Source organism: Peromyscus maniculatus, chromosome 6, assembly GCF_049852395.1.
Source record: "Peromyscus maniculatus bairdii isolate BWxNUB_F1_BW_parent chromosome 6, HU_Pman_BW_mat_3.1, whole genome shotgun sequence".
In the NCBI taxonomy this organism is placed as follows: Eukaryota; Metazoa; Chordata; class Mammalia; order Rodentia; family Cricetidae; genus Peromyscus; species Peromyscus maniculatus.
In genome coordinates this window covers 73,682,471-73,754,559 of record NC_134857.1, presented here as the reverse complement: position 1 = coordinate 73,754,559, position 72,089 = coordinate 73,682,471, and the positions used below count along the sequence as shown (strand labels likewise).

Below are 72,089 nucleotides of genomic sequence, written 5' to 3'. Positions count from 1 at the left end.
GGAGGCAGGGACAAGTTCCTAAAAATCTCTTCTAAACTCTGTCTCTTCAAGCTACTAAAAGGCAGTGGGTCAGAGTACCCTGAGGGAAATGCGTGGGAGAGTGGATGAAGAGCTACAGAGAGCCCAAAAGGGCAGGAACCTTTACCTGAGAAAAGCAAAAAAGCCAAGTTTTTCAGTTACAGCCAAACTGAGGCATCAAGGGTTTTGTTTCTGAGTGATTCTTTCAGAATGAAAAGGTGCTCCTAATCCTCCTAATGCAAAGACCCCCTGAAGAAATGCAAACTCTGTTAGCATTATATCCTAGCTTCTGACCAAAAACCCAGGGGCGACTGGCCAGAGTCTGAGTTGGGGTGCATTTCTGGGATACTAGGGTTTCTGCAGTTGCAAACCTCCTGGAGCACAGAGCTGAGGCAGGAAGGTGCAGGACCCAGGGGAAGATTGCTAATGAACAAACAAAGCTAAAGCTTGTGGGAACAGCACAGTTGCCCACTAAAAGTTCTGGGTTGATAGGTCCACAACTGCAAAAAGAAATCTGAGAAAAGCTTTCCTATCAGAATAAGGGAAAACAGTAAAGCTGAACTGTGTCTGAAGCACTTGTGCCTGCTGAGTCAGAACACTGTCTGGGGAAAGAGCCCAGCCAGGGGAGAACAGAACTATCTAGAACTATCTAGCTTTCTTTTCTGTCAGAGAAAGCACCTCTTTGAGAAAAGCTTTGTTTCAACTGACTCCCCATGAGATGAGGAGGTGTAGCCCTAAGGGGTGACTGCCTCTGGCATAAGCTCAGTCCTTGAGCACCCAGATAAGCAAATGCAACCCACTGGAGGACTGGGCCAGGTGAAAGCCTAATGAGGCAAAACACCTGTCCTAATGGGAGTTTAGAGATGGCAAAAACCTCCCTTGTTAGATTTTCAGTCTGTATGCAAACCACACAGACCCTGAAAACAGAAACGGACAAAAAGCCCCTACCTTCAGTAGTAGGGAAAGCTGCCACTGTAGTGTGGGAAACTGTTTCTGGGCTAGAAGGGATAAACTGAGACCAAAATGGGAACTGTCTGGGAGAAAGACTCTGAAGAAACTGAGGGGACAGATTCCTCCCCAGAAAATGCATGACCTGAAAACGCTGCTAGAATTTGAGGTAGATTTGGGGGGGGAAAAAAAGCCCCTACCTCCTAAAGTAGCTAGCAGAGGTACAGAGCTGCAGACAGATACTTGAAGCTCTGCATCTGGGGAAGGAAGGAACAAGCAAAATGAGATAGAACAGTGGGAGAAATCTCTGAAGGAGCTATGGAAAAGCTGTTGTAAATGATCTTATTTTTCACTGACTGTCTAAGACAAACACAAGCCCCAAGGAAAGTTGTTATCTGAAATTGCCCCCCTCAATGCCAGGTAACAAGGCAGGTGCAGTTCTGATCCGGGGCCAGTGTCAAATGAAGGAGAGACTCCTGTTGAAGCCAGCTGAGGAGAGAATAGGAATCTCCCAATGTGCCATACTGAAAATGTAAAATGCTTGTTCAAATCTGCCATTGTAAAAACAAAAAACTTGGTTCAAACCTTCCGGGCAAGAATTTGTAAGCAAGTCCGTTGACTCTCAAACCCAAAAAGAACTATGGGAAATGACTCATATAAGGGAAATGATATAAGGGACTGATATTATTATGGACTGATATTATTATGGACTGACATAAGGGAAATGCATTCTGGGAAAGGTAGTTTTTCTGCTAAAGATGGCGACATTGCCCTGAAACACTTTTGTCAGCTTGAAAATACGTTCATAGTAAACTTAAAATGCAGCTTTGAAAAGAATAAGGAGGAAAATCATCTAAGAGTTTAAGGATAAGGAACTAGGTGCTTCGCGGTTTGGGGCTCCTTTGGTAAAATGCCTTATTTACCCTAATAGCTGCGTAAAGTTTTTATGGTAGCTGGATGACAGAAAGCTACCTATAAGAGCAAACAAGCCACTTTAAAATCCTTAAAACAAGGGGAAGCAGTTTATACACTGAACGTTGTCTTAAATAGGAAGAAACTTATGTTGAAATTAAAAAAGTTCTTTGCCTTTTGAACAAACTGCCTGCAATGAGTGATTCCCTTGCAAATTTAATAAGGATATAAGGAAACAGGGATTCAAAAAGAAACGACTGCTTTATAGATGGGAAACAAACTTCAGAAAATCTAGTTGTCTTACAAAATAGTTGCTTCACCTGAAAGTTCCTTATAAAAAAAATCAATGCTAAATATCACAGCTGCTAATATCAGGAGTTAAAGCTAATGAAGTGAAAATACTAAATCCTGAAAATGCTTTTTCTCAACGTAAGCTAATGAAGAATGTGTTTCATGAAAGAACATCTATGTTCTTGACTCCTTTGATTAGTAACAGTTTTGGTGAAAATATCAGAACTAACAACAATCAAGTCAAATTGTTTCAACAAATTCAAGATACTATTCACAAAAGAAAGCTGCCATGCTTTGTGGGCGATATTAGAGCTGAATCCAATCTTCCTGGTCCTTTAACAGAGGGGAATGCGATAGCTGTTAACAAAGACAGTAGCATTATTCCATGTGGAAATGGCTCAACGGTCACATAGCAAAAGCTTAAGAATGCAATTCAATCTTACCAATGCAGTTTATCAAATAGTTAAATGATGTGGCGTATGTCAAATATTTTCCTGTTCCTCACTTAGTGGTAAACCCTCGAGGTCTTCTTCCTAATCATCTATGGCATATGGATGTTACAAATATTGTAGAATTTGGCAAATTAAGATATGTACATGTGACCATGGACACTTATTCAGGATTTTTAATGGCTAGTGCACAACCTGGGGAAGATACAAAATATGTGATTATGCACTGCTTGAAGTGTTTTTCGTATATGGGTATACCCATAGTAGTAAGGCATTTCAACAATTTTGCACCCAATGGAAAATCATACATAAAACAGGTATTCCTTATAATCCTCAGGGACAAGGTATTGTGGAAAGGGCTCATAGCAGTCTTAAAATACAACTTCACAAAATAAATATAAAAAATGAAGAAATTTACCCTCAATCGCCACATAATGCATTAAATCATGCTCTTGTTGTGAACTTTTTTTTTTTTTTTTTTTTTTTTTTGTGGTTTTTTTTTTCGAGACAGGGTTTCTCTGTGTAGCTTTGCGCCTTTCCTGGGACTCACTTGGTAGCCCAGGCTGGCCTCGAACTCACGGAGATCCGCCTGGCTCTGCCTCCCGAGTGCTGGGATTAAAGGCGTGCGCCACCACCGCCCGGCGCCTTTTTGAATATGGATGTCTATGAACAGTCTGCTGCAGATAGATTTTGGCACAGTGGTACCCAAGCGACATTTGCTCAAGTGAAATGGAAAGATCCATGCTCGGGATTATGGAAGGGTCCTGATCCTGTGTTAATATGGGGTCGAGGACATGTTTGTGTTTTTTCACAAGAGGATAATGAAGCTCAGTGGTTACTGGAGCTTCTGGTTTAAGGAGCGTGGAACTAAGGAAGGTCAGCTCCAATGAAGTTCCTATAAAGGAACCAGAATGAAAGTGGCTCGATTAGTGCTTCTGAGGTTTTGTCACTGGTTATTGCAAACAGTGAGAAAATAGAGTTCGGAGCTGTGCCGCTTTTGGCTTTACTAGCTTTAGAAAAATACTTTATATCGCCTAATAGCTGCACAATATTTGGCAAAGAGCTTTACTGCAGCTAAATATAGTAATTTCACCCTCAGTGTGAAGTGAAGCTTTTCGGTACAATAAACCAAAGTGCTGCTGTAATAGCAACGTTTGTCTGAATTGAAGCACTTAGGGCAGCTATTATGAATTTGGGTGAAGGGACAGCCTCTAGTTAAAAAACCGTTTACCGCTGACAGTGCATCTCTGCCAGTCGAGAATGGCTGAGAAAACTGGCAACTTTAGTGTGTGGCGTCATCCTGGGAAAGTTATAGTCCTCTAGCAACAACTATCACAATTCTATAACAACACTCACTAAATTCCCAGTGCTTTATAGCAAAGCTGACTATAAACTCTAAACTTTAGAAATGATGTATCTACTTCCTGTCTAGTTAAGAGAATCTTTCTAATAGAAATAGTGATGCTAATTAAGAGTAAGAAATAGAAAGACAAAACTAAGATGTGAGTTTGTAGAAATTATTCTCTTGTTAGATCTGTGTTAAGAAATCTTTAGGTGTTTGCTAAGTTAAATATATGCTAAAAATACATCTATAGAGTTCCTTTAGGAATATAAGCTTGCAAGAAGTATCTAATGTAGTCTTAAGACATGTAGTAATAAGCTTGTAAGAAGTAAAGATTGTTAGTTGTAAATGTAAGTTTAAATAAGAAATAAGGTGGAATGAATATAAGTATATGAGAAGCAGTAAGAAATAGATTTGCTAAAGTAGTTCTATAGTTCCCTTAAAGAGTGTAAATAAGTAGATGTTAATGTTATATGTGAATTTGAAGAAAAAGTGTAAATGTTAAATGTGGATCTATTCTTAATGTATATGGTGAAAGAACCTGAGACACAGAAGGTTAGTGTCCCATTAGACTGCAAAGTAGGCAGTCTGAATGGTTTCAAAAGCTCCAGAAGCCAGACGCCAGAACCAGCACAAGGCATCCGCAGCTGAGATCCGTGGAAAATCAACGCAACACAGAAAAACCTGAGCTAACATCAAAAACGGTGTGGTTTAGAATACTACTGTACCTAAAAAGGTCTCTGGCTTGAGAATAAAAGTTCAGAGATGCTTGTTTGAACAAAAATTGTTAACTGCAAATAGTTTTGGTTGAAAAACGTCTCTTCATATTTGGAAGTGAAAGCCTGATACAAGAATTTATTTCTTGTTTGAACTTTTTGAACTTAAAATGAGATAAAATTACAAAAAGATTTTGGTTATGGATTTCTCATATTTGGAAGGCTAGTACCAGAATTTATCATTTGAATTTTAAGACTTAAGAAATGAAATAAACAATAGAGATTTCATTGCAATGGGACAATTTTGAGTTTATTCATAGTAATGACCTAGGAACTGTTTGCTGGAATTGGGTTAAAAATGGAACTGTTTAAATGAAGAAATTTATTTCTACCTAGAATCAAGATGCAGTTTTGTGTATGCATATATGCTATATTAACTGGTGATTCATGAATTGTTTTGTGGAACTGTTTATGTAAAAATGGAATTACTTATGGAACTGGTTTTGTGTTACAAATGGAACTGTTTAAACAGAAGTTTGGGTTTTCTAACTAGGCTTGAGATTATGTTTAAAATTATAAAGAAAAGGGAGAGTTAATATTCCTTTAGTCTATTTAATTTAAAAAATATTTTCTTTGTGTGGATTAATATGTTAGTAAGAAATGCAAATAGGGTATACTAAGACTTTTAAAGTGTAAAGAGTTTTATTAAGAAGCGGCTTTTGAATGTTTTGCTAAATTTTCAAAGGGTTAATGGTTGAGAATACTGCATTTTCAATATGGGTTTATAGGAATTGTGTAAGTTTGGGTTCCTCTAACTAGGTTTGAGATTTTGTTTAAAAACTTATAAAGAAAAGGAGGAGTTATGAGGTTGAATTATGATTACAGAAATCATTTAACCTATTGATATTAATGCACCCTGGTTTTGTGGAGTTAAGAAATATTTAAGTTTGATGTGAATACATCCAAGTTTTTCCTATGTTCTGTTAGCAAGAAAATTGAAATGATTAAGAGTTAAAGGTGTAAGATGGAGAAAATTGTTAACTATATATAGCACCATATATGCTAATTCAAATGGTTCTGTTAAGAGTTTGCATTGTGTTGTAAGATTGGGAGAATTGTGACTATGTATAGCATTATTTATGTTAACCTGTTAATGGTAATGATGAAGCTAAGGGATTCTTTAAGTTTGTAGTTGCCTCAAGAGTTTTTGGTTTAGAAAGGTCTTGAGGCAGCTAAGAATGCTGTAGTCAAGTTGGCATTTCTCTTTTGAATTAGGTCCATCTTTATCATCCTCTACTCCCATACTGGGAGGTGTAACAGCTATGGAGATTGCTGTAAGCCATTAATAGTTATTTTTTATATATTAAGAAAGGAGTACCTGTGGGAGCCTGATTTCGGGTTCCTCATGGCTTTACCCAGCAGGTCAGCATAGAGGATGATCAGAACCACAAGCCTGAGTGCAGGTGTCTGAGATGGTCTGCACTTGGCTGTGGTGGGGGAGGAGGTCTTTTGCTCCACCCCTTGGCATCTCTATAAAAACCCTGGGGCAGAGACAGTTGGGGCCCGATGCAAAAGGTTCCAGGCCCTCTCCAGGTTATCCTTTTTTTTTATCTGTTTATCTCCGCAAGATTCTCTGGAATAAGGTCTTTCTAATGTTTCCTGCTGCTCATACTCAAGAAAACCCTGGGGAGCTGTGGGGTTGGTGTGTAAACACCCCACAGAATGGCACCATGAACAGGGACTAAAGAAAAAAGAAAGGGACTAAATAAAAAAAAGGGCAGACTAAAAAAAGGGGGAACTAAAGACAAATGAATAGGGACTAAAGACAAATGAATAGGGACTAAAGACAAATGAATAGGGACTAAAGACAAATGAATAGGGACTAAAGACAAATGAATAGGGACTAAAGACAAATGAATAGGGACTAAAGACAAATGAATAGGGACTAAAGACAAATGAATAGGGACTAAAGACAAATGAATAGGGACTAAAGATTAAGAAAAATAATAGTTTTATTAGAGTTTTTGGCAAAAGTGCTGAGTCGGCACTGCCAGTGGAAAGGCATGCCAGTGTTATGGAAAATGTATATTTTTTATATATATTATTGAGAGGCAGGGGTTTTATCCTGGAGAGAAAAGGAAAGCATACTGGAAGGATGTCCTATGCTGCAGCGCAAAATTCTCTTCTGTCAAAATTTTCCTTCTATCCCTTTCTCAATTTCTACCTGTGAAAAATAAGCATAAGGTATAAGGTAATAATATGGTGTAGGAAAAACTTAGAAGTGTAAGTTCGTGTAAGAAAAAATAAGGCAAGTAGACAGAAAAACTCTTCAATTTTCTAACTTTGGGGGCTATGAAAGCAAACTGGGGGAAAAATCTTTCTTTGGGCTTTATGGTTAGTAAAAAGCGCTTCTTTGAGCTTATGGGGAAGAAAAAGTTTCCTATGGAAGCTTTTGACCTGGGGACAGATGAAATGCTAAATTCAAGTGGCAGGAGAAAGTAATTTCTCCTTGAGGCAAAAATGGGGGTGTAAGAAGTCAAAGTTTAAAGTTGGGAAGTTTTGGGAAAAGTTGGTCTCTCTCCTGGGGGGAAAAAATCTTTCTCCTAAACTATAAAGCTTTTCTTGCAAAATTTGGGGGAAAAATCTCTCTAAAAAGCCTGAATCTTTCTCAAAAGCTCTCTTAAACTTAGAAACTAAAGCCTTTAACTTTCTCTCTCAGAAGGACAAAAAATTAGAATCACCTGAAGATATCAGTATGGGGACCACCTGTGATTAGCTCTAAGGGAAAATAACAAACCTCAAGACAGCAAAACCTCTCCAAGTTCTTTCAATCTTTAAAAATCTGCCCTGCTATGCAGAAGGAAGGGATGGAGTTCCTAAAACCTCTCTTCTAAGCTCTGTCTCAAGCTAGTAAAAGGCAGTGGGTCAGAGTCCCCTGAGGGAAACGCTTGGGAGAGCGGGTGAAGAGCTACAGAGAGCCCAAAAGGGCAGGAAACTTTACCTGAGAAAACCAAAAAAGCCAAGCCTTTCAGTTAAAGCCAAGCTGAGGCATCCAGGATTTTTTTTTTTTTGAGTGAGCTTTTCAGAATGAAAAGGTGCTCCTAATTGTCCTAAGCAAAGATCCCCTGAAGCAATGCAAACTCTGTTAGCATTGTACCCTAGCTTCTGACCAAAAACCCAGAGGTGACTGGCCAGAGTCTCTGAGTTGGGGTGCATTTCGGGGATGCTGGGGTTTCTGCAGTTGTAAACTTCCTGGAGCACAGAGCTGAGGCAGGAAGGTGCAGGACCCAGGGGAAGATTGCTAATGAACAAACAAAGCTAAAGCTGGTGGGAACAGCACAGTTGCCCACTTTCCTACAAGTTCCAGGTTGATAGGTCCACAACTGCAAAAAGAAATCTGAGAAAAGCTTTCCTATCAGAGTAAGGGAAAACAGTAAAGCTGAACTGTGTCTGAAGCACTTGTGCTGCTGAGTCAGAACACTGTCTGGGGAAAGAGCCCAGCCAGGGGAGAACAGAACTATCTAGGAGTAAAGCTTTCTTTTCTGTCAGAGAAAGCACCTCTTTGAGAAAGCTTTGTTTCAACTGACTCCCCATGAGATGAGGGGGTGTAGCCCTAAGGGGTGATTGCCTCTGGCATAAGCTCTGTCCTTGAGCACCCAGACAAGCAAATGCAACCCACTGGGGGACAGGGCCAGGTGAAAGCCTGATGAGGCAAAACACCTGTCCTAATGGGAGTTTAGAGATGGCAAAAACCTCCCTTGTTAGATTTTCAGTCTTTATGCAAACCACACAGACCCTGAAAACAGAAACGGACAAAAACCCCTTACCTTCAGTAGCAGGGAAAGCCGCCACTGTAGTGTCAGAAACTGTTTCTGGGCTATAGGGGATAAACTGAGACCAAACTGGGAACTGTCTGGGAGAAAGACTCTGAAGAAACAGAAGGGACAGATTCCTCCCCAGAAAATGCATGACCTGCAAAAGCTGCTAGAATTTGAGGCAGACTCAGGGGGAGAAAAAAGCCCCTACCTCCTAAAGTAGCTAGCAGAGGAACAGAGCTGCAGACAGATACCTGAAGCTCTGCATCTGGGGAAGGAAGAAACAAGCAAAATGAGATAGAACAGAGGGAGAAAATCTCTGAAGGAGCTATGGAAAAGCTGTTGTAAATGATCTTATTTTTCACTGACTGGCTAAGACAAACACAAGCCACGAGGAAAGTTGTTATCAGAAATGCCAGCCTCAATGCCAGCTAAAAAGGCAGGTGCAGTTCTGATCCGGGGCCAGTGTCAAATGAAGGAGAGAGACCTGTTAAAGTCAGCTGAGGAGAGAATAGGAATCTCCCAATGTGCCATACTGAAAATGTAAAATGCTTGTTCAAATCTCCCGTTGCAAAACAAAAAAAACTTTGTTCAAACCTTCTGGGCAGAATTTATAAGCAAGTCTGGTTTAAAAAAAAAAAAAAAAACTTAGAAGAGGACTCTCAGACCCAAAAACAAAAAGAACTATGGGAAATGACTGATATAAGGGAAATGATATAAGTGACTGATATAAAGGACTGATATTATTATGGACTGATATAAGGGAAATGCATTCTGGGAAAGGTAGTTTTTCTGCTAAAGATAGCGACATTGCCCTGAAACACTTTTGTTAGCTCAAAAATATGTTCATGGTAAACTTAAAATACAGCTTTTAAAAGAATAAGGAGGAAAATCATCTAAGAGTTTAAGTGTCAGTTCCAATGAAAAATTGAAAGGATACAGAACGAGGTGCTTTATGGTTTGGGTTCCTTTGGTAAAATGCCTTATTTACCCTAATAGCTGTGCAAAGTTTTTTACGGTAGTTGGATGACAAAAAGCTACCTGTAAGAGCAAACAACCCACTTTAAAATCCTTTAAACAAGGGAAAGCAGTTTATACACTGAATGTTGTCTTAGATATGAAGAAACTTATGTTGAAATTAAAATTCTTTACCTCTTGAACAAACAGCCTGCAATGACTGATTCCTTTGCAAATCTAATAAGGAGACAAGGAAACAGGCATTTCAAAAAGAAATGACTGCTTTATAGATGGGAAACAAACTTCAGAAAATCTAGCTGTCTTGCAAAAGAGTTGCTTCACCTGAAAGTTCCTTATAAGAAATCAATGCTAAATATCACAGCTGCTAATACCATCAGAAGTTAAAGCTAATGAAGTGAAAATACTAAAACCTGAAATGCTTTTTCTCAGAGAAAGCTAATGAAGGATATGTTTCATGAAAGAACATCTGTGTTCTTGACTCCTTTGAATAGTAACAGTTTTGGTGAAAATATTGGAACTAACAAAAATCAAGTCAAAATGTCTCAACAAATTCAACACGCTACTCACAAAAGATAGCTCCCATGCTTTGTAGGCCATATTAGAGCTCACTCCAATCTTCCTGGTCCTTTAGCTGAGGGTAATGCATTGGCTGAGCATTATCCCAAGAGGAAATGGCTCAACAGTCACATGCTCTTCATCAAAATAGCAAAAGTTTAAGATGGAAAGATCCCTGCTTGAGATTATGGAAGGGTCCTGATCCTGTTTTATTATGGGGTCAAGGACGTTTGTTTTTTCACAAGAGAAGGATGAAGCTCAGTGGTTACTGGAGCTTCTGGTGTTAGAAGCCTAGAACTAAGGAAGGTCAGCTCCAATGCCGTTCCTATAAAGGAACCAGAATGAAAGTGGCTCAATTAGTATTTCTGAGGTTTTGTCACTGGTTAATGCAAACAGTGAGGAAATAGAGTTCAGAGCTGTGCAGCTTTGGTTTTAATAGCTCCTTTAAAAAATACTTTATATCACCTAATAGCTGTGCAGTTTTGGCTAAGAGCTTTACTGCAGCTAAATATGGTAATTTCACTCTCAGCATGAAGTGAAGTTTTTCCAGTAGAGCAAACCAAGAAATGTTTGTCTGAATTGAAGCACTTAGGAGAGCTATTATGAATTTTGGTGAAGGGACAGCCTCTAGTTAAAAACCATTTACCACTAACAGTGCATCTCTGCCAGTTACGGAATGGCATATCACAAATCTATAATGACAACACTCATTATATCCCCGTGTTTTATAGCAAAGCTGACTATAAACTCTAAACTTTAGAAATGATGTACATACATCCTGTCTAGTTAAGAGAATCTTTCTAATAGAGATAGTAATAATAATTAAGAGTAAGAAATAGAAGATGAATATGTGATACCTCAGTAAAACCCCCCACTCTATCCCCTACAGACAAAGAGAAGCTTAAACCAGGATTCCTAAGTGTAGATAAGAATTTAGACCCCTTTTCCCCAGGTGGCTGTATCTGCTACAGGGACTTTGGAAAACACAGTCAGGATATTTGACCAATAGACTAAAAAGGGAGGCGGGTTAAAATTATATGGTCTGTGCCTTTAAGAACTAGCCTCACAAAGAAAGGGGAGTGCTCCTTCCAATCTCCCTGCTGTGAGTGAGAGGTTTAGAAGAGCCTCCCTGGAGGCTTGTATACTTAGACAACACCTTACTTTTGCATTCTGTACCTAATGTCTCCAGTGGCGGCTTTGGGGACACAATCTAGGCACAACAAGACCCTCACTCCATTGTCTCAAAAAGGGGGCCTTAGACAAAAAGATCTCAATATAGATAGACCCAGGCCAGTTTCAAGTCCCTAGAAATGATGGTGCCAGCCCCGGGAACAAAAGAACAGATTCAGGATGTCTGATGGTAACCAATTAACCATGAGATGCCCCTCTCTGGAGATAACATGACCAGACCCCGGAGAGGAGTTGTAAAACTCCTGACAGGGCAAACAGATAAGCTAAAATAAGATAAAGTCCATGCCCGGGAAAAACTGGACCAATCAATGATGGACCCGTACTAACCCCCTCCCCTCTAAGAAATTTTATGGGTTTTGCCTATAAAAACTAACTTCCCCAAGAAAGAGTAACTCCTCCCTGCCTCACTGTGTTGGGTGTAGGAATGAGTCCCCTGTCTAGCTAGACTTGTATCTGCAGAATAAACCTTGCTGTTGCATTCTAAACATCCAGTGTCTTTGGTGGTCTCTTTGGGGGGTCACAATCTGGGCATAACAAATATAAGATATGTGAGTTTATAAAAATTCTCTTGTTAGATCTATGTGTTAATCTTTAGGTGTTTGCTAAGTTAAATATATGCTAATGGTAGCCCAATATAAGTCTGTGAAATAGATCTATAGAGTTCCTTTAAGAATATAAGCTTGTGCCGGGCGGTGGTGGCGCATGCCTTTAATCCCAGCACTCGGGAGGCAGAGGCAGGCGGACCTCTGTGAGTTCGAGGCCAGCCTGGTCTCCAAAGCGAGTTCCAGAAAAGGTGCAAAGCTACACAGAGAAACCTTGTCTCAAAAAACCAAAAAAAAAAAAAAAAAAAAAAAAAGAATATAAGCTTGCAAGAGGTATCTAAGGTAGTCTTAAGACATGTAGTAATAAGCTTGTAAGAAGTAAAGATGCTAGTTGTAAATGTAACTTTAAATAAGAATAAGATGGAATGAATATAAGTATAAGAAGAAATAAGAAATATATTTGCTAAAGTAGTTCTTCAGTTTCCTTAAGGAGTATAAATGAGTAGATGTTAATATGTTATATGTGAGTTTGTAAAAACAATGTAAATGTTGAATGTGAGTTTAAATGCTTTGCAAGGCAAAAAAATGTTATATGTGAGTTTGTAAAGTATAAATGTTAAGTGTGAGTCTATTCTTAATGTAAATGGTGAAAGAACCTGAGACACAGAAGGAAGTGTCCTAGTAGACTGCAAAGTAGTCAGTCTGAGCAGTTTTCAAAAGTTCCAGTGCTGCTAAGAAGCTAGGAATGGCTGACGCCAGAACCAGCCCAACTAGGCATCTGCAGCTGAGATCTGTGGAAAACTAACGCAACACAGAAAAACCTGAGCTAACATCAAAAACGGTGTGGTTTAGAATACTACTGTACCTAAAAAGGTCTCTGGCTTGAGAATAAAAGTTCAGAGACGCTTGTTTGAACAAAAATTGTTAACTGCAAATAGTTTTGGTTGAAAAACGTCTCTTCATATTTGGAAGTGAAAGCCTGATAGCAGAATTTATTTCTTGTTTGAACTTTTTGAACTTAAAATGATATAAAATTACAAAAAGATTTTGGTTATGGATTTCTCATATTTGGAAGGCTAGTACCAGAATTTATCATTTGAATTTTGAGACTTAAGAAATGAAATAAACAATAGAGATTTCATTGCAATGGGACAATTTTGAGTTTATTCATAGTAATGACCTAGGAACTGTTTGCTGGAATTGGGTTAAAAATGGAACTGTTTAAATGAAGAAATTTATTTCTACCTAGAATCAAGATGCAGTTTTGTGTATGCACATATGCTTTATTAACTGGTGATTCATGAATTGTTTTGTGGAACTGTTTATGTAAAAATGGAATTACTTATGGAACTGATTTTGTGTTACAAATGGAACTCTTTAAACAAAAGTTGGGGTTTTCTAACTAGGCTTGAGATTTTGTTTAAAATTATAAAGAAAAGGGAGAGTTAATATCCCTTTGTCTATTTAATTTAAATTGTTTGAGTGTATTAATGTTATGTTTCATTAGTAAGAAATGCAAATGGGCTCTACTAAGAGACTACTTTTAAAGTGTGTAAAGAGTTTTATTAAGAAACTGCTTTTGGATGTTTTGCTGAAAGTTTTCAAAGTATTAATGGTTAGATTGAAAATATTGCTTTTCAATATGGGTTTGTAGGAATTGTATAAGTTTGAGATCCTCTAACTAGGTTTGAGATTTTGTTTAAAAAATTATAAAGAAAAGGAGGAGTTATGGCTTTGAAATACGTTCGCAGAAACTTATTGATTTTAATGCACCCTGGTTTTGTGGAGTTAAGAAATGTTTAAGTTTGATGTGAATACATCGAAGTTTTTCCTATGTTCTGTTAACAAGATAATTGAAATGATTGAGTTAAAGTTGTAGGATGGAGAACATTGTTAAGTATATATAGCACCATATATGCTAATTCAAATGGTTCTGTTAAGAGTTTGCTTTGAGTTGTAAGATTGAGAGAATTGTGACTATGTATAGCAATATTTATGTTAACATGTTAATGGCAATGATGAAGCTAAGGGATTCTTTAAGTTTGTAGTTGCCTCAAGAGTGTTTGGTTCAGAAAGGGCTTGAGGCAGCTAAGAATGCTGTAGTCAATTCGACCTAATTCAAAAGAGAAATGCCATCTTTATCATCCTCTACTGCCATACTGGGAGGTGTAACAGCTATGGAGATTGCTGTAAGCCATTAAGTAATTTTATATATATTAAGAAAGGGGGACCTGCAGGAGCTCATTTTCGGGTTCCTCCTGGCTTTACCCAGCAGGTCCTCAAAGAGGATGATTGGGACTATGGGCCTGAGTGAAGGTGTCTGTGATGGTCTGCACTTGGCTATGCTGGGGGAGGTCTTTTTATCCACCCCTTGGTGTCTCTATAAAAACCCTGGGGTAGAGACAGTCAGGGCCCATTGGAAAAGGTTCCAGGCTCTCTCGAGGCTATCCTTTATTTTTTGTTTATCTCTGCAAGATTCTCCGCAATAAATCCTAGCTAATATTTCCTGCTGCTCACACTCAAGAAAACTCTGGGGATGTGTGAGGTAGGTGGGTAAACACCCCACACAGGAGGAAGTTTTTTTTTCCCCAAGAGATCACTAGGGGTCATAGTGAGTGGTATTATTCCCTTTTCTACTACCTGGTGCCTGGACCTACAGATCTGGGCTGTGGAGAAACCTGCCTCCTGACTAATCCTACACCAGCCCTCGGGGTTGTTGTCACTTCATTGGCTCTATAACTGTGTCTTCAAAAGTTCTTAACAGCTGTTTCAAGAAGTTAGTGAACCAGGTACATCCAGTGGAATCCATGATTGTGGGGCATAGTTACACCTCTCTGTCTGAGAATTTAGCATCTTGGTCAGAAACTACACTGTGTGGAATATGTGAGAGTTGACAAAGTTAGTCTCTGTGTGGTAGGTAGTTTTGGTAAAATCATTACAGGCAGGAAATGCAAATATATAACTAGAGTAAAGTATCTACTCCAGGAAAGACAGAGTATTGTCCATTCCACAGAGGAAGTAGCCCAATGTAGTCATTGTTTCATGACTTTGTTGGCTGGTCAGCCTGGAGAATGGTGACATATCTGGGGCTCTGTGTTGGTCTCTGTTGTTGGCAGATCTGGCATTCTGCAGCAGGTGTAGCAGCAGCTATAACCAGGTCACTCTTGATGAGTGGGTAGCTATGTTGTCAATCCATGCATAACCCCTATCTCAGCTACCACAGGTACTTTGATCATGGGCCCATTGTGTAATAATGAGGATAGCTTGTTACAGAATCTGAATGTACACTAAGTGGGTCATCCTATCTACTTGATTATTGACCTTCTCCTCTGATGAAGGCATCTTTCATGGGCATTAAGAGGGGACAAAAGATCTTCACATTCTCTGCTCCTTTGCAGATCTGTCCAAATACTACTACCCCCGCATGTCTTTATAATTTTTACTTTTTTTTGTTTTTATTTTCTCTTCACTCAGACAGTCCCATCTGACCACAGTCTCCCCTCCCTCCACTCCACATATATGTACTGCTCCTGTTTCCCTTCAGAAAAGCAAAGGTCTCCTGGGGATATCAAATGAACACAAGATAACAAATGTAATAATAGTAGGCACAAACCCTCATATCAAGGCTGGAGGAGCCAACTCAGAAGGAAGAAAAGTTTCCAATATCCTACAAACAGTTCTGAGATTCCACACACTCCTGCTGTTAGGACTCTCACAAACCCCCTGAGCTGAATTAGCACAGTAAGTAGAGAGGATTTAGTACAGACCAATGCAGGCTTTGTGATGGACTCTTCTGTTTCTGTGAAACCCTATGAAGCCTGTATAGTTGAATCTGTGAATTCTGTACCCCTTGTGTCTTTGATACCTTTTACAACTCTGCCTTCTCCTCTTCCTTGAGGTTTCCTGAGTTCTGCTCAATGTTTGGCTGTGTATCTCAGTATATGCTCCCAACATATAGATGTTGGAGAAATCCCAACTGATGTTCATTGAACTAGGCAACAATCTGAGTATAACAGAATTCATTAGGTATTGTCTCATTGATTGTGTTTATGTGTGTGTCAGTGAAGACACTGCACCAACTTCTACAGCTGAGCACAGCTGGAGGGAAAAAATAGCCGTTTTCAAACAAACACCACTGGAATCCAAAAGCTGATTTTACAATTTTTATTCATTTGATATTTTATTTGGGTATTTTATTTAATCAAGATGGATGTGCCCATGGAGAAAAGAAGAGTACTGAACAAAAGGTCCTCTGCAAGAGCAACCGTTGCTTTTGCGAACTGAGTCATCTCTCCTGTCCCAAACACTGAGTTAGGAGAAAAACTTTCTTCATTATCTTTGCTTCTCTTGTAATCAAATGTTCATGTTTGTTTTCTCCTTTCTGATTCCTTGATCATATCTCCTGCTCAGTTCAATCCATTTAGGTTTTTCCAAAGAAACCCTGTTGTAATGTGCTTGGTGCCAGCAGTTAAAATGAATTTCAGATTCTAACTCCTTAGACAAAAATCAACCCAGTATAACAACAGGGTAGAGGCTATGTAGATTGTACCAGAATCCAAGGCTCCCTGTACCTCAACCTGACATTGACTCCTTTACATCTGTTTAAAGCCTCAGCCACAATGCTGTTATTCCATAGATCCACTGGAAATTTTCCACACATCCCATAGTCTAGCCAGGTATTGGTAACACCATGAGTACTGCCTCTGGGAGACAAGTGTAGGACAAGGTTTGCCAGGTCCTAGGATCACTTCAAGCATTTAATAGGGTGCTCCAGGAAAGGGTGGTGACCAGGTAAGGAACCATAAACTTCAAACACTAAGTGGGGACATGAGCCCACCATTGTCTTCCAGTCTGAGGTCTCAGAGACCTCAGAAGCATGAGCTGTAATGAAATCCAGTGTCTGGGTTTTCAGCTGCCCTGAGCTGTGGTGGTCAGCCAGGAAGAGAGTGTGGGCAGCATTCTCCACAGAGAGGTCCCTGAAGAGGGCATCCTTACACATGACCTTCAAACACTCCAGGCCATACTTGTCAGCAGCTGCCAGCAAGGCAGCTGCCATGCTATTGAGGTCTGGTGCTGTTCCTGTGTAAATGAAGTCCATCATTACCTTGAAGACTTGGAAGACTTGTGGCTCCAGGTCAGGGATCTCAACACGATTCTTTCTGCTCTCCTCCATTTCATGTTGAAACCTGGCTCTGAAAACTGGAGAGCAAGCTGCTAAAATGGCCTTGTGAGCCCAGAATTCCTGGCCGGCTACCACTAGGCAGCAGTCTGTCAACTGGGAATTCTCCCACAGCTCTCCTAGCTCCTCTGCCAATGTGCATCTGGGAACCAGAATTCCTGGCTTCTTGTTCTGGTCAGAGAGGCTCAAAGAGACCGGAGCCACGCTCACCTTGCAGACAAGGGTGATCTGGTCATCTGGGAGAATCCAAAATGCATGGGACAGGAGAAAATCTTGAAGAATGAACTTTTTGTAACCCCAGTCTTGTCCTGGCACTAACCTAAATGCTCTTGGGCTCTTCTTGACTTGTGTATTTCTCCTTCTGCACTTATGATTCAGAACTGGAACTTTGCCCAAACAGGACTCTTTAGACAGCTGAGCAACACTAGGTATACTGACAGGTAATCTGCACTTTCTTCATCGACTGTGTTCGGGTGTACTCGCAAATACCATTTGTCATTGGCTCCTATTGAGAAAGTTGGGCTTTTAATGCTTTGCCGCATTTCCTCAGCAAAAAAGGGAAGTTGCTGATGGTCCACCTGTAGGAGAAATCCTGATCGCTGATTTTCTGTGCTCCCATCTCTGGGCGATCTCATCTCCTGCCATTTCTCCTGCAGGTAGTTTGAAGGTTCAACTGGATTGAAAATGAAGAACTAGCAATTGTTTTCTCTTCACCCTGTGAGACACAATAACAGACAGGATTTTGATTTTAGTTTTTCTTTCTCATCTGTTTCCTCTTCTACCAGTTTGGAAACTTGGGTCTCTGATATTTTCTATGCAGATTTCAATGCTAATTTCAGAGAACACAGTCTAGGCTACTTGATACCCTTACATTACTCCATTATTTTCTAGATTGAATCTTAGGTCAATAGGTAACTTGTTTTGACAATTATACACAGCTTTTGGATAGTTTCGATCACTCATTCTATTAATTCATATCAAAAATGTTGCACTAGGTTTCTCTAGAGGAACAGAATATATACAAGGAATATGAATATATATATATACATATATATACATATATATATGTATATATATATGTATATATATATACTCATCAAAGGGGATTTATTAGAATAACTTTGGCCTGCAGTCCTGCTAATCCCACATTACTTGTGAAGGGAAAGACCAAGAATCCAGTACTTAACTCAGTCCAAGAACTTTGGATGTATCTGCTGGTCTTCAGTGTATGCTGGTGTTCCAAAAATTTTGTATGGCCCGGGAGGGATGTACTTGTAAAATGTAAAATGTATGGAAATAGAAAATATAATTGTGAGTGAGGTAATCAAGACTCAGAAAGACAAACATGGTATGTACTCACTCATAAGTGGAGACTGGAGGTAAAACAAAAGATAATCAGATTAATCCCACACATTCAGATAAGCTAGGAAACAAGGAGGAACCTAAGAGGGATTCAGATCATCTTGGGAAGGGGAAACAGAGGAGATCCCCATGATTGTACTGGGGATGAGGTGTGGGCAATAGAGGGTAGGGAACGGGGGATGTGATGTGAGGAAACGTGAAGATTGAAGTGGGGAAAAGATGGAGTGGGAGAGCAATGAATGAGATGTCTTGATAGAGGGAGATGTTATGGGATAAGGGAGAAACCTGGTGCTAGGGAAATTATCATTAAGCCACAACCCCAGATTAGACTAATAGCAATAGTAGTGATGGTGCCTGAACTGGCCTACCCTGGTAATAAGGCTGATGAATACTTTGTGTTATCATAGAGCCTTTGTCCATTAACTGATGGAAGCAGATACAGAGATTCACACCCAAGCACCTGGCTGAGCTCCAGGTGTCCAGTTGAAGAAGGGAAAGAGGGATTATATGAGAAAGGGGGTCAAGGTTATGATGGAAAAATCTAGAGAGACAACTGAACCAAGCTCAAAGAAACTCATGAACATTAGACCTACAGGTGAGGAACCTCCATGGAACCAGACTAGAACCTCTGCATACGTGAGCAGGTGTGTAGCTGGGTGGGTTTGAGGTGCCCATGGCAGTGGATCAGGATCTATCCCTGGTGCATGAGCTGGCTTTCTGGATCACATTACCTAGGGCTAGACACCTTGCTCACCCTTGATGCATTGGGGAGGGGCTTGGTCCTAATTCAACTGAATGTACCAAGCTTAGCTTGTCCCCTAATGAGAGAACTTACCCTGTTGGAAGAGGGGATGATTGCTCGGGGAAAGGAGGGAAGTCGGGGTGGGGGAGTGACAGCATGAAGAAGGATGAGAGGGTAATCTGTTGTTATATACATTGAAAAAAACTAAAAAAAAAATAATAGGTCCCATATAGCACAAATGAAATCAAGATCACATATGTATTATAAACAGACAGAAGAACACTAGTAAAATAGAATGATCACTAGAAGCCTCCCCACCAAATGAAACCCAGAAAAAGATAGCTTTGGTACAGCAATTTACCTGCCATTTGAAGACAAGTTATTTCCCATCCTCCTCAAATTATTCCAGAAAATAAAAACATTGGATACTTGCCCAATTTATTGTACGAGTCTAAAATTACACTGATACCTAAATCACAGACCAATTAACTTATAAACACTGAAAATATACTCATTAAATAATTGGGAATTGAGTCCCAAATTATTCAAAAATTACCATGATGAATTAGGCTTTGTCCCAGATGTATAGGGATTGTTCTATATACAAAAATCAAAAAATATAATTGACCATATAAACCCACAAATGATTAAATCTCAGGAAGACATAAACCACATTATCATATCATAAAATTCAGGAACAGCATTTTTCAAAACTCAATATTTCTTCATGATAAAAGACAAGGAGAGACTGGCACATAGGTGACATACCTAAATATAACGATGACAGTTTAAAACATTTCCATAGTCAACATCAACTTAATGAAGAGAAACTCAAACAATTCCACTAAGGCCTGAAAAATGACAAGGTGTTTCATTTCTTTCTATCTGTTCAATATGACAATTGAAGTCTTAATTAAATCAGTAAGGCAAGTGACAATAAAAAGGATACAATTTGAAAAGGAAGAAGAAAGAATCTTTATTTGTAGAAAACACTATAATACACATAAGTTATGTCAATGATTCAACAGGGAATTTCCTACAGCTAATAAACACTATCAACAAATCAGCTTGATAAAAAACTAAGGAAGTGAAAAGTCTGATTAGGATGCATTGTCTAAGTAAAGAATCTACTTTCAGTAATAAAATATTTTGAAAACATCAGTAGTCCTCCTAAATACTAATGAGAGACAAACTGGGAAAGAAATCAGAGAAAAACACCTTTCACAATAGCCCAAATACTAGCAAAAATACCTTGGGGATAACTCTACCAAAGTAAGTGAAAGACTTGTATGATAAAACTTCAAGTCTTTTAGGAAGAAATTGGAGAAGATATGAGAAAATAAAAAGATCTCCCATGCCCATTGTCAGTAGATTAACATCGAAAATTGGCCATACTACAAAAGCAATCTACAGATACAAAGCAATCTGTTTCAAAATGACAATACAATTCTTTCCATATCTTTTAACAACCATTCTCAGCTTCACATGGAAATACAGAAAGCATTGGATCACTAAAATATTACAGAATGATAATAGAATTGTTGCAGGTCTCATCAATCTTGATTTCAAATTTTACTTTAAAGAGCAGATGATTGGAAGGAGTCCATGGAAGACTAAGTCAAGTCTACAATACAGAGGCCATGCCATTCCAAGGGGTGTGTGACTCAGGTTCATGGTGACTTCCAGGACCTAACTGCTTTGGGAGGTTATGTCTGGGTCCATGGCCCTAATGCAGCAAGGTTCTTTGCCCCAACATGGTTCTTTGACTCTTTGGACAGTTGAGCAACACCAAATAAACAGACAGGAAATCTTGGCTTTGTTCATAGATCATTTCAGGCATTCTCTCAAACACTTATTTCTCTTTGTCACTGGCTCCTGGTGAATAAAATTAGCCAAGTCCCTACATCACCAAAATTCATCTGCAACACTCTCACCAACTCTCAGAAAACCCTTAGCCTTGCATTTTTAGAATTTCAAAAACCCTACTTCTCCTATGTTCCTGGCTATTTTCTCAGTCCAACCATTAGGGAAAAACCTACTATGGCAGAAAATAGCTTATTTAATTTGACTCAAATATTTTGACTCAATTAATATTGAAATGAATAAAAGTTCTTGCTATTCATTAAATTAATATTAAAGGTAAACTTTCAATATCATTTTTTTTTAAAGTTAACAGTATTGGTTACTGTGATTAAAGAGAAATTCATGAACTAGGCATGATCTGAAAGTCTATGGCATTGATCAGAGCAGTCTGAAGGGAGAGACTGACTGAACTCGCTAGTCTGAGGTCTAACTTGGTCCATAGAGCAACATCTAGGAGAGCCAGACATGGAGAGTAGAAAACAATTAAAAATGAAAGAAAGAAATAGGAATGAAATCATTATTACCTCTGAATTCCTGCTAAAATATTTCAGATGCCAATGATTTAGAAAGGATTTAGTCTTTCAGAGCTGTTCCATCCTCCTTAAGAAAGTAACTGTGATGGTATGGAGAAATGGTTCAGCAGTCAAAGGTGCTGAATACCTTTCCAGAAGACTGCCATCCAACTCACTTCATTAACAAGTCAGCTGACAACAGTCAGTAATGCAGTTATCCAGTTATCCAGTTATCCAGGGGATCCAATAGCTTCTTTCAGCCTGTGAGGTACCATATGCTCATGGTGCACTGACCCATGTATATAAGAGGGACCAGACATTAGCAGGCCAACATGGGTAAGCACAACTGTCTCCATGAAGGAAGTACCATTCAAGGTGTAAAACCCAGCACTTGCTGAAAAAAAACAGTAACCCCTGCCACAACTAAAACAAAGGCTTAATCAACCAAACTCCATAGTTCTAGGAATATCTCTAAATGTTCAAACCTTGCTTCAAATATAGTAACAATTTTGGCTTCTGTAGTGCCAGTTTGGGCTATCTTCTTATTAACTGAAGTTTGTCAACCCAGAATATGGAATTTTGCTTAAAAGCCCACACTAAGAAAGGCCTAGTTGCTTCACTAGAATCCCAAATATCTCATGTGTTTGCCAGCTGGCTAAGAAAGATTTTCTATTTTCCTAAATCCATTTTCAGTCTCTTCTCTCTGTCTCTGTCTCATATATATATATATATGTGTGTGTGTGTGTGTGTGTGTGTGTTGTTGTTGTTGTTGTGTTGTGTTTTTTGCAAGTCATTCTACATGTTACTTTTATTGTTTTTCTGTATTGACTGTTGGATTTCTCTGGTGGGGACACCTCTGCTGCTTAAGACTTTGTCTCTTCCTGTTGGGAATCTGAATCACTTTGGCTGTAGCATGTCCCCCAGAGAACTGTCTACCTGAAATAAAACCATTCCTGGAATGAGAAACTATATGAAAAGATCTTGTACTTGAGACCCAGGCAGGAGTCAGTTCCCCATTGAGAGAATTGCTCCCACTCTGGAGGAGCATGCTCATGGAAGGTCAGGACTTACAGGTGGAGCACTTGACTTAAAAATGAGGGGTCTTGTAGGAATTGTCAAACTTCATTACAAATGAGATATTTGAGGGAAGGGGTTTCTGCCACTGGCCCTTAACACATACAGAAAAGTCTCAGAGTCTACTAGCTAGCCTCCTGCCAAAGGTTCCAAAATGAGGAACCAAAAATTCAGAGATCAAAACCAATTGATTTATTCTGAACTGAGGGATGAGCAGCATTAGAACCAGATTTCAGGAGAGCTAGGAAGGGAATTGCTGAGTTTATTGAATCACTGAAGGTATTTCCCAGTCCTCTAGGCTTAGTGAGTCCCTCTAGACATGATGAAATTGAGAGAGGTGATAGATGTGGGGAGCATTTTACAGATCACATTCTAAGAAGAACTGTTTCAAAACCCCTTCTTCAGTAATTGTTGAATATATCTGCACCCTTTGAAAAGCAGAATACTGTCTCACTTTTAAGGTCCATCAGAGTAAGCATGGAAGTTCAAAGTTTAAAGAGGACAGGACTCAGCATTGGAGGATGAAAATTATGAGGTATTGAGAATCTGAATCAGGACAGTCAGGTTCATGGAACTGAGAACTTAGGATCTTCCCATAGCACACCCTTAGTAGATCCAGAACTGTTTTTGCAAGGAGGATTATCTGACAGGGAGGGGCAAGATCACCACTGAAAGTATATGGAGACATCCCAGGGAATGTAAGTCTGGATGAAAGAAAACTGCCACTTTCAGAGTTGTTGCCTGGCTCTGCTACTTGATCACCACATATGAATTCTTCCACACTGAACTCCATGTTGTGAACAGTGAGACCCCTGAGAGAGTAAGAAAGCACCTCTCTCCCGATCATGATAGTGGGAGGACTTATTGCAAAACCCTGAGAAGAGGAAATAACTGCTGTGTAGCAATAGACACCATCCCTGTTTTATTTAACATGAATCCACAATAAGCAAAATACTCTTGTGCTGGTTTTTGCTGGTTCCCAACTTAACAAGACATGGAATTAAGTAAAACCCTACAATGGAGGCCACAACAGAGAGAAGTGTTTTGCTTCATTTGATGTAGGTAGATCCATTTAAAGGACAGACTTTGGAGGTAAAATGACACAAACATTTAATCGGAATCTCAAGACCTGAAGACAAACACATCTTTAATCCAGATCTTAAGGCTGGAAGACACACCCTAAATTGGGCCACACCTTCTGTTAGAAGCACATAAAATGACATGGAAGAAGGAAGCTCTTGCTATTTGCCTGCTTGCCCTCACCTTGCAGCAAGTCCATCCCTACCCTGGCAATAGAGAATTTTTGGAACACCAGCATATACTGAAGACCAGCAGACATATCCAAAGTCCTTGGACAGAGTAAGTACTGGAATCTTGGCCTTTCCCTTCAAAGGTAATGTGGGCATAGCAGGACTGCAGCCCATAGTCATTCTAATAAATCCCCTTTGATTTTATATATATATATATATATATATATATATATATATATATATGAGACAGGGGGGAATTCTTTGTATATATTTTGTTCCTCTAGAGAACCCTAGTGCAACATTTTTGATATGAATTAATAGAATGAGTGATCAAAACTATCCAAAAGCTGTGTATAATTGTCAAAACAAGTTACCTATTGACCTAAGATTCAATCTAGAAAATAATGGAGTAATGTAAGGGTATCAAGTAGCCTAGACTGTGTTCTCTGAAATTAGCATTGAAATCTGCATAGAAAATATCAGAGACCCAAGTTTCCAAACTGGTAGAAAAGGAAACAGATGAGAAAGAAAAACTAAAATCAAAATCCTCTCTGTTATTGTCTCACAGGGTGAAGAGAAAACAATTGCGAGTTCTTCATTTTCAATCCAGTTGAACCTTCAAACTATCTGCAGGAGAAATGGCAGGAGATGAGATCGCCCAGAGATGGGAGCGCACAAAAATCAGCGATCAGAATTTCTCCTACAGGTGGACCATCAGCAACTTCCCTTTTTTGCTGAGGAAATGCGGCAAAGCATTAGAAGCCCAACTTTCTCAATAGGAGCCAATGACAAATGGTGTTTGAGAGTACACCCGAACAGAGTCGATGAAGAAAGTGCAGATTACCTGTCAGTTTACCTAGTGTTGCTCAGCTGTCTAAAGAGTCCTGTTTGGGCAAAGTTCCAGTTCTGAATCATAAGTGCAGAAGGAGAGAATACACAAGTCAAGAAGAGACAAGAGCATTTAGGTTAGTGCCAGGACAAGACTGGGGTTACAAAAAGTTCATTCTTCAAGATTTTCTCTTGTCCCATGCATTTTGGCTTCTCCCAGATGACCAGATCACCCTTGTCTGCAAGGTGAGCATGGCCCCGGTCTCTTTGAGCCTCTCTGACCAGAACAAGAAGCCAGGAATTCTGGTTCCCAGATGCACATTGGCAGAGGAGCTAGGAGAGCTGTGGGAGAATTCCCAGTTGACAGACTGCTGCCTAGTGGTAGCTGGCCAGGAATTCTGGGCTCATAAGTCCATCTTAGCAGCTTGATCTCCAGTTTTCAGAGCCATGTTTCAACAAGACATGGAGGAGAGCAGGAAGAATCGTGTTGAGATCCCTGACCTGGAGCCACAAGTCTTCAAGGTAATGATGGACTTCATTTACACAGGAACAGCACCAGACCTCAATAGCATGGCAGCTGCCTTGCTGGCAGCTGCTGACAAGTATGGCCTGGAGCGTTTGAAGGTCATGTGTGAGGATGCCCTCTACAGGGACCTCTCTGTGGAGAATGCTGCCCACACTCTCTTCCTGGCTGACCACCACAGCTCAGGGCAGCTAAAAACCCAGACACTGGATTTCATTACAGCTCATGCTTCTGAGGTCTCTGAGACCTCAGACTGGAAGACAATGGTGGGCTCATGTCCCCACTTAGTGTTTGAAGTTTATGGTTCCTTACCTGCTCACCACTCTTTCCTGGAGCACCCTATTAAATGCTTGAAGTGATCCTAGGACCTGGCAAACCTTGTCCTACACTTGTCTCCCAGATGCAGTACTCATGGTGTTACCAATACCTGGCTAGACTATGGGATGTGTGGAAAATTTCCAGTGGATCTATGGAATAACTGCATTGTGGCTGAGGCTTTAAACAGATGTAAAGGAGTCAATGTCAGGTTGAGGTACAGGGAGCCTTGGACTCTGGTACCATCTACATAGCCTCTACCCTGTTGTTATACTGGGTTGATTTTTGTCTAAGGAGTTAGAATCTGAAATTCATTTTAACTGCTGGCACCAAGCACATTACAACAGGATGTCTTTGGAGAAACTCTCTGGATTGGATAGAGCAGAAGATATGATCAAGGACTCATAAAGGAGAAAACAAATATGAATGTTTGATTACAAGAGAAGCAAAGATAATGAAGAAAGTTTTTCTCCAAACTCAGTGTTTGGGACAGGGGAGATGACTCACTTGGCAAAAGCAATTGTTGATCTTGCACAGGTCCTTTTATTCAGTCCTCCTCTTGTCTCCATGGGCACATCTATCTCTAATAAATAAATTTCCAAAATAAAATATCCAATGAATAAAAATTGTAAAATCAGCTTATAGATTCCCATGGTGTTTTTGTTTGAAAACGGCCATTTTAGTCCATCCAGCTGTGTTCAGCTGTAAAAGTTGGTGCAGTGTCTTCACTTACACACACACACACACACACACACACACACACACACACACACACACACACACATTCTCACACACAATCCATGAGACAATACCTAATGAATTCTGTTACACTGGGATATTGGTGCTTAGTAAAATGGACATCAGGTGGGATTTCTCCAACAGCTGTTGGGAGCAGATACTGAGATTCATAGCCAAACAATGAGCAGAACTCAGTGAACCTCAAGGAAGAAGGAAAGGCCAGGTTGTAGGAGGCATCAAAGACACAAGGGGTACAGAGCTCACATAGTCAACTAAACAGGGCTTATAGGGGCTCATAGACACTGAAGAGGCCATCACAAGGCCTGCATGGGTCTGTACTAAGTCCTCTGTGTATTTAATGTGCCTGTTCAGCTCAGGGGGTTTGTGGAAGTCTTAATGGCAGGAGTGTGTGGAGTCTCTGAACTGTTTGTCAGATATTGGCTCCTTCTGAGTTGGCTTCTCCAGCCTTGATATGAGGGTTTGTGCCTACTATAATTACATTTTGTTATCTTGTGTTCATTTGATATCCCCAGGAGACCTTTGCTTTTCTGAAGGGAAACAGAGTAATATATGGATTTGGAGTGGAGGGAGGGGAGACTGTGGTCAGATGGGACGGTATGAGAAGAAAAAATAAAATCGAAAAAGAAAACTAGAAATATGGAAATACATTTCAGGAAGTAGTATTTACACAGATCTGCAAAGGAACAGCTAATGTGAAGTTTTTTTGTCCCCTGTGAACGCTCATAAAAATTGCCTTCATCTGAGGAGTTTAATAATCAAGTAGATAGGATGACCCACTTAATGTACAGTCAGACTCTGTAATAAGCTATCTGCTGTGGATATCACTCTATATAAATAAAACACTGATGGCCAGTGACCAGGCAGAATGTATAGGCGGGACAAAGAGAGAGGAGAATTGGGGAAACAGGAAGAAGGGAGAGAGACACTGCAGCCACAGCCAGGAGAAGCAGCATGTAAAGATGCCGGTAAGCCACCAGCCACGTGGCAAGGTATAGATTTATAAAAATGGGTTAATTTAAGATATAAGAACAGTTAGCAAGAAGCCTGCCACGGCCATACAGTTTATAAGTAATATAAGCGTCAGAGTGATTATTTTATATGAGGATTGTGGGACTGCGGGGCTTTTGGTGGAACCTGGAGAGAAGCCCTCCAGCAACAAGGAATCCTCATTATTACCCAATGGGCCCATGATCAAAGTACCTGTGGTAGCTGAGATAGGGGTTATGCATGGAATCACAACATGGATATCCACTCATCAAGAGTGACCTAGTTATAGCTGCTGGACACCAGCTGCTGAATGCCACATCTGCCAAAAACAGCAACCAACACAGAGCCCAAGATATGTCACCATTCTCCAGGCTGACCAGCCAACAAAGTCATAAAACGATGACTACATTGGGCTACTTCCTCTGTGGAATGGATACCACTTTGTCCTTCCTGGAGTAGATACTTATTCTAGTTACATATTTGCATTTCCTGCCTGTAATGATTTTACCAAAACTACCACACAAGGACAAACAGAATGCCTTGTCAACTCTCATGGTATTCCTTACAGTATAGCTTCTGACCAAGATACTAAATTCTCAGAGAGGTGTAACTCTGGCCCAAGATCATGGATTGCACTGGGACACACAGGTTACAAACCACAACTCTAGGCCATGTGTGCCAGAAAACGAGGTAGGCTGCCTTCAGCTCTTTTCTGCTCTATCTGTTCTTTCACATCCAATCCCCCAGTCTCATCCCAAGCTCTGCAGCAGAGCACTCTGAAACCTTCTCTGCACCCATGTGTGCAGATCCCATACATCTTCCCCTTCTAACCTCCCCACCCCCGACTCATTGCTTTGTCCCAGCTCCCAACTCAGCAAGGCACCCTTGCTAACCCACTCTTTCCAGGGAAACAAGTAGACTGAATGCAGATCCACACCTCTACTTTTGCTCCTCTACTTTCAATTTTCCTGGTGTCATCCTCTCCTCTGTAGTAGAAAATCTGCTGTGGTCTCTTTCCTGTCAGACCCTATCCCCACTGGTTCACAAAGATCTTCTTCCCCAATCTTGCTTCCCCCAACTCAACCCATCATCCCAGCCTCCAACACCAGCAGGCATTCACTAAGAATACACCAGCAGAACAAGACAAAGAAATAGGTAAGCCAACTGAAGAACTTCCTCCTTCCCTCCAAATCCAATCGCCCAGTCTCATCCCTAGAATTGCAACAGAACACCAGCTGCAGCTTTCTTCCCCACCCACCCAACCACCCAGCTAAAATCTCCTATGGATTCCACACAAATTCTCCCCCGATTTTTTCAAAATATTTTTACTGATTATTTGGAAATTTCACATCATGGATCCTGGGCATTCTTGCTTCCCAGTCCCACTAGTTCTGACACCCCACCAGGACACCAGTTCTGATACCTCATAAGGACGACAAAGTAGATCTGATCTTGTTGGTGGGGTGGTGGTGCAGGTGAGACAGCCTGAGGGTGAGAGGACAGGAGAGGTGACTGTACTCCTTGCTGCCTGCTGCAGTGGGTGAGCTAGCAACGGCAATGATAGAGAACTCACCTTATTGGTGTCCATGAGGGAAAGCTGGGAGGCTGACCAACCCAGCTACCACCCAAGCCCAGAACCAGGACTATGAGGTGGCCCATCCAACATTCACCTCATGTATGAACTGCTGGAGCATGTGAAGTGGCTAGACCTACAGACCCAAAGCTACAGGATCTCTGTGACACAAAGGATCTCTATGACACAAGGCAACAATGAAGGTTATCCAAGAGGAGACCCAGTGAGGACCCATGTAGCAGTATAGGAGAAGCCAGAGACCTCAGACCAGAACACTGACTCATTGCAATGAACACTTACAAGTAAAGATGTAAAGTAAAGTAAAGATGGACTAAAGGGTACACTGGGGGACTCACTATGTCACACTACAGATTCCACCCTGGGACATTATTTTTGTGTGGTAGTTAGTTTGGTTGCTTTTGTTTTGATTTTTTTGTTTCTCTTTTGAAATTTGTTTTGTTTTGTGGGAGAAGTTGTAAGGGTGGAGGGTGGATATGAAGGGACAGGGAGATGGATGACTCTGGATGTATGACGTGAAACCCACAAAGAATCAATAAAAATTGAATTAAAAAAGCCAAGCATTTAATCTCAGCCCTCAGGAGGCTGAGGGAGATAGATCTCTGCATGTTTGAGTCCAGCTTTCTCTTTAGATTGGGTTCCAAGATGATGGAACAGCTCTGAAAAACTAGTTTGTTCTCTAAAGCTTTGGCAGTCTGAAATATTTTAGGAGGAATTCAAGTGGTGTGGGGGACCAGCCCCCACCTTTTACAGGGTTCCTATGAGGAGGAGAGAGGAATGCAGAACTTAGAATGATAGGCCTAGCCGAGAAGAAGGAAGACAGAATTACAAGATAGCTTCAGGAGGACCTGCGTCAGTGCCCAATGGCCCAGAACTTTATTCAAAAGGGCTTTTTATAACAATGCCAAGGAGAGGAGAAAAAGACCTCCCCCTTGCTAGATACAACCAAGTATAGACCCTCCCAAACACCTGGCATCTAGGCCCATGGTCCAGTCATCCTCTTAGGCAGTCCTGCTAGGTAAAGCAAGCACGGATCTCACTAGGAAACCTCTGTAGGCTCCCACAAACAGGTAGATAGTCATGATTTCCTTCCTATGTTCCTTGTTCTTTCTTTTTTAATGGCTTTTCACTCTGCATGTCTGGCTCTCCTAGAAGATGCTCTATGGACCAAATTAGCTTCAGACACATAGAGTTGAGTCAGCCTTTGCCTTCAGACTACTGTGGTCAAAGCCCTAGAATACCACATCATGCCTAGTTCATGAATTTCTATTTAATTACCTTAACCACACTGTTAGTTTTTAGCAAATGGTATAGAAAGCTTGTCTTTAACATTAATAAAGAACATCAAGACTTTATTATTATTATTATTATTATGATTGTTATTATTATTTTATTTTTTAATTATACTCATGATATTCATTAATTATGCTCATGATATTAATCACATTTGTGGTATTCATAGATTACATTCACAGTATTCACAATTATAAATATATATATATATATATATATATATATATATATATATATATATATATATAAATTTTAAATGCTGAATGTCATTTATTGAAGGAGGGAGGAGGTCTTAAATACAGGCTTACAGCACAAGGGAGAACCCCGGAGGGTATAAGTTTGCTACTGATGTTTTATAATCTTGCATCTAAGCTGTTAATGCCCATTATTCAGGATACACAGACAAAGAACTTTCCTTAAGCATTCAGGAGGGTGGAAACTGGCAGGGAATTAGCACAGGGAGGATATCAAGGTTAAGGTCCACAAGCAAGGCAACAGTTACATAAATGGGGGCCAGGGACCTACAGGTCCCTCTTTTATTAAAAAATGAGCTTCTGATTTGGGTTGTGTGAGATGTCAACAGGTCACCTTACCCGTCATGGAGACGCCTGCCCAGTCCACACAGGTGCTCTGTCTCAGGTTGGTGAGCGCCCCCCAGACATTACCCATCTCTGAATACTCATTATCATACAGGCTCAATCGTGTATGAGCTGCAGAATTAACTGCTACCAAAGATCTCAATGTGGCACTGGGCTTGCAATCTGTGTATTTGACACAGAAATGACCAACAGAGGTCCTATCTCACCCATAGCCAGTAGGCTAAATGCAGCTGAGCCATTCCCTTTCTTAACTAGCCATACTGTATGTTTGAGTCCTTGTAAGATAGTATCACAAAAGCAACTGGAACTTGAGTCTGTAAATTTATAATTTTCAATGCCAAACGAGATGTATATAACTACAGATCATCATTATTATTTTTATTAGTATACTTAAAGCATCATCATCATCATCATTACTATTAATTTTATTAATTTGTGATATGATCTCACTAGGTAGTTGTGCCTATCTAGAATTCCTGATGTAGAGCAGATTGGTCCCCAAATCTTACACTCTGTGAGTGCTGAGATTAGAGATGTGAATCCCCATGTCCCCATACAACAAAGAATGAGTAACATCCATCTCAAAATTACAGTGCCAAGTGTTCTGTGTCCTTGTTAGAACAAGTTCTCTTTGGAACAGTGATGAGCCTTAAGAAAGGAAGAAATGAAGGGAAGGCCCAAGGAGGGTAAAGTGTGAAAATATAGTTCAGAAGTAGGGAACTTGCCTAACATGTTGGACATTCCTGACTTTATCTCCTGCAAAACATACAGATGCAGCTGCCCACAGATGAGAGCATGCATATGTGCAATACCACAGAGAGAAGAATGCTGCCTAGAGATCAAGTGGAGGATGTCAGAGACTCATAGAATATTTCGATTTATTTATTTTCCAGAGCATTCCTTAAAGGGGTCAAGAGTCAGGATGGGTGGTGCTCAAGCATAATCTTCTTACCTACGAGGATGAGGTGAAAGGAATGTAGGTTCAAAGCTAGCCTGGCTCTGCAGCAAGACAGTCTTAAAATAAAAACAAAACAATGAAATAACTATATATACATATATGGAGACACAGAGACCATGAGAAAAATCTCTTTCTGCTTTGGGCAGGGGGCAAGAGAAAAATCAAGCAAAATTCAAAGGTGGAGAGAAATATTTTAATGTCTCCCTGTTGTTTTCTTTCATTTCTTCATGCTGTGGTGAAACTTAGTATACAGCCCAGGCCAGAGAACTCTTGAATACATTCCCTCAGGCTCTGAGTGCTTGAGTGCATAGGGCCTACCACCCACATTCTACTAATTTAAGAGTAATTTTTGGCTGGGCAGTGGTAGTACAGGCCTTTAATCCCAGCACTCAGGAGTTAGAGGCAGGTGTATCTCTGTGAGTTAGAGTCTGGCCTGGTCTACAAAGCGAGTTCCAGGAAAGGCACAAAGCTACACAGGGAAACCCTGTCTCAAAAAACCAAAAAAAAAAAAAGAAAGAAAGAAAAGAATATTTTTTCAGTATGTCTTATTCCTGCCCTTGCCAATCATTTTACTGTTGTCTCTCTAATAATTTAAGAATTCAAACATTTGATACCAGGCCTCAAAAGACAGAGGTAGGCAGATCTCTATGTTTTCATCCAGCTTGGTCTATACAATGAGTTCAAAGACAGTCAAGACTGTGGAAGGACACTCCCTTTCAAAAACAGAAAGGGAAAGAACCCAAATCAGGCTGAAAGTTACTTTTCACTGTGTGTGTGGTTAACCCTTACAGCTCAAGATACTCTTGGGACTGGCTTTGGAGGATTGCTTATATGCAGGAAGGTCATTGTGAAAAATGTCTAGAAATAGGTCAAATTAACTATATTTCCTCCATATATGTAATAAATGTATAATTTAATCTTCCTTCTTTGGCTTAGGCTTGCATTGGGAAACAGAGGAAGTAGGAATCTTGGATGTTTGAGGTCCACATCCTTTAATATGACCTCCTCCTCAAAGAACAGATTCAGAGTCTGGAAACAGTGATGTCCTTTTTAATTATATTCAGGAGGCAATGGCAATCTGCAGTGGCAGCCTGGAATACATAGGGAGTTTAAGGGGAGCCCTGGGAAACAGTTCATTTGAGTTGAGGCTGTCCTTCTTAAGTGGCTTAAACTCAAAAACCCAAACACACAAAAATTAAATGTAAGAGAAAGCAAAACAAAGGTCTAGTATAATTTTTTAAAACAATTTAGCAGAGACATTATCATGAAGGAGAATATATAAGTGGTGAATAATATGTAGTTATTAAAAAAATGAAGTAGCACCAATTAAAGGTGTGTCCCCAAACCTCTAGGTCTGGATTAAAGGTGTGTGTCTTCCTTCCTCAAAAGTCCTTGTTTAACATGGATCTATCTACTTCAAATTAAGCAATAATTTCTCACAGGTGTGCTCTCAATTTTGGTGTTTTGTTAATTCCAGATATAGTGAAGTTGAGAACCAAGAATAGCCATCACAAGGGTGTGTTATTTCTTGTGGTTTGTCTTCCATCAGTGAGGGATCATGTCAACATTTGCATAGCTATTATTTACTCTTGTATGTTGTTACAATGACTGCTGCTATAAACACCATCAGGGAAGGGGTGTTTTTCTTAACTTGTCAGTGGTCTTAGTTTTCACAACATGGATGGCAGGTGAAAACATCATACATGGTGAGGTGGAATCAGAGCCAGGAACTCCTGAGGTTGACTCTATTCTTTCCTCCTTTTATTCCATCCAGACCCAGAGTCCCAGGATGACTCCAACAAACTTTAGTGGTGGTCTTTCCCCTGCCTCTCAGATAATCCTTCTGAAAGACCCTAACCCTTCAGGCTTACACCCCCAAGCCCCAGAAAATAAGGAACTAAAAAAAAAAAAACTAGTTTCAAGGGCCACCTGACTCAGCTATTATTCAACCTGTAACAAGGTAAAAATGTAAAAAGATTTCTGTTAAGAGATGTGCTCAACTGTGACTGGGATAGTTGCAAGTGTTCCAGGAAGGACCACTGTGACTTTTGTGTAAACTCCACTCCCGCCCTGATACCCCGCTTGAGGTTTCCAGAAGAATGTACATGGGGACCTGACTGTACCCACTCTGTGATCAGACTATGATCTTGTGAAACGAAATTGTATGGGAATTGTAATCTTATGGCTTTGGTGGGTTTTTCCTTTTAAAACCCTCATGTGGCTGCAGTAAGATGTGACTCTTGCTCTTACAAGCAGAGTTTCCCCGTCTGTACAGTTGCTTCAATAAAAACCTCGTGCTGTTGCATCAACTGGACTGGAGTCTGGGTTCTTGGGGTGCCCACTCGAGACCCTAAACCCTTGGGGTACAACACTGCTTAGAAACAGTCTTCCAGACCCATCTAAGGGCACCAAGATAAACAAAGTCATAAACAATAGGTCCCACTTAGCAAAATGAAATCAAGGTCATCCATGTGTTCTAAACAAACCAATAAATCCTAGTAAAATAGCATAATCACTAAAAGTCTCCCCACCAGAAAAAAAAAGCCCAGGACCAGAGAGTTTGAGGGAAGCAGTATCTGCCACTCTGACCCCAAACCCACATGGAGAATAGTCACTGATGTTACTAGATAGTCACTTGCCAAATGTTCCTAAGAGGAAACAAAAATTTAGGCATCAAATCCAGTTGATTGATGTATTCTGTATTGAGGGATGAACAGCACTGGAGTCAGACTTTGGGAGACCTAGGCTGGGATTGCTGAGTTTATTGAATCACTGAGGTATCTTCATGTCTTCAAGGCTTAGTGAATCTCTCAAGACCTGATGAACTGGAGAGAGATGACAGATGTGGGGAGCATTTAAGACATCACATTCTAAGGTGAACAGTCTCAAAACCCCTTCTTTGGTAACTGTTGAATATTTTCTGCACTATTTGGAAACCAGAATGGGGTTTCACTTTTTAAAAATGGTTTGCTTATTTATTTAAAGTTTTTTTTTCATTTTGCATACCACACACTGTTATCCTATCTCTCTTTGAAGTCCTAGCAAAGCATGGAAGTTGAAAGTTTAAAGAGGACAGAACTCACCAATGAAGGATGAAAATTATGAGGTATTAAGAAGCTGAAACTTGGCAGTAAGCATGATGGAATTGAGAAACACTTAGGATCTTCTCATAGCACACCCTAAACTGGATCTGGAAGAGTGTTTCTAAAGAGGATTATCTTAGGGTGAGGGAGTGACCACTATCAAAAGTTGGTAGCGCCATCCTGGGGACTGTCAGTCTGGATGAATAAAAGTCAGGAAAAAAGACTGTCACTTTCAGGGTTCCTGCCTGGCTCTGCTTCTTACCCACCGTATATGAATTCTTACCCCTGACCTCCATGTTGTGAACCGTGAGTCCCCTGACAGGGTAAGGAAAACACCTCTCCTGGATCGTGTTAGTGGTAGGAATCAGTGTAAAACCCCTAGAAGAGTAGATAACAGCTCTGTGGAATGGACACAAACCCGTATTAAACAGAAGATGAACCACAGAAAGCAAAATACACTTTTGGTGGTTATTCTTGATTCTCAACCTAACTAGACATGGAATTAACTAAGATCCTAATATGGAGGGCAAAATGGTGAGAAATGTTTTGCTTAAGTTGAAGTAGGTAGATACACTTCAAATACAGACTTTGAAAGTAAAAAGAAACGAACATCTAATACAGATCTCAGGGCCTGAAGACACACACCTTTAATCCAGATCTGGAGACTAGAAGACACACCCTAAATTGGGCCACACCCTCTGTTAGAAGCATATAAAAGGACATGGAAGGAAGAAGCCCTTGCTCTTTGCCTGCTTGCCCTCACCTTGTAGCCATTCCATCCCTTCCCTGGCATTAGAGAATTTTTCTTCAGAATTCCCACATATACTGAAGACCCAGGGACACGTCCAACCTCCTGGACTGAGTAAGTACTGGATTCTTGGATTTTCTCTTCACAGCTAGCCAATGTGGGAATAGCAGAACTACAGCCCTAAGTCATTCTAGTGAATCCCCTTTGTTCATACACAGAAAGATTAATTATATATGTTCTGTTACTCTGCAGAACCCTAGTATAACATCTTTGATATGAGTGTATAAAATGTTCCAAATTTTCAAGTTGTCTATAGTTATGAAAACTGGGTGCCTATTGACCTAAGATTCAATCTAGAAAAAAAACAGTGATGTAAGAGTCCCTAGTAGCCTACACTGTCTTCTCTGAAACTAGTATTGAAATGTGGATAGAAAATTTCAGACCCAAGTTTCCACCATCATAGAAGATGGAACAGATGAGAAATAGAAACTGAAAATCTAAACCAGTTCAATTATTGTATCCCACAGAGTCAAGAGAAAACAATTGCTAGCTCTTCATTTTGGATACAGTTTAATGTTCAAACTACCTCCAGAAATGTCAGGAGACCAGACAGCCCAGAGATGTGACCACACCCAAATCAACGTCCAGAATTTTTACTACAGGTGGACCATCAGCAACTTCCGTTTTATTCTGGAGGAAATTCAGGAAAGCATTCGAAGCCCAACTTTCTCAATAGGAGCCAATGACAAATGGTGTTTGAGAGTATACCCGAAGGGAGTGGATGATGAAAGTGCAGATTACCTGTCAGTTTACCTAGTGTTGCTCAGCTGTCTAAAGAGTCCTGTTTGGGCAAAGTTCCAGTTCTTGATGTTAAGCACAGAAGGAGAGACAACCCACGGAGAGAGCAAACCTATTGTCTCTAGGTTCGATCCAGGTGTTGAACTGGGATATAAAAAGTTCATCCTTCGAAACCTCCTCCTGTCCTTTGCACCATGGCTTCTCCCAGATGACCAGCTCACCCTCCTCTGCAAGGTGAGTATGGTTGACGACTCTATGCCCATCTCTGACCAGAACAGAAAGCCAAGAATTCAGGTTCCCAGATGCACATTGGCAGATGAGTTAGGAGAGCTGTGGGAGAATTCCCAGTTTACAGACTGCTGCCTGGTGGTAGCTGGCCAGGAATTTCAGGCTCACAAGGCCATCTTAGCAGCTCGCTCTCCAGTTTTCAGAGCCATGTTTCAACATGACATGGAGGAGAGCAGAAACAACCGCTTTGAGATCCATGACCTAGAGCCACAAGTCTTCAAGACATTGATGGACTTCATTTACACCGGAAAAGCACCAGACCTGGACAGCATGGCAGCTGCTGTGATGGCAGCTGCTGACAAGTATGGCCTGGAGTGTTTGAAGGTCATGTGTGAGGATGCCCTCTTCAGGGACCTCTCTGTGGAGAATGCTGCCCACACTCTCTTCCTGGCTCACCTCCATAGAGCAAGGCAGCTGAAAACTGAGGCACTGGATTTCATTACAGCACATGCTTTTGAGGTCTCTGAGACCTCAGGCTGGAAGACAATAGTGGAGACATGTCACCAGTTGGTAGCTGAAGCATACCATTCCCTGGCTTCTGCTCACCGCCCTTTCCGGCAGCCAACTTAAAAGCCTAAATCAACCCTAGTACCTGGTCTGCTGTGACCTACATGTTTCGTCCAGAAGCAGCAGCCAGTGTAGTTATCAATTACACCTGGGTATACTATGGGACCTATGTAGCATTTACAGTGAATCTGGGGAAATACAGATGGTGGATGAGGCTTTAATACAGGTGTAAATGAGTTGAATGGAAGGGTGTGGGAGGGGAAGGTCTGGACTCTGGTACAATCTACTCAGCCTTTTCCCTGTTGCTGTACTGGTTTGATTTTTGTCTAATGAGTTGTAAACTGGAATTCATATTTAATTGCTGGCCCCAAGCACATTACAACAGGGTTTCTTTGGAGAAACTTGTCTGGATTGGACTGAGCAGAACATATGGTCAAGGACTCAGAAAGGAAAAAAACAAACCTGAATATTTGATTACAAGAGAAGGGGAAGAGAATGAAGACATTTTTCTCCAAACTCAGTGTGTGGGAATAGAGAGATGAATCAGTTGACAAAAGCAATTGTTGCTCTTATAGATGATCCTTGTACAGTTCTCCTCTTGTCTCTATGGGCACAAACATCTCTGTAGACTGTACTTAACCCCCCAAAATACAAAATGAATAAAAATTTTAAAATCAGCTTGTGGATTCCAGTAGTGTTTCTGTTTAAAGACAGCCATTTTAGTCCATCCAGCTCTGCTCAGCTGTAGAAGTTTGTTCAGTGTCTTCACTGACACACACACACACACACACACACATCAATTAAAGAAACCTAATGAAATTTTGTATATTCATAGATTGGTACCTAGCCCAATCGTCAACTTTGGTGGTATTGTGTTCCTCAAAGTATTGTGCACCCTAATAAACTTATCTGGGTTCAGAGAAAGTATAGCCACTAGATACAAAGGCTACAAAATGGTGGCACTCAAACCTTTAATCCTAGCATTCCAGAGACAGAAATCCTATTGGATCTCTGTGAATTCAAGGCCACATAGGAAACAGCCAGGCATGGTGACTCACGCCTTTAATCCCAGAATGTGTGCCTTTAATCCCAGGCAGTGATGGCAGAAAGCAGAAAGATATCTAAGGCGTGAAGACCAGAAACTAGAAGCATTGGCTGGTTAAGATTTTAGGCTTTTAGTAACAGTTCAGCTGAGATTCATTCTGGATGAGGATTCAGAGGCTTCCAGTCTGAGGAAATAGGATCAGCTGAGGGATTGGCAAGGTGAGGTAGCTGTGGCTGGTCTGTCTCTCTGATCTTCCAGTATTAACCCCAATACCTGGCTTCCAGGTTTGATTTTACTAATAAGACCTTTTAAGATTCCTGCTACAGTCAACAGTAGGCATTCTTTCGCAGCTGATGAGAGCAGATACTGAGATCCACAGCCAAACATTAGGCAGAAGTCAGGGAACCTCAAGGAAGACAGGAAGGCAGGATGATAGGAGGGTCAAAACCTCAGCCAACAGAGCCCACAGATTCAACTTAATACAGCTCATGGGGCTTCACAGAGACTGAAGAAGCAATCACAGAGCCTGCATGGGTCTGAACCAAGTCCTCTGTATATATACTGTGGTTGTTTAGCTCAGGGCTTTTGTGAAGCTCCTAACAAAGGCAGATTGGGGAGTCTCTGACTGTTTTGTCTGATCTTGGGTACCTTTTCTTCCTTCTGGGTTGGCTCCTTGAGCCTTGACATGAGGGTTTGTGCCTACTCTTACTCCATCTTCTTATGCTGTATTCATTTGATATCCCCAGGAGGCCTGTGCTTTTCTCAAGGGAATCAGAGGAGTAGTACATCTACATGGAGTGGAGGGAGGGGAGACTATTCAGGATGCATTGTATGACATAATTAAAAATAAAAACAAAGGGGAAAATAAGGAAAACTTGGAAAGACATTTAAGGAAGAAGTATTTGGACAGATCTGCAAAGGAGCAAAGAATGTGAAGATACTTTTGTCCACAGTAAATGTCCATGAAAGATGCCTTCGGCAGAGGAGGAGGTCAATAATCAAGTAGATAGGATGACCCATTAGTCGGACAGTCAAACTCTTCCCCAAGTCATCCTTGTTATTGCCCCATGGGCCCATGATCAAAGTAGCCATGGTAGCTGAGATAGGGGTTATTCATGCATTTAACAACGTGGATATCCATTTTTCAAGAGTGACCTGGTTACAGTTGCTGCTGAATGTCAGATCTGCCAACATCAGAGACCAACACAGAGCCCCAGAGATGTCACCATTCTCCAGGCTGACCAGCCAAAAGCTTAGTGATAGGATGACTATTTTGTCCTTACAGTAGTTGATACCTATTCTAGTTATGGATTTGCCTTTCAAGCATGTAATGAACTTACCATAACTACCACACATGGACTAACAGAATACCTTGTCAACCACCATGTTATTTACACAGTATAGCTTCTGACCAAGGTAAGGGAAGAACTCCTGACTGGAGCCACAACAAACATTTCATTGAACTGGAAGCTCAGACTTCTCCCAAGCCACTTTGAGGTTTTGATGTCCTTAATCCAACAGGCTAAGAATGAAATAACAGTGTTAGGAGGGGTGATTGACCAAGATAACAATTAGGAAATTGGATTGCTTCTCTACAATGGATTTAAGAAAGATTATGCCTGTCAGGCAGGAAATCCTTTAGTGCTCCACATGGTACCCCATTTTCCAATGAATAACAATACTGGGAGACTCCAACAATCTAACCCAGGCAGATGACAAAAGGTACAGACACATATATATTACAACTCCCTTATACAGGCATGATGGGTAGTGATATTCTGACTGAAGGAGTGTAAAGACCACCAACACAAATATTTTGTGTCAAATTAAATAAGCTTTATTTTCTGCTATAATATGTTTTCTCTCAACACCATGGTTTGAGAGGATAGCCAGGAAGATAGGAGATGTGGGGTTTTTATAATCCCCAAAATGCAAAGCTAAGGGTTTTTGAATAGTTGATAGGGTTCCAGAGGTATTATGGTGATGTAGGAAATTGGATGAACTTTCTCACCAATAGCCAAAGACAAACAGAAATAGTATTTGAGAGTATAGCTGACCAGGTCCATGACAAAACCCAAGACTACCTATCAGTTTACTTAGTGTTGCTCAGCTGTCCAAAGAGTCAAGTTTAGGCAAAGACCCTGGTTTCATTAGGGCCATGGACCAGATATAGTTCTCAGCAGCAGTCAGGGCCCAGAGGTCATCATGGTCCTGGGTGGCAGCACAGACCTCTTAGAATGGCATGGCCCCTGTATGTAGATTTATGTCTGAGTCTTCCATTCAATTCATGCCAATAACATGCTCTTTGATTACCATATCTTTGAAGGACAATTTTAAATTAGGAATGGTGAGACCTAGAGCAGTCCTTTAATTGTTCAGGTATGTTTGAGCTCTCTAATTCTTCTTGTATTTCCATATGAAGCTGGGACTAGTCTTTAAAAGATATGGAACAAATTGTGTTGAAATTTTGAAGCAGATTGCTTTGAATCTGAAGGTTGCTTTTTGTAGAAAGGCCATTTTTATACGCTAATGTCATTGACCCACGAGCATGGGAGATCTTTCCATTTTCTGACATCTTCCTCAATTTTTTCCTTGAACTTAAAGTTTTTTATAATACAAGTATTTCACTTTCTTTGTTAGAGTTACCCCAAGATATTTTATATTGTTTGAGGCTATCGTGAAAGGTGTATTTCTCTGGTTACTTTCCTAGTCTGTCTCTCATTTGGACATAGAAGGATTACTGAACTTTTTTTATTATTTTATTGCTGAAAATAGGTTCTTCTCTCATACAATAATCCTAACCAGAGTTTTCACTCCCTTAGATTTTTGTCAAGCTAAAATGCTTAAAGTGTTTATTAGCTATAGGAAATTCCTTGTTGAATTGTTTATCTAACTTATGTTTAATATATTATCTTCTACAAACAAAAATTATTTATTCTTCTTTTCCAGTTTGTATCTCTTTTATTGTCAATTGTCTTTTGAATTATTTAAGATTGAAATTGTTATATTGAATAGATACTGAGAGAATCAAAAAACTTTGTCTTCTTGCAGATTTTAGTGGAATTGTTTGAGTTTCTCTCTATTTATGTTGATGCTGACTATGAAATTGTTTTAAACTGCCATTATTGTATTTCCATATATCACTTATGTTCCTATCTGTCTTTGGGTTTTATCATGAAAGATACTGGATTTTGAATAATGCTCTTTCTGCATTTAATGATATGATCATGAGGTTTATGTCTTTTTGGGATTTCTGAGTATTGGGCTTTTGGGGCTTTATACGGTCAATTACATTTTTTGATTTTTGTATACTGAATCATCCCTGCGTATCTGGGACAAAGCCTAGTTCATCATGGCAAATTATCGTTCAATATTCTGGGATGCAGTTTGTAATTATTTAATGAGTATTTTTGCATCAGTGTTTATAAGGTTTTGGTCTGTGATTTAGGCATCAGTGTAATTTTAGACTTATAAAATTGGGCAATGATCCTTTGTTTCTACTTTCAGGAATAATTTGAGGAGGATGGGCATACATTCTTTGAATGGTAGTTAGATTGCTGTGCCAAAACTATCTGGTCCTGGGAAGCTTTTGGTGGCAAGACTTAATGATTAAACTCTTTTACCGGGGTTTATCTGTCTGTTTAAAATAGATATCTGATCTTGATTTCATTTTGCTAAGTGGTATCTATTGTTTCTGAATTTGTTTATCTTGATGCCTTTTCCCTTTGATGATTATGTAGTGTTTTTACTTATTTCTTCTGATTAGCTTTTGGTGAAGTCTATTTTGTTAGTATAAAAGTGAGTACACCAGCTTACTTCTTAGCTTACTTTTCAGGTCCATTTGCTTTTAATGTTTATTTCCAATCCTTTGCTCTGAGGTTGAGATGTGTTTCTTGCCTGCAGCTGAAGGATGCAACCTGTTTTCACATCCACTCTGTTAGTCTGTGACTTTTCACTGGAGAATCAAGACCACTGATATTGAGAGATCTGAGTGACCAATGATATTGATTCCTTATATTTTGTTGTTGTTGTTGTTTTGGTGGTGGTGGTGTTTGTGTGTATGTGTGTGTTTCCCTCCTTTTGCCTTTACTGCTCTCAGATTATTTATTCCATATATTATTCAATGGTTGTAGTAATTTACCTTAAGTTGGAGATTTTCTTCAGCAAATCACTACAGGTCTGGATTTGTACATAAATATTGCTTAAATTTGGTTTTATTGTGGAATATCTTAATATTTCCATCTATGGTAATTGAAAGTTTTTCTGGGTATAGTAGTCTGGGTCTGCATTCATTGTCTCTTATAATCTGTTGAACATCTGGATAGACTCTTTTGGCTTTTAAATATCCTCATCCCCTGAGGTTCTCAGGCTGCCCTACAAGTGTCTGCAGTTTCCACTGAGATTCCAGAGACAAGACCTTGAGACACTAGGGTTCTCGAGCAAGTCAAAGAAAAAAGAGTGTGGTTGTCAGTGAACTCTAGAAATAAATAGTACAACCTGAGTTCCAGGTCCCCAAGGTTGCCTGTGATCAGTTTCTGCCTAATACTTTGGAGAAATCTGACATCTGAACCTGGTCTGTCACCTCTGCATGAGGAATGTGATTGACAAGTTCTGTCAGGAAAAGTTGGCCTTGGCCAGCTGCTTCAGTGTCCAGAATATGTGTGAGATGTCACCATATTCCATGGTGGAAGTACCACTCAGGCTGCAAAATCCATCACCTACACAGCACCAACTGCCAAAATTAAAACAAGGGTGTAATCCATCAATGTCTGTAGTGTTGGGGAAGCTCTAAATGTTCTACCCCTATTGCTGAACTTCCATAGTTCCGCCTCTGGATAACTCTTCTTGTTAACAAAATAGTGTCCATAGAATATGGAATCTATGCTTAAAAGCACACCTTAGTGCTCACTTCGGCAGCACATATACTAAAATTGCAACGATACAGAGAAGATTAGCATGGCCCCTGCGCAAGGATGACATGCAAATTTGTGAAGCGTTCCATATTTAAAAAAAAAAAAGAAAAGCAAAAAAAAAATGCACACCTTAGAAAGGCTTCCTGGTGGGCACCCAGGCAGAGGGCTCGGGATCTGTCCCTGGACTATGGGCAGGCTTCTGGAATCTGGTGCCTGTGATGTGACACCTTGCACAGCCTTGGTGCAGTGGGAAGGGGCTTGGACCTGCCTAGGTTCAGTGTGCTGGGCTCTGCTGACTCCCAATGGGAGACTTCCATTTGGGGGATGTGGGGATGTGGGGTGGCTTGGGAAAGAGTGCTGAGGGGTGGGAGGAGGGAGGAGGGGGGATCTGTGGATAATATGTGGAGTGAGTAGAAAATTTCTTAATAAAAAAAAGAAAAAACCCCAAAAACAAAACAAAACAAACAAACAAAAAAGAAAGGCTTTCTGGTACACAGGTTTCCTGAACACACAGTGTAATTGTCAGCCTACCAACACGGACTTTCCAGTGGCTTAAATCCATGTCCTAGCAGTCTTCTCTGGTGGCTACTCTTGTATATTCCTGAAGGTTCCAGTGAGATCCCAGAGACCAGAAATGGATCCGGTGGTAGCCTCAGAGCCCCTTGATGTAGGGATGTGTATGGAGTACATAGAGCTTCTAGGGTGTGTTCATCCTTAGTTCCAGGCACTCAGGATGATTTTTTTCTAGTTCTATCCATTTGCCTGCAAATTTCATGCTTTCATTGTTTTCTCTACTGAGTAGTACTCCATTGTGTATATGTACCACATTTTTTTCATCCATTCTTCCATTGACGGGTATCTAGGTTGTTTCCAGGTTCTGGCTATTACAAATAGTGCTGCTATGAACATAGCTGAGCATGTATCTTTATGGTATGAATCAGCATTCCTTGGGTATATGCCCAAGAGTGGGATGGCTGGGTCTTGAGGTAGTTCAATTCCTAATTTTCTGAGAAACCGCCATACTGATTTCCACAGTGGTTGTACAAGTTTACATTCCCACCAACCGTGGAGGAGTGTTCCCTTTGCTCCACATCCTCTCCAACATTGACTCTCATTGGTGTTTTTGATCGTAGCCATTCTGACAGGTGTAAGGTGGTATCTCAGAATCGTTTTATTTACATTTCTCTGATGATTAAGGATGTTGAGCATTTCTTTAAATATCTTCCAGCCATTTGTGTTCTTGTTTTGTGAATTCTCTGTTTAGCTCTTTTTTTTTTTTTTTTTTTTTTTTTTTTTGTGGTTTTTCGAGACAGGGTTTCTCTGTTTAGCTTTGCGCCTTTCCTGGAACTCACTTGGTAGCCCAGGCTGGCCTCGAACTCACAGAGATCCACCTGCCTCTGCCTCCCGAGTGCTGGGATTAAAGGTGTGTGCCACCACCACCCATCTCTCTGTTTAGATCTTTAGCCCATTTTTTAATTGGACTGTTCAGTATTTTGATGTCTAGTTTCTTGAGTTCTTTATATACTGTGGAGATCAATCCTCTGTCAGATGTGGGGTTGGTGAAGATCTTTTCCCATTCTGTTGGCTGTCTTTTTGTCTTATTGACTGTGTCTTTTGCCCTGCAAAAGCTTCTCAGTTTCGAGGGGTCCCATTTATTAGTTGTTGTGCTCAGGGTCTGTGCTGTTGGTGTTTTATTTAGGAAATGGTCTCAGGTGCCAATGCGTTCAAGAGTGCTTCCTACTTTCTTTTCTATTAAGTTTAGTGTAACTGGGTTTATGTTCAGGTCTTTGATCCACATGGACTAGAGTTTTGTGCATGGTGACAGATATGGATCTATTTGTAATCTTTTACATATTGAGATCCAGTTATGCCAGCACCATTTGTTGAAGATACTTTCTTTTTTCCATTGTATAGTTTTGGCTCCTTTGTCAAAAACCAGGTGTTCATATGTGCATGGATTAATGTCAGGGTCTTCAATTCGATTCTATTTGTCTGTTTGTTGGTTTTTATACCAGTACCAAGCTGTTTTTATTACTATAGCTCTATAGTAGAGTTTGAGGTCAGGGATGGTGATGCCTCCAAAGGTTGCTTTAACGTATAGGATTCTTTTAGCTATCCTGCATCTTTTGTTTTTCCATATGAAGTTGAGTATTTTTCTTTCCAAGTCTGTGAAGAATTGTGTTGGGATTTGGATGGGGATTGCTTTTGGTAAGATTGCCATTTTTACTATGTTAATCCTACCTATCCATGAGCATGGGAGATCCTTCCATTTTCTGATATCTTCTTCAATTTCTTTCTTTAGAGATTTAAAGTTCTTATCAAAAAGGTCCTTCACTTGTTTAGTTAGTGTTATCTCAAGGTATTTTATATTATTTGTGGCTATTGTAAAGTGTAATGTTTCTCTGACTTCTTTCTCAGCCCTTTTATCATTTGTGTATAGGAGGGCTACTGATTTTTTTGAGTTGATAGAAGAATCTTTTTTCAGTAATAAAATACTCTATATACATAAGAGAGACAGACTGGGAAAGAAATCAGAGAAAAACACTTTTCAAAATACCTAAATAATATAAAATACCTTTAGGGTAACTCTAAAAAAGCAAGTAAAAGACCAGTGTGATAAAATCTTGAAGTATTGGCGGAATAAATTGAAGAAGATAACAGAAAATAAAAAGACCTCCCATGCTCATGGATCAGTAGAATTAACATCTAAGAATGGCCATTCTACAAACAGCCATCTACAGATAAAAAGCAATCTGCTTCAAAATTTCAACACAATTCTTTCCATATCTTTTAAAGACAATTATCAGCTTCATATGGAAATACAGAAAGCACTGGAGAGCTAAAACACTCCTGAACAATAAAAGAACTGTTGTAGGTCTCACCACTCCTGATTTCCTATTGTTCTTCAAAGCTGTGGTAATAAAAGAGCATGGTATTTGCATAAATTTAATGGAAGCCTCAGACATAAATCTACTTCAGGGGCCATGCCATTCTAAGAGGCATGTGACCCAGGTCCATGGTAACTTCCTGTACCTGATTGCTGCTGAAGGCTATGTTTGGGTTTATGGACCTACTGAAGCCAGGTTCTTTGCCCTAACATGACTCTTTGGACAGCTAAGGAACAACAAGTAAACTGACAGATAGTCTTTGCTTTCCCCATCCACTGGTTTAGGCATTCTCTCAAACACTTATTTCTCTTTGTCATTGGCTCCTGGTGAAAAAATTCAGCCAAGATCCTACATCACCCAAATTCCTTTGGAACACTCTTCCCAACCCTCAGAAAACCTTAAGCCTTGCATTTTTGGAGTTATAAAAACCCCACTTTTGCTATGATCCTGGCTATTGTATCAGTCCCAGTATTAAGTAGAAAACCTATTATGGCAGGAAATAAAGCTTATTTAATTGGACTCAAAATATTTGAGTCCAATTAATTAATATTGAGATGAATAAAAATCTTGCTATTCATTAAATTAATATTAAAGGTAACTTTTCAATGTTATTTGTTTAAAACTAACTGTGTAGTTATTGTAATTAAATGAAAATTCTTGAACCAGGCATGATGTGATAGTCTATGGCATTGGTCAGAATAGTCTGATGGCAGAAGCTGACTCAACTCTGCCAGTCTAAGGCTAACTTGGTCTATGGAATAACTTCTAAGAGAGCCAGACATGCAGAGTGGAAAGCCATCAAAAATGAAAGACTAGATCAGGCCCTCTGGAAAAGTGAGACCGTTGATCAGCTTGAAATGTTTGGGAGGCACCGTGGCAGTGGGACAGAGACCTGTCCTTAGCACATGAGCTGGCTGTTTGGAACCTGGGGCCTATGCAGGAACACTTTGCTCAGCCTGGGAGGAGGGGACTGGACCCGCCAGGACTGAATCTATCAGGTTAAGGTGAATCCCCAGGGGAGTCCTTGCCCTGGAGGAGATGGGAATGGGGGGTGTGCTGGGGGGAGTGTGTGGGGAGCAGTGGGAGGAGAGAGGACAGAAGAATCTGTGGCTGATATGTAAAATTAAATTAAATTATAAATTAAAAAATGAAAGAAAGATGTAGAAATGAAATCATATTATCTCTTGAATTTCTCCTAAATCATTTCAGATGCCAAAGCTTTAGAATATGAACTAGTCTTTGACAACAGTTCCATCCTCTTTAAGAAAGTAACTGTGATGGGATAGTGTAGCATGAATCTTAAAAGTTCTTATTAATAAAATCAAACCTGAGGCCAGTTATTGGGGTCAATGTTGGTAGATCAGAGAGACAGAACAGGCCACAGCTATCTCACCTTGCCATTTCCTCAGCTGGTCCTATTTCCTCAGACTGGAAGCCTCTGAGTCCTCATCCGGAATGGGTCTCAGCTGAATTACTGCTCAAAAGCCTGAAGCTTAACCAGCCACATGCTTCACCAGCCAAATGCTTCTAGTTTCTGGTCCTCACACCTTATATATCTTTTTGCTTTCTACCACCACTCCCTGGGATTAAAGGCTGGCTTTCTGGGATTAAAGGTGTGTATCACCATGCTTGGTTGTTTCCAATGTGGCCTTGAACTCACAGAGATCCAGAGGGATTTCTGTCTCTGGAATGCTAGGATTAAAGGTGTGAGTGCCACCCTTTTCTAGCCTTTGTATCTAGTGGCTGTCTGTTCTCTGACCCCAGATAAGTTTATTAGAGTACACAATATTTTGGGGAACACAATACCACCACAGGATAGAGTAATGGTTCTGCAGTAAAGTTGCTGGATAGCTTTCCAGAAGACTGGCATCCAATTTACTGCATTCAAGGGTAACTGACAACAGCCGGTAACCCCCGTTATCAGTTATCCAGGAGATCCAACAGCCTCTTCTGACCTCTGAGGGTACCATATTCTCATGGTGCACAGACCCACCTGTGTAACAAGGCCCAGACATCAGCAGGCTCCCATATCTAAGTACACCTGTCTCCATGACAGAAGTACTATTCAATGTATAAAATCCAGCACTTGTGGAAAACACAGCAAATTTCTGTTACAACTAAAACCAAGGCTAAATCCACCTAAAGTCCACAAGCTGGGAATATCTCTAAATGTTCAAACGTTGCTTGAAATACAATGACATTATGGCTTACGTAGTGCGACTTCTGGCTAGCTGTTCTTGTTAACAGAAGTTTCTTATCCTAGAATATGGATTTTGTACTTAAAATCTCACCCAGAGAAAGGCTGGTTGCTGCAACAGAATCCAGAATACCTCATGTGGTTGCCAGCTGGTTAAAAGAGAATTTCTATTGGCTTAAATCCATGTTCAAGGAGTCTCTTAAGGAGTCTCTCTCTCTCTCTCTCTCTCTCTCTCTCTCTCTCTCTCTCTCTCTCTCTCTCTCTCTCTCCTTATGTTTGTCTGCAAATCTTTCTATGTGTTACTGTAAGTTTTGTTTTGCTATATTGACCGTTGGCTTTCTCTGTTGTGTGGACACCCCTGCTGCTTAAGACTTGTGCCTTCTCCAGTTGGAAAACCGAGTCCTTTTGTCTGTGCCAGGTCCCCCAGAAAACCACCTACCTGAAATAAAAGAGCCACCTGTCCCATTCCTGGAATGAGAGACTATATGAAAAGATCCTATATTGAGCCCCTGACAGGAGTCTGTTCCCTCATGAGAGAATGTTCCTACTCTGAAGTACCTGATCCCCTGATCCTAAATACATAAGGAAGAGTCACTGAGGCTATTAGTTAGCCACCTGCCAAAGATTCATAATGTGGAACCAAACTTTCAGAGATCAAAACCAGTTGATTGATTTATCCTGGATTGAGGGAAGAGCAGCATCAGAGCCATACTTTCAGGAGAGGTAGACTGGGAATTGTTGAGCAGATTAAATCACTGAAGGTATTGTCATGTTCTCTAGTCTTAGTGAGTCCCTACAGATGGGATAAACTGGAGAGAGATGATAGATGTGGGGAACATTTTACTTATCACAAATGAAGGGGAACAGTCTCAAAATCCCATCTTTGGTAAATGTTGAATATACTCTGCACCTTTTGTAAACCTGAATACTGTCTCACATTTAAGGCCCAGCAGTGTAAGCATGCAAGTTCAAGGTTTAAAGAGGACAGAACTCACCAGTGAAGGATGAAAATTATGAGGTATTGGGAAGCTGAATCTTGGCAGCCAGCATGATGGAATTGAGAGGTACTTAGGATCTACTATTAGCACACCACATCTTAACTGGAACTGAAAGAGTATGGCCAAGGAGGATTATCTGGGGGGTGGTGAGGGGGAAGAGCACCAATGCAAGTTGGTGGAGTTATGCTGGGGAATGTGAGTCTGAATTAAACTGACTGCCAATTTCAGCAATTCTTACCTGGCTCTGATTCTTGCCCACCATGTGTAAATTCTTCCATTCTGATCTCCAAGTTGTGAACACTGAGACACCTGATTAGGAAAGGAAGACACCTCTTCCCAGATCATGTTAGTGGGAGGAGTTGGTGTAAAACCCTGAGAAGAGGAAACAACAGCTGTGTAGGAATGGACAACATCCCTGTTTTATTTAATATGAACTACAATAAGCAAAATAAACTTGTTCCCAAATTAACAAGACATGGAATTAACTAAAACCCTAAAATGGAGGGCACAGGAATGAGAACATTTTTCTTTCAGTTGAAGTGAGTAGATACTATTCAAGAACAGACTTGGAGGTAAAAAGATATGTGGTGGTATTGTGTTCCCCAAAATATTGTGTACTCTAATAAATTTATCTGGGGTCAGAGAACAGACAGCCACTAAATACAAAGGCTAGAAAATGGTGGCACTCACATCTTTAATCCTAGCATTCCAGAGATAGAAATCCCTCTGGATCTCTGTGAGTTCAAGGCCACATTGGAAATAGCCAAGCATGGTGACACACACCTTTAATCCCAGAAAGCCAGCCTTTAATCCCAGGGAATGGTGGTAGAAAGCAGAAAGATATATAAGGCGTGAAGACCAGAAACTAGAAGTTTTTTGGCTGGTTAAGCATTTGGCCTGGTTAAGCTTCAGGCTTTTGAGCAGTAATTCAGCCGAGACCCATTCCCGATGAGGACTCAGAGGCCTCCAGTCTGAGGAGACAAGACCAGCTGAGAATCCGGCGAGGTGAGATAGCTGCGGCTTGTTCTGTTTCTCTGACCTTACAGTATTCACCCCAATACCTGGCTCTTAGGTTTGATTTTATTAATAAGAACTTTTAAGAATCCTGCTACAAAGACATAAACATTTAATTCAGATCTCAAGGCCTGAACACACACACACACACACACACACACACACACACACACACACACACACACACACACACCTTTAATCCAGATCTTAAGGCTGGAAGACACACCCTAAACTGGGCCACACCTTCTTCTGGAAGCATAAAAGGACAGGGAAGCAGGAAGCTTTGTTATTTGCCTGCTTGCCCTCATCTTGCAGCAAGTCCATCCCTTCCCTGGCAATAGAGAATATTTGGAACTCCAGTATATACTGAAGACCAGTGGACACATCCAACTTCCTGCACTGAGTAAGTACTGGAATCTTGGGCTTTCCATCATAGACAATGTGGGATTAGCAGGACTGCAGCCCTAAATCTTCTTTCGTACACAGAAATTCCTTGTGTATGTTCTGTTGCTCTAGAGAACCTAGTACAACATTTTGTGGTGTACATAATTTTCCAAAATATTCAACAGCTGTGTGTAATTGTCAAAACCAGTTACCCATTGAAGTAAGATTCAATCTAGATGAAAAATGGAGTGATGTAAGTGTACGTAGTAGCCTACACTGTCTTCTCTGTAACTAGTATTGAAATCTGTATAGAAAATTTAAGAGATCCAAGTCTCCAGCCCCATCAAAAAGGGAATAGATGAGAAATAAAAACTTAAAATATAATTCATGTCTATTTTTGTGTCTCACAGGTGAAGAGAAAACAATTGCTAGTTCTTCATTTTGGAACCAGTTTAATCTTCAAACTACCTCCAGGAGAAATGGCTGGCAATGAGATAGCCCAGAGATGGGACCACACTCAAATCAGACTTCAGAATTTCTCCTACATGTGGACCATCAGCAACTTCCGTTTTATTGTGGAGGAAATAACAGAAAGCTTTATAAGCCCAACTTTCTCAATAGGAGCCAATGACAAATGGTGTTTGAGAGTATACCCAAAGGGAATCGATAAAATAAGTGCAGGTTACCTGTCAGTTAATCTACTTTTGCTCAGCTGTCCAAAGAGTCATGTTTGGGCAAAGTTCCAGTTCTGGATCATAAGCAAAGAAGGAGAGAAAATGCAAACCAGGACGAGCCCAAGAGCCTTTATGTTCATGCCAGGCCTTGGCTATGGATTCAAAAAGTACATCCTTCGAGATTTCCTCTTGTCCCAAGCTCCTCGTCTTCTCCCAGATGATCAGCTCACCCTCCTCTGCAAGGTCAGCGTGGTCCAGGACTCCTTCAGTATGTCTGATCAGAAAAGGAAGCCAGGGATTCAAATTCCCAGATGTACATTGGCAGATGAGCTAGGAGAGCTGAAGGAGAATTCCCAATTCACAGACTGCTGCCTGGTGGTAGCTGGCCAGGAATTTCAGGCTCACAAGGCCATCTTAGCAGCTCGCTCTCCAGTTTTCAGATGCATGTTTGAACATGACTTGGAGGAGAGCACAAAGAATCGCTTTGAGATCTCTGACCTAGAGCCACAAGTCTTCAAGGCAATGATGGACTTCATTTACACAGGAACAGCTCCAGACCTGGACAGCATGGCAGATGCTCTGCTGGCAGCAGCTGACAGGTATGGCCTGGAGCGTTTGAAGGTCATGTGTGAGGATGCCCTCTTCAGGGACCTCTCTGTGGAGAATGCTGCCCACATTCTTGTCCTGGCTGACCTCCACACCTCAGGGCAGCTGAAAACCCAGGCACTGGATTTCATTACAGCTCATGCTTCTGAGGTCTGTGAGACCTCAGGCTGGAAGGCAATGGTAGGCTCATGTCCCCATTTAGTGGCTGAAGCATACCGTTCCCTGGCTTCTGCAAATCTCCCATTCTTGGAGCCCCCTTTCAAACGCTTGGAGCAATCCTAGGAACTGGTCAGCTGTGTCCTATACTTGTCTCCCTGAAGCAGCAGCCGGTTGTTGTTACCAATGACACCTGGGTAGACTATAGAATGTGTGGAGCATTTCCATTGAAATTTGGGAAACACAGCATAGTGGCTCAGGCTTTAATACAGCTGTAAATGAGTTGATTTTCAGGTTAAGGGAGGGGAAGTACTCAGCTATATTATACACTACCCTGTTACTGTACTGATTTGATTTTTATCCAATGAGTTGGGAACTGGAATATGTTTTAGTTGCTGGCCCCAAGCACATTACAACAGGGTTTCTTTGGAGAAACTTGTCTGGATTGGACTGAGCAGAACATATGTTCAAGGACTCAGAAAGTAGAAAATAAACATGAATGTTTTCTTACAAGAGAAGTGGAAGAGAAAGTAGACATTTTCCTCCAAACTCAGTGTGTGGGAATGGAGAGATGACTCAGTTGGCAAAAACAATTATTGTTCTTGTAGAGGACCCTTGTTCAGTTGTCTTCCTGTCCCCATGGGTACCTCCATCTCTGGAGACAATACCTTCCCAAATAAATTATCAAATGAAATAAAAATTCTAAAATCAGCTTGTGGATTCCTGTGGTGTTTTTGTTTGAAGAATCCCATTTTAATCCATCCAACTCTGCTCATCTTTGGAAGTTTGTGCCATCTTTATTCACACACACACACACACACACACACACACACACACACACACACACACACATCAATGAGAAAATACCTAATGAAATTCTGTTACCCTCAAGATTGGTCCCTAGCCCAATTGTCATCAGTTAGGCTTTCTCCATCAGCTGATGGGAGCAGATACTGAGATCCACAGCCAAACATTAGGCAGAGATCAGGGAACCTCAAAGAACGGAGAAAGGCAGGATTACAGGAGGGTTCAAAGACACCAGGTAAACAGAGCCCACAGATTCATCTAAACAGAGCTCATTGGGACTCCCAGAGACCTAAGAGACAATCACAGAGCCTGAATGGGTCTGTAATAAGTCCTTTGCATACATGCTGTGGTTTTTTTAGCTTAGTATTTGGTGAGACAGCTAAGAAGGTGAATATGAGGAGTTTCTGACATATTTATCTGATCTTGGGAACATTTTCTTCCTTCTGGGTTCACTCTTCTAGGCTTGATATGAGGGTTTGTCCCTACTATTATTACATCTTGATATGTTGTGTCCAGTTGCTATCCCCAGGAGATCTATGCTTTTCTGTAGGGAAACAGAGGAGTAGTATATCTATGTGGAGTGGAAGGAGGGGAGATTATGGACAGTTGGCATTGTATGAGAGAAGAAAACAGAAAACCAAATAAGGAAATAAAGTAAAATTGGAAAGACATTTGGGGAAGAAGTATTTGGACAGATCTGCAAAGGAGCAAAGAATGTGAAGATATTTTTGTCCCCTAACAATGCTCATGAAAGTGCATTCAGCAGAGGAGGAGGTCAATAATTAATTATATATGATGAACTATTTCATGGACTGTCAGACTTGTTCCCAAGTCATTTTTCATATTGCCCCATGGGCACATGATCACAGTTACCATTGTAGCTGATATGGGTTTATGCATGAAATCAATAACATAGGTATCCACTCTTCAAGACTTACTTGGTTACACCTGCTGCTGAATGCCAGATATGCCAAAACAAGGACCAACCCAGAGACCCAGAGATGTCACATTCCCCAGGCTGACCATCCAACAAAGTCATGACAGGATGACTACATTGGACCTCTTTCTCTGGAATGGACAATACTTCTTCCTTACTGGAGCAGATTCTTATTCTAGATATATATAAATTTGCATTTCCCACCTGAAATGATTTTTACCAAAACTACCACACAGGGACTAACAGAATGTCTTTTCAACCATCATGTTATTCCACACAGTATAGCTTGTGACCAAGATAAAATCCACAGACAGATAGGTGCATCTGTGGCACACTATCATGGGATCCACTGGTTGGAGCAGGTTCTCCAACACCCTGAAGCAGCTCCTATGATGTTTTGAAGATACCGTTATGGAGCCAATGAAGTGGCAGCAACCCTTAGGGCTGAAGTAGTATTCTCCAGGAGGCAGATTTCTCCATAGCCCAGATCCATGGGTCCAAGCACCATGTGTTAGAAAAGGGAATAGTTCTACTCACTATTACCACTATTGAACTGTTGGGAAAAACTTTGCTTTCTGTTTCTATGACTTTAATTGTTTTGCTAGGAAATTATGATTCCAGTGTGATTGGTGGGGCAATGCTCCTGACTGGAGCTACAACAAAGAGATCATTGAACTGGAAGCTCAGACTTCTCCCAAGCCATTTTGAGCTTCTGATATCCTTAATCCAACAGGCCAAGAAAAAAAATAACCATGTCAGGTTTGTTATTGATCAGGATAAACATCAGGAAATTGCATGGCTTCTCTACAATGGAGGTAAGAAAGATTACGGCTTTCAGGCAGGAAATCCTTTAGGGCTCCTCATGGTGCCACATTTTCCAATGAGTAAAGAGGATAGGAGACTGTAACTGACTGGTGCAGGCAGATGAGAGAAAATACAGACACACCAGGAATGAAGAAATATATCACAACTCCAGGAAAGTGGCCAAGATGGGTAGTGATATTCCCACTAAAGGAAAGTGTGGTGGTATTGTGTTCCCCAAAATATTGTGTACCTTAATAAATTTATCTGGGGTCAGAGAACAGACAGCCACTAGATACAAAGGCTAGAAAATGGTGGCACTCACATCTTTAATCCTAGCATTCCAGAGATAGAAATCCCTCTGGATCTCTGTGAGTTCAAGGCCACATTGGAAACAGCCAAGCATGGTGACACACACCGTTAATCCCAGAAAGCCAGCCTTTAATCCCAGGGAGTGGTGGTAGAAAGTAGAAAGATATAAGGGTGAGGACCAGAAACAAGAAGATTTGGTTGGTTAAGCATTCGGCTGGTTAAGCTTTCAGGCTTTGGAGCAACACAGTTCAGCTGAGATTCATTGGGATGAGGACACAGAAGCCTCCAGTCTGAGGAGACAAGACCAGCTGAGGATCCGGCGAGGTGAGATAGCTGTGGCTTGTTCTGTCTCTCTGATCTACCAGCATGGACCCCAATAACTTGCCTTGGGTTTGATTTTATTAATAAGAACTTTTAAGATTCCTGCTACAGGAAAGTAAACCACCAAGAAATATAATTTGAGTCAAATTAAATGAGCTTTATTTTCAGCCATAATAGGTTTTCTCCCTAATGTAGATGTAACTAACAGTCTTATTAAATAAGAAACACAGAACCAATGTAAAAGAGAAAGCCAAGAGGTCAGAGCTTTGACCTAAAACCTTACCCTTGATCCTGCGGTGGTCCTTCCTCTCTATAAGAGATCTACTTCCTGTGTGTATGTCTTTACATAGTCTTTCTGTTCTGCCTTCTCATTGGTTTTAAACCCAAACACGTGACCTCCTTGTCACTGCTTGTATGTACAGCCCTCCAGGTATTAAAGGTGTGTGTCTCCAATGCTGGCTGTATCCCTGAACACACAGAGATCTACCAAGCTCTTCTACCAAGCGCTGGTATTAAAGGCGTGCAGTGCCACCGCCACCACCGCCATGCTTTTGCTATGGTTCTAATAGCTCTGACTCCCGGGCAACTTTATTTATTAACATACAATTAAAATCACATTTCAGTATAAATAAAATACCACCATACCCTAATCCCAAGTTTGAGGGAATAGCCAGGAATATTGGAGAAGTGGGGTTTTTATAACCTCAAAAAAGCAAGAGTAAGATTTTCCAAGGGTTGGGGGGTCCAGAAGAATTTTTGTGGTATAGGAACTTGGCTGAACTTTCTTACCAGGGGCCAATGTCAAATAGAAATGTTGTTTGAGAGTATACCTGACTGAGTCCATGAAGAAAGCAAAGATTACCTGTCAGTTTACATAGTGTTGTTCAGCTGGCCAAAGATCCAAGTTTGAGCAAAGGCGCTGTCTTCAGTGGGGTCATCGAACCACATATAGTCTCAGCATCAGTCAGGGCTCAGATGTCATCACTGACCTGGATGGCAGCAGAGGCCTCTTACAGTAGCATGGCCCCTCTAGGTAGGTTTATGTCTGTGTCTTCCATTCAATTCATGCCAGTAACAGGCTCTTTTTACCATATTGAAGCACAATATGAAATCAGGAATGGTGAGACCTACAGCAGTTCTTTTATTGTACAGGAATGTTTTTGTTTTCCATTGCTTTTTGTATTTCCATATGAAACAGCAAGGGCACTGGATCTCTGCATCTGCCTCCATCAGTCACTGGACAAAGGCTCTATGATGACAGCTATGTTATTTACTAGCGTGCTCACCAGAGTAGACCAGTTCAGGTACCCTCTGGACCACTTCCAGGCAGCCAAAGGTGGAGTCAACCTTGTGGATTCCTGAGAGCCTCCCCAGCACCCTGCCTCTTCCAATTCCCATGATGTACTCATCTATCATGGTATCTTCCTTCCTGCCCTCCCACTCTGTCCCTGTTCCAAGTTGACCCTCCATTTCCCTATGTTCTCATCCCCTCTTCCTCGCCCTCTGCCACCCCCCTGGTCACTCATGTAGATCTCATCCACTTCTCCTTTGCAGGATCATCCATGTGTCCCTCCTAGAGTATTTTCCTGTTAGCTAGCCTCTCCGGAGTTTTCGGTTGCAGTCTGGCCATCCCTTCCCTCACTTTTAGTATCCACTTATGAGTGAGTACATACTATATTTGTCCTTCTGAGTCTGGGTTACCTCACTCAAGATGATATTTTCTAGATCCATCCATTTGCCTGCAAATTTCAGGATCATTGTTTTTTACTGCTGAGTAGTACTCCATTGTGTATATGTGCCACATTTTTCTTTATCCATTCTTCAGTTGAGGTGCATCTAGGTTGTTTTCAGGTTCTGGCTATTATGAATAAAGCTCATATGAACATAGTTGAGCATGTGTCCTTGTGGTAAGATTGAGCATTCCTTAGGTATATGCCCAAGAGAGGTATAACTGGGTCTTGGGGAAGACTTATTCCCAATTTTCTAAGAAACCGCCATACTGATTTCCACAGTGGCTGTACAAGTTTGCATTCCCACCAACAGTGGAGGAGTGTTCCCCTTGCTCCACATCTTCTCCATCATTAGCTGTCTTCAGTGTTTTTGATCTTAGCCATTCTGACAGGTGTAAGATGGTATCTCAGAGTTGTGTTGATTTGCATTTCCCAGATGACTAAGGAGATCTGCCCTCTGTCAGATATGGGGTTGGTGAAGATCTTTTCCCATTCTGTAGGCCGTCATTTGGTCTTATTGACTGTGTCCTTTGCTGTACAAAAGCTTCTCAGTTTCAGGAGGTTGATTTATTAATTGTCGCTCTCAGTGTCTGTGCTACTGGTGTTGTATTTAGGAAGTGGTCTCCTGTGCCAATTCAATCCAGACTAATTCCTACTTTCTCTTCTATCAAGTTCAGTGTAACTGGATTTTTGTTGAGGTCTTTGATCCACTTGGACTTGAGTTTTGTGCACGGCGACAGATATGGATCTATTTGCAATCTTCTGCATGTTGACATCCAGTTATGCCGGCACCATTTGGTGAAGATGCTTTCTTTTTTTCCATGGTACATTTTTGGCTTCTTTGTCGAAAATCATATGTTCATAGGTGTATGGATTAATATCAGGATCTTCAATTCGATTCCATTGTTCCACCTGTCAGTTTTTTTTCCAGTACCAAGCTGTTTTTATTACTGTAGCTCTATAGTAGAGCTTGAAGTCAGGGACCATGATACCTCCAGAGGTTGTTTTATTATACAGGATTCTTTTAGCTATCCTAGGTTTTTTGTTTTTCCATATAAAGTTAAGTATTATTCTTTCCAAGTCTGTGAAGAATTATGTTGGGATTTTGATGGGAATTGCATTGAATCTGTATATCACTTCTGGTAAGATTACTGGTTTTACTATGTTGATTCTTCTTATCCATGATCATGGGAGATCTTTCCATTTTCTGATATCTTCTTTACTTTCTTCCTCAAGGACTTGAAGTTCTGATCATAGAAGTCTTTCACTTGCTTTGTTATAGTTTCCCACAAGATATTTTATATTATGTGAGGCTACTTTGAAAGTTTTTTTTTCTGCAATTTCTTTGTTTCTCTGATTTCTTTCTGGTTCCTCTTAAGAAGCTTTTGCAAGTGGCTAACCACTAGTATCAGTGACTATTCTCTATGTGTGTTTGGGGTCAGAATTTCAGGTACTGCTTCCTTCAAAAGTTCTGGTCCTGGAATTTTTTTGGTGGGGAGACTTTTAGTGATTATGCTCTTTTACTAGGGTTTAATGATCTATTTCAAATACATATCTGGTCTTATTTCATTTTGCTAAGTCAGACCTATTATTTCTGATTAATTTATCTTAGTGTCCTTGGATAGATCTGGAAGAGTGTTTCCAAGTAGCATTATCTGAGATACAAGGGAAAGACCACTATAGTTTGCTGAGTAATCCTGGTACTGTGGATCTGAATGGAATAAATGGCAGAAAAAAAGAGAGTCACCTTCAAGAGTTCCGGGTTCTGCTTCCTGCTCATCAGGTATGAGCTCTTTAATTTAATTATTTAATTATTTACTTTTTAATTTTTATTTATTAAGAAATTTTCTACTCACTCCACATACTATCCACCGATCCCCCCTCCTCCCTCCTCCCACACCCAGCCCTCTTTCCAAAGCCACCCCACATCCCCCAAATTGAGGTCTCCCATTGGAAGTCAGCAAAGCCCAGAACACTGAGCCTAGCCAGTTCCAAGGCCCTTCCCACTGCAGGAAGGCTGTGCAAGGTGTCACACCACAGGCACCGGATTCCAGAAGCCTGCCCATAGACCAGGGACAGATCCCGATCCCCCTGCCTAGGTGCCCCCCAAAGAGTTCGAGCCAATCAACCGTCTCCATATCCAGAGGGCCTAGTCCAGTCCCACGGGTATTCCACAGCCACCAGTCCACAGTTCATGGGTTTCTACTAGTGTGGTCAGTCATCTCTGCACGTCCTCCCATTATGATCTCAACATCTCTTGCCTGCAGTATCTCTCCTCTCTCTCTCATCAGTTGTATTTCTGGAGCTCAGACTGGTGCGTGGCTGTGGATCCCTGTATCTGCCTCCATCAGTCACTGCACAAAGGCTCTATAATAACAGCTAGGTTATTTGCTAGGCTGGTCACCAGAGTAGACCGATCCAGGCCCCCTCTGGACTGCTACCAGCAGACCAAGGTGTGGTCAACCTTGTGGATTCCTGAGAGCCTCCCCAGCAACCTGCCTCTACCTGTTTCCAAGATGTCCTCATCTATCATGGTATCTTCCTCCCTGCCCTCCAACTCTGTCCCTGTTCCAGCTTGACCCTCCCATTTCCCTATGTTCTCATCCCCCACTCCTCTCCCTCAGCAGTAAAAACAATGATATCATGAAATTTGCAAACAAATTGATGGATCTAGAAAATGTATGAGCTCTTTACCTGTCATCCATACTGTAAAAATTAAGACCACTGACAAGTTAAGGAAAACAAGGAAAAGTGACTAGTGAACTCTGCCAAGACAGGGTAAGATGGTCTTCAAAAATACCTGCTTCTAAAAATGGTCTGTCAGCTATTCTAGGTCTGTAGACAAATTGGTTGCCCCAATGATGCTGAGAAATTTTAGGTGACTGTCCAGACTGCCAGCTATCTGTGTCTATTCTCACAAGAATTTCAGAAATGGCTTGCTTGCATTTTTAGTTTTCTCTGGTTTTATTATGTTCCTTCTCTGGTCTTTGATGGAGTTGAAGACTAGATAGTTACAATTGCAGTCTTCTTGTGTCTTAGCTAGAACATATTAGTACTAGAGTTAGAATCTTCACAACAGGACAGCTATTAGAGTAACATCAGTAATGTGCCATTTACCCATGTTTTGGACATTTGGCATGACTTTCTTGTTTAATGTTATTTGTGTTGGTTGTAATTCCATTTTTGTTTATGACATTATCCTGTCTTTTTCCTGAACAATAATTGATATTCATTCTTATTGTATATTGTGTTCCCCAAAATATTGTGTACCCTTATCTGGAGTCAGAGAGCAGAACAGCTACTAGATATAAGGCCAGAAAATGGTGGGACACACGCCTTTAATCCTATCACTTGGGAGGCAGAGTTTAAAGCCACACTGAAAACTGCCAGACATGGTGACTCATGCCTTTAATCCTAGTTAGTGAGCCTTTCATCCCAGGAAGTGATAGCAGAAAGCAGAAAGGTATATAAGGCATGAGGACCAGGAACTAGGGCTGGTTAAGCTTTTAGGCTTTTGAGTAGCAGTTCAGCTGAGATCCATTTGGATGAGGACTCAGAGGCTTCCAGTCTGAGGGAACAGGATCAGCTGAGCAATTGGTGAGGTGAGGAAGCTGTGACTTGTTCTGCTTGTCTGATCTTCCAACATTCACTCTAATACCTGGCCCTGGGTTTGATTTTGTTAACAAGAACTTTCAAGATTCGTGCTACAGTATATGGTTTGCATTAAGATTAGAACCTTTTCATTTAGACTAAATGGGCAAATGTAGCAGTATTTGCTGCATCCATGACCTTGGGCTATATAACCCAAAGGAGGCGATGTTTCCTGGCATTGTACTTGACCTCTTATAAGGAATTAGAGAAAGGTCACAGGCCCCTGGTGCTAGGGAAATTTCCATTAACCCACAATCCCAGATTAGACTACTAGTAATAGTAGTGATGGTACCTGAACTGGCTTACCCTTGTAATAATTCTGATGAATACCCTAAGAGTTATCACAGAGCCTTCGTTCAGTAGCTGATGGAAGTAGATACAGAGAATGACAACCAAGCACCTGGCTGAGATCCAGGAGTCGTGTTTAAGGGTAGGAAGAGGGATTATGTGAGTAAAGGGGGTCAAGATCCTGATGGGAAAATCTACAGAGACAACTGAACCAAGCTCAAAGGAACCCATGAACATTAGACCTACAGCTGTGGAACCTACATGGGACCAGACTAGAACCTCTGCATACAGAGACAGTTGTGTAGCTGGGTCGGTTTGAGGGGCTCATGGCAGAGTGATCAGGGTCTATCCATGGTGCATGAGCTGGCTTTCTGGATCACATTACCTATGGCCAGATACCTTGCTCATGCTTGATGCACAGGGGATGGCCTTGGTCCTACCTCAACTGAATGTACCAGGCTTAGCTTGTCTCCCCATGGGAGAACTTACCCTGTTAGAAGATTGGATGAGTGGTGGGGGCAAGGAGAGAAGGTGAGGAGAGTGGGAGCAAGAGGAGGGATGAGAGGGGAATCTGTGGTTGCTATGTAAATTGAAAAAAATAAAGATTAAAAAAAGAATCAATAGGTCCCACTTAGCACAAACAAATCAAGATCAGACATGTATTACAAATATACAGAAAAACACTAGTAAATTAGCATGATTACTAAGTCTCCCTAGCAAATGAAACACAGAAACAGATAGTTTTAGAAAATTGGGAATCAACCTCCTTCAAGACCCAGCTATACCACTGTTGGGCATCTATCCAAGGAATACTCAATCATACCACAAGAACACATGCACAGCTATGTTCATAGCACCATTGTTTGTAATAGCCAGAACCTGGAAACAACCTAGATGTCCTTCAATAAAAGAATGGATAAATAAAATGTGGTACATATACATAATGATGTACTATTCAGCAACTAAAAACAATGACATCATGAGTTTTGCAGGCAAATGGATGGATCTAGAAAAAATCATCCTGAGTGAGGCAACAAAGACTCAGAAAAACAAACATGGTATGTACTCAGTCATAGGTGGATACTAGATGTAAAGCAAAGGATGACCACACTGCCATTCACAACTCCAGGGAGGCTACCATGTAAAGAGGACCATAAGAAAGACAGAGGGATTGCCAAATGACAGAGAAATGGAGGAGATCTACATGAGCAATCTGGACTTGAGGGGTGGGTAATGAAGGGCAAGGGTCAGGGGAAAGAGACCTTGGGGGAGTGGGAAGTCCCAGCTAAATCAGGAACAGAGAGGGAGAACAAGGAAAGAGATACCACGATAAAGGAAGACCCCATGGGAATAGGAAGAAGCAGAGTGCTAGAGAGGTCCCCCAGGAATCCACAAAGATACCTCCACTATAGCCTACTGGCAATGCTTTACAGAAAGCCCAAACTGACTTACTCTGGTGATCAGATGGCCGATCACCCTGGCTGTCATGATAGAACTCTCATCCAGTGTCTGATGGAAGCAGATGCAGAGATCCATGGCCAAGCCCCAGTTGGAGCTCCAGGAGTGTAATTGGTGAGAGAGAGGAGGGATTATATGAGCAAGAGATATTGAGACCATGATTGGAAAAAGCACAGGGACAAATAGCCAAACTAGTGGAAACACATGAACTATGAACCAGTAGCTGAGGGGCCCCCATGGAACTGGATCAGGCCCTCTGGATAAGTGGGACAGTGAACTAGATTGAACTATTTAGGAGGCCCCACAGACAGTGGGACCAGGACCTGTCCCTTAGTGTATGAGTTGGCTTTTTGGAATCTAGGGCCTATGCTGAGACACTTTGCTCAGCTTTGGTGAAGGGAGGAGCGGACTGGACCTGACTCAACTGAATCTACCAGGCTGAGCTGAACCCCTAGGGGAGTCCTTGCTTTGGAGGAGGTGGGAATGGGCCTAGATTGGAGGAAGGCAGGTGTGGGTAGGAGCAGGGAGGACAGGTGAATCCATGACTGATACGTAAAGTTAATTTTTTATAAAGTAAAAAAAGAAACATAGGATTCCTGCCAGCCCCCATTCCCATCTTCTCCAGGGTAAAGACTCCCCTGGATATTGAGTTCAACCTGGTAGATTCAGCTCAGGCAGATCCAGTCCCCTCATCTCAGGCTGAGCTAAGTGTCCCTGAATAAGCCCCAGGTTCCAAACAGCCAGCTCATGCAATAAGGACAGGTTCCGGTCCCACTGCCTGGATGCCTCCCAAACAGATCAAGCTAATCAACTGTCTCACTTATCCAGAAGGCTTGATCCAGTTGGGGGCTCCTCAGCTATTGGTTCATAGTTCATGTGTTTCCATTCGTTTGGCTATTTGTCCTTGTGTTTTTCCAATCTTGGTCTCAACAATTCTCACTCATACAATCCCTCCTCTTTCTCATCAATTGGACTCCTGGAGCTCCACCTAGGGCCTGGAGGTGGATCTCAGCATCTGGTTCCCTCAGTCATTGGATGAGATTTCTAGCATGACAATTAGGATATTTGGCCATCCTATCACCAGAGTAGGTAAGTTCGGGCTTTCTCTCACCCATTGCCAGTAGTCTATTGTGGAGGAATCTTTGTGGATTTCTGTGGACCTCTCTAGCATTTTGCTTCTTCCTATTCTCATGTGGTCTTCATTTATCATGGTCTCTTATTTTTTGTTCTCCCTCTATGTTCTTGATCCAGCTGGTATCTCCCACTCCCCAAAGCGCTCTTTCCCTTGAACCTTGCCTTTCATTACCCCCACTCATGTCCAGGTTGTGCATGTAGATCTCATCCATTTCTCTGTCATTGGGCAATCCCTGTGTCTTTCTTAGCATTCTGTATTCTAGGTAGCTTCCCTGGAGTTGTGAGTAGCAGTCTAGTCATCTTTGTTTTACATTTAGTATCCTCCTATGAGTGAGTACATACCATGTTTGTCTTTCTGAGTCTGGGTTACCTTACTCAGGATGATTTTTTCTAGACCTATCCATTTGCTTTCAAACCCCAAGATGTCATTGTTTTTCTCTGCTGAGTAGTATTCCATTGTGTATATGTACCACATTTTATTTATCCATTCTTCAATTGAAGGGCATCTAGGTTGTTTCCAGGTTCTGGCTATTACAAACAATGCTGATATAAACATTGTTGAGCAAGTGCCCTTGTGGTATGATTGGGCATTCTTTGGGTATATGCCCAAGAGTGGAATAGCTGGGTCTTGGGGGAGATGGATTGCCAATTTTCTGAGATAGCGCCATATTGATTTCCAAAGTGGTTGTACAAGCTTGCATTCCCACTAGCAGTGGAGGAGAGTCTCATAGCTCAGCATCCTCTTAACATAAGCTGTCTTCAGTGTTTTTGATCTTAGCCATTCTGATGGGTGTAAGGTGGTATCTCAGAGTCATTTCAATAAATGGTACTGGCATAACTGGATATCAATGTTTAGAATGCTGAAAATAGGTCCATATCTCTCACCGTGCACAAAACTTAAGTCCAAGTGGATCAAAGACCTCAACATAAATTCAGTTACTCTCAACCTGATAGAAGGGAAAGTAGGAAGTAGTCTTGAATGCATTGGCATAGGATATCACTTCCTATATATAACACCAGTAGCACAGACACTGAGAGAAACAATCAACCAATGGGACCTCCTGAAACTGAGAAGCATTTGTAGACCAAAGTATATGGTCAACATGGCAAAGCCACAGCCTACAGAATGGGAAAAAGTCTTCAACAACCCCACTTCTGACAGAGGGCTGATATCCAGAATATATAAAGAACTCAGGAAATTAGACATCAAAATGCCCAACAGGCCAATTAAGAAATGGTCTATAGAACTAAACAGAGAATTCTCAACAGAGGAAGGTCAAATGGCTGAACGACATTTAAGGAATTGCTCAAAATCCCTCATCATCAGGGAAATGCAAATCAGATTAACTATTTAAATAGACCAATAACCCCTAAGGAAATAGAAACAGTCATTAAAGTCTCCCAACAACAACAACAGCAACAACAAAAGTCCAGGACCAGATGGTTTCAGTGCAGAATCTACCAGATCTTCCAAGAAGAGATAATACCAATACTCTTTAAATTGTTCCACACAATAGAAACAGAAGGAACATTACCAAGGTCTTTCTACCAGGCTACAATTACCCTTATTCCTAAGCCAAAAACAGATGCCACAAAGAAAGAGAACTACAGACCAATCTCCCTCATGAACATTGATTCAAAAATACTCAATAAAATATTGGCAAACAGACTCCATGAACACCTCAAAACAAGTATCCACCATGATCAAGTAGGTTTCATTCCAGGGATGCAAGGGTGGTTCACCATACGAAAGTCTGTCAATGTAGTACACCATATAAACAAACTGAAAGAATAAAAAAACATGATCATCTCAACAGATGTTGAAAAGGCCTTTGACAAAATGAAACATTTACCATGGTATCTCTTTCCTTGTTCTCCCACTCAGTTCCTGATCCAGATGGGACATCCTGCTCCTCTAAGTTCTCTTTCCCCTGAAATCAGAGATACATCACCGTTACAATAGTCACAAATGATATAAAATACCTTGGTGTAACTCTAACTAAGCAAGTGAAGGACCTATATGACAAGAACTTTAAGTCCCTGAAGAAAGAAATTGAAGAAGATGTCAGAAAATGGAAAGATTTCCCATGCTGATGAATAGGTAGGATTAACATAGTAAAAATGACAATCTTACCAAAAGCAGTATACAGATTCAATACAATCCTTATCAAAATGCCAACACAATTCTTCACAGACCTAGAAAGAACAATACTCAACTTCATATGGAAACATAAAAAACCCAGGATAGTCAAAAGAATCCTGTACAATAAAACAACCTCTGGAGGCATCATTATCCCTGACTTCAAGCTCTACCATAGAGCTACAGTAATAAAAACAGCTTGGTACTGGCATAAAAACCAACATGTGGAACAATGGAACCAAACTCAAGACCCTGATATTAATTCACACACCTATGAACATATGACTTTCGACAAAGAAGCCAAAATTGTATAGTGGAAAAAAAGAAAGCATCTTCAACAAATGGTGCTGGCATAACTGGATGTCAACATGTAGAAGACTGCAAATAGGTCCATATCTCTCACCGTCCACAAAACTTAAGTCCAAGTGTATCAAAGACCACAACATAAATCCAGTTACTCTGAACCTGACAGAAGAGAAAGTAGGAAGTAACTTTAAACACATTGGCGTCGGAGATCATTTCCTAAATATAACACTAGTAGCACTGACACTGAGAGAAACAATTAATCAATGAGACCTCTTGAAACTGAGAAGCTTTTGTAGGGCAAAGGACATGGTCAACAAAACAAAATGACAGCCTATAGAATGGGAAAAGATCTTCACCAACCGCACATATGACAGAGGGCTGATATCCAGAATATAGAAAGATCTCAAGAAATTAGACTTCAAAATAACCAACAGTCCAATTATTTCTCTTTTTCATTGGGTCCTGGTGAAAAAATTCAGCCAAGATCCTACATCACCCGAATTCCTCTGGAACACTTTCTCCAACCCTCAGAAAACCCTTAACCTTGCATTTTTGGAGTTTAAATCCCCCACTTTTGCTATGATCCTGGCTTATGATCTCTCAGTCCAAGGATTAAGGAGAAAACCTATTTTGGCAGGAAATAAAGCCTATTTAATTTGACTCAAAATATTTTAGTCAAATTAATTAATATTAAGATGAATAAAAAGTCTTTATATTCTTTAAATTAATGTTAAAAGCAAACTTTCGACATCATTTGTTTAAGACTAACACTGTGGTTACTGTGATTAAATAGAAATTCATGAACCAGGCATGATGTGATAGTCTATGGCATTGATCAGAGTAGTCTGAAGGCAGAGACTGACTCAACTCTGCGAGTCTGAGGCTAACTTGGTCCATACAGTAACTTTTAAGAGAGCCAGACATGCAGAGTGGAAAGCTGTCAAAAATGAAAGAAAGATGTAGAAATGAAATCATGATTACCTCTTGAATTCCTGCTAAAACCTTTCAGATGCCAAAGCTTTAGAGAATGAACTAGTATTTCAGTGCTGTTCTGTCCTCTTTAAGAAAGTATCTGGGATGGGATGGAGTAATAGTTCAGCAGTAAAAGTTGCTGGATACCTTTCCAGAAGATTAGCATCCAATTTACTGCATTCATAGGGTACCTGACCACAGTTGGTAACTCCAGTTTCCACTTATTCAGGGGATCCAACAACCTCTTCTGACCTCTGAGGGCACCACATGCTCATGGTGCACAGACCCACCTGTGTAACAGGGCCCAGACATTACCGGGGCCTCACACCTAAATACAGCTGTCTCCATGACAGAAGTACTATGCATGGTGTAAAACCCAGCATTTCTGGAAAAAAAAAAACAGCAATCCCCTGTGATAACTAAAAGGAAGGCTTAATCCACCTAAGTCCACAGCTCTAGGAATACCTCTAAATGTTCAAACCTTGCTTGAAATACAGTAACATTTTGGCTTCTGTAGTGCCGCTTCTGGATAATTGTTCTTGTTAATTGAAGTTTTTGAACCCAGAGTATGGGTTTTGTGCTTAAAAGTTCACCCTAAAAATGGCCGTTTGCTGCACCAGAATCCAGAAGTTGTGAACACTGAAATCCCTGACAAAGAAAGGAAGACACCTCTTCCCAGATCATGTTAGTAGGATGATTTAGTGTAAAACCCTGAAAAGAGGAAATAACAGCTGTGTAGTAATGGACACCATCCCTACTTTATTTAAGATGAGCCACAGTAAGAAAAATACACTTGTGCTGGTTATTCTTGTTTCCAACTTAAAAAGACATGGAATTTACTAAAACCCTAAAATGGAGGACACACAAGAGAGAAGTGTTTTCCTTCAGTTGAAGTAGTTAAGATCCAATTCAAGTACAGACTATGGAGGTAAAAAGACACAAATATTTAATCTGGATCTCAAAGTCTGAAGACACACACCTTTAATCCAGATCTTAAAGCTGGAATACACACCCTAAATTGGGCCACACCCTCTGCTGGAAGCATTTAAAAGGACTTGGAAGCAGGAAGCTCTTGCTATTTGCCTGCTTGCCCTCACCTTGCAGCAAGTCCATCCCTTCCCTGGCATTAGAGAATGTTTAGAACTCTAGTACACACTGAAGACCAGTGGACCCATCCAACATCTTAGACTGAGTAAGTACTAGAATATTGGACTTTTCCTTCACAGCTAGCCAATGGGAGATTAGCAGAGATGGAGCCCTAACTCATTCTAATAAATCTCCTTCCTTCATATACAGAGAGATTCCTTATATATGTTCTGTTACTCTAGAGAACCTAGTACAATATTGTTTGATATGAGTGCATAAAATTTTCCAAAATATTCAACAGCTGTGTTTAATTGTCAAAATCATTTACCTATTGCCCTAAGATTCAATCTAGACAAAAAATGGAGTTATGTAAGAGGTCCTAGTAGCACACATTGCCTTCTCTGAAATTAGTATTGAAATCTGTATAGAAAATATCTGAGATCCAAATTTCAAGCCGCATCTAAGAGAGAATACAGGAAAAACAAAAACATAACATCTAATTCATGTCTGTTATTGTGTCTTACAATGTGAAGAGAAAACAATTGCTAGTTCTTCATTTTTGGATCCAGTTTAACCTTCAAACTACCCCCAAGAGAAATGGCAGGAGATGGGACAGTCCAAAGATGGGACCGCACTCAAATCACCCTTCAGAATTTCTCTTACATGTGGACCATCAGCAACTTCCATTCTATTGTGGAGGAAAGGCTAGGAAGCCTTAGAAGCCCAACTTTTTCAATAGAAGCCAATGACAAATGGTGTTTGACAGTAATCCCGAATGGACTCGATGAAGTAAGTGCAGATTACCTGTCAGTTTATCTAGTTTTGCTCAGCTGCCTAAAGAGTCATGTTTGGGAAAAGTTCCAGTTCTGGATCATAAGCGACAAAGGAGAGAAAAAGCAAACCAGGAGGAGAACAACAGCATTTAGGTTTGTGCGAGGCCTTGATTACGGATTCAAAGAGTACATCCTACGAGATTTCCTCATGTCCCATGCACCTCGTCCTCTCCCACAAGATCAGATCAACCTCCTGTGCATGGTGAGCATGATCAAAGACTCCCTCAGCATCCCTGACCAGAACAGGAAGACAGGGAGTCAAGTTCCAAGATGCACATTGGCAGATGAGCTAGGAGAGCTGTGGGAGAATTCCCGATTCACAGACTGCTGCCTGGTGGTATCTGGCCAGGAATTTCAGGCTCACAAGGCCATCTTAGCAGCTCGCTCTCCAGTTTTCAGAGCCATGTTTCAACATGACATGGAGGAGAGCAGAAAGAATCGCATTGAGATCCCTGACCTGGAGCCACAAGTCTTCAAGGCAATGATGGGCTTCATTTACACAGGAACAGCACCAGACCTGGACAGCATGGCAGATGCTCTGCTGGCAGCTGCTGACAAGTATGGCCTGGAGCGTTTGAAGGTCATGTGTGAGGATGCCCTCTTCAGGGACCTCTCTGAGGAGAATGCTGCCCACAGTCTCTTCCTGGCTGACCTCCACAGCTCAGGGCAGCTGAAAACTCAGGCACTGGATTTCATTACAGCTCATGCTTTTGAGGTCTGTGAGACCTCAGGCTGGAAGGCAATGGTGGACACACATCCCCATTTAGTGGCTGAAGCACAAGGTTATCTGTCTTCTGCTCATCTCCCTTTCCTTGAGCCCCCTTTCAAACAATGGAAGGGATCCTAGGACCTGGTCAGCTGTGACCTATAATTGTCCTCCTGAAGCAGCAGCCAGTGTTGTTATCAATGGCACCTGGTAGACTATGTAATGTATGGAGCATTTCCAGTTAAACTAGGAAAAAATCAGCATGGTGGCTCAGGCTTTAATACAGCTGAAAATGAGGTGATTGTCTGGTTCAGGGAGGGGAAGTGCTGAGCTATGTTGTATACACTACCCTGTTACTGTACTGGTTTCATTTTCTCTCCAGTGAGTTGTGAACTGGAATACATTTTAGTTGCTAGTCCCAAGCATATTACAACAGGGTTTCTTTGGAGCAACTTGTCTGTATTGGACTGAGCAGAAAATATTGTGAAGACTCAGAAAGAAGAAAATAAACGTGACTATTTGGTTACAAGAGAAGGGGAAGAGAATTAAGACATTTTTCTCCAAACTCAGTGTTCTGGACTGGAGAGATATCTCAGTTGGCTAAAGCAACTGTTGTTCTTGCATAGGACCCTTGTTCATTCCTCCTCTTGTCTCCATGGGCACATCCATCTCTGTATACTGTACCAGCCCAAATAAAATATCAAATGAATAAAAAATTTAAAATTAGCTTGTGGATTCCAGTGGTGTTTCTGTTTGAAGAATGCCATTTTAGTCCATCAAGCACTGCTCAGCTTTGGAAGTGTGTGCAGAAATCACACACACACAGACAAACACACACACAGACACACAGAAACACACACACACACACACACACACACACACACACACACACACACACACACGTCAACCCCGAGTTTGCTCATGTATCTCTCATCCATTTCTCTGCAGTTGTTGGGCAATCCTTGTTACTTTCTTAGGGTCTTGTTTACTAGCCTCCTGGGAATTGTGAGCTGCAGTCTGGTTATCCTTTGTTTTACATCTAGTATTCTCCTATGAGTGAGTACATACCACATTTTTCTTTCTGAATCTGAGTTACCTCACTTGAACTAAAACTCCTCCTGCTTCAGCAGCTCATTCCCTAGGACTCCATGGATTAAAGGTGTGAGCTACCACACCCACCTAAACAGGAAGATTTGCTGTGAAGATTTGCTTGTGGATAATGGACAAAGAGTTAATTCAATCTTCCATCCATTTAGAATACTGCTATTTACAGGAGCTCACCTATTGGAAGCATTAGTAAAAGCAACAAGGGAGGAAGTGGGTGTGGTCTTTAGAGAGTATATAAGGACACCCAGGTTCATTCTTCTCTAGACTAGACAGAGTGAGTCTCCATACCTCCTGGCTCCTAGACTGCTAGATCTATCCCCTCCATACATTGAAGATCATTTCCCAGAGCTGAGCTAATATTGTTGTGTCTCCACAACACTGCTGAGGTGAGAGACTATTTCTTGGAGAAATGGAGACAGACATTTCACAAGCCTTCCAGAAAGAACTCACCTGCTTCATCTGCCTGAGCTGCCTGACAGACCCAGTCACCATATGCTGTGGCCACAGCTTCTGTCGAGCCTGCCTCCACCTTTCCTGGGAAGACATCCAACCTCCTGTCCAATGCCCTATGTGTTGGGAACCATCTCAGAAGTACTTGAGAGCCAACATTGTTCTGAAGAAACTGGTGTCCATTACAAGACAAACCAGCCTCTTGAAGGACCTGAGCTCTGAGGAGCATAAGTGTATGACCCACAAAGAGACAAATAGGATCCTCTGTACTGAGAATCGGATCTTACTCTGTCAACTCTGTTCTAAATCCCATAAGCACAGAGGACACAGACACTGTCCCATTGAAGTAGCTGCTGAGAGTCAAATGGAAAGACTTGTAAAGCAAATGGCATCTTTATGGGAGAAGATCCAAGAAAATCAAGAGAATTTAGAGGCAGAGAACAGAATGACAACTCTGTGGATGGACTACTTGACTCTGCGGGAACAAATGATCAGGACAGAGTATACAAAACTGCACCCACTCCTCTGTGAAGAGGAAGTGCAACACATCGAGTCTATGAGAAATGAAGGCCAATGTGTTTTGGAGAAACTCAGGACAAGTGAAGCCATCATGATCCAAAAGAGCAAAGAACTAAGAGAAATGTACCAGGAGCTGATGGCAATGTCCCAGGAGCCATATGTGGTCCTGTTGCAAGATTTGGATGACATGTTCAGAAGGAGTGAGTCAATGCAGCTGAGCATGCCCCCTTCTATGAAAACAGAACTCACTGCCCTACCTATCACTGGACTGACTGAAAGTTACAAGCAGTTCCAAGCTCACATTATCTTTGAAAACGTAACCATAAGAATCGCATTGAGGTCCCTGACTTGGAGCCACAAGTCTTCAAGGCAATGATGGACATCATTTACACAGGAACAGCATCAGACCTGGACAGCATGGCAGCTGCTGTGCTGGCAGCTGCTGACAGGTGTGGTCTGGAACATTTGAAGGTCATGTGTGAGGATGACCTCTCCAGGGACTCTCTTCCTGGCTGACCTCCACAGCACATGGCAGCTAAAAACTCAGGCACTGTATTTCATTACAGCTCATGCTTCTGAGGTTTCTGAGACCTCAGACTGGAAGATAATGGAGGGCTCATACCCCCGCCTGGTGGCTGAA

The 72,089-nt window shown here is 41.0% G+C and overlaps 1 protein-coding gene, 1 long non-coding RNA gene, 1 other non-coding gene and 3 pseudogenes across 4 annotated transcripts; 5 read left to right on the top strand and 1 right to left on the bottom strand.

Annotated features, from left to right (window-relative positions):
* Positions 1-15,907: 15,907 nt before the first annotated feature.
* LOC121826215 (uncharacterized) lies at positions 15,908-28,839 on the bottom strand. Of its 2 annotated transcripts, XR_013052204.1 has the most exons (4): positions 28,725-28,838; positions 28,575-28,636; positions 25,913-25,988; positions 15,908-17,651 (listed from the first exon to the last, which is right to left on the bottom strand). It is a non-coding gene; the product is annotated as an uncharacterized LOC121826215 (long non-coding RNA). The 2 variants fall into 2 exon arrangements; XR_013052203.1 differs by lacking the exon at positions 28,575-28,636 and having other exon boundaries at positions 28,725-28,839.
* Positions 24,296-25,597, top strand: LOC143273904 (speckle-type POZ protein pseudogene; annotated as a pseudogene).
* Positions 28,840-36,017: 7,178 nt separating the features above from the next.
* LOC143274052 (speckle-type POZ protein-like) lies at positions 36,018-37,079 on the top strand. Its single transcript, XM_076575321.1, has one exon. The coding sequence runs from the start codon at positions 36,018-36,020 to the stop codon at positions 37,077-37,079; it is 1,062 nt and encodes a 353-aa protein (XP_076431436.1).
* A 5,883-nt stretch (positions 37,080-42,962) lies between these two features.
* Positions 42,963-43,069, top strand: LOC143274071 (U6 spliceosomal RNA). The gene has a single exon (XR_013052466.1). It is a non-coding gene; the product is annotated as a U6 spliceosomal RNA (small nuclear RNA).
* Positions 43,070-49,222: 6,153 nt separating this feature from the next.
* Positions 49,223-52,017, top strand: LOC143274051 (speckle-type POZ protein pseudogene; annotated as a pseudogene).
* Positions 52,018-68,431: 16,414 nt separating this feature from the next.
* On the top strand, positions 68,432-69,514 carry LOC107400184 (speckle-type POZ protein pseudogene; annotated as a pseudogene).
* The last annotated feature ends 2,575 nt before the right edge of the window (positions 69,515-72,089 follow it).

What these genes read in the sequence shown, in the direction of transcription:
- LOC143274052 (XM_076575321.1), top strand. Translation starts at nt 36,018, where the DNA reads ATGTCAGGAGACCAGACAGCCCAGAGATGTGACCACACCCAAATCAAC.